The sequence below is a fragment of the Cupressus sempervirens genome, chromosome 4 (genome assembly GCF_028749045.1).
Source record: "Cupressus sempervirens isolate cs-2001-9-10 chromosome 4, ASM2874904v1, whole genome shotgun sequence".
Lineage (NCBI taxonomy): Eukaryota > Viridiplantae > Streptophyta > Pinopsida > Cupressales > Cupressaceae > Cupressus > Cupressus sempervirens.
Window position 1 is genome coordinate 607,650,094 of NC_143121.1, and position 72,089 is coordinate 607,722,182.

Consider the following 72,089-nt stretch of genomic DNA (forward strand, 5'->3'; position numbering starts at 1 on the left):
CTACTTTTAATGACAATGGTATTTTTTCTTTAGAAGCTAAGATGCTGCTAAATCTATTTATAAAATTGAAAATTTGTTAAGAAGATTGAAAAATCTATTTGTTTGATGCAAGGGAAAATTAAAGATGCCATTTTCAGATCAATTGGTCCTTCAATAACACTCTATTTTGGTAGCGTTAGGAGAAATATGGTAGTTGGGTTTTGTTTATGTAGGAAGAATAATGTTATGAGATCCACCATTGAAATAGCTTTGTTGGATGGGTGTCTCACTAAATTGGGTCTCTTGATTCTATTCCTCACTGTAAAATGGAAGTTTCTACTCTAATATGTGTTGGAAATTTATTATGAAATGTCTAGATTAATGGAGTATTCTAAATGAGAAGGATGTTAAATTTGGGAACTTGTTATATAGATTGTATTGTTTATTTGATTTCACCAGTCAAGATCACTTTTTTCCTCCATGAGAAATTAGAATGTGGAAATATGTAACCTTTTGCCTCTAAAATTTAGATTTCTAGAGCTTCTCAACACTGTAAATAGTTTATCAATTCAATATCCATAACAAGAGACATTTTATGTAGGTATTTAATTATGTATAGTGTTGTTTAAGGGAGAAAAAATATACTTTTGCACAAGTTATTGAGAAGCATTGGCAAAAGAGGTATAATATTGTAGATTGTAGTAAATGCACGTGGACTTGTAATAGGTATTATATGCATCAATTTATACTATCTTAGCACAAGTAGAAATGGGGGACAATATCCAATCTATTCTAGATTTCTTTGGCCACTTATTCAATATGCTATAAGGAGGTAGTAAATTGGTAATGAAACTATAGTAGTCCTGGCACTTGACTTGGTACAATAGCACTTTTTAATTCTCTAATTTATTCTTAAGCTAAGTACACAATCTAATACCCCCTGCTCACTACTTAAGCAAGTAAAATATTCTTAATCTCTTTTTTAGGTCAAATGTTCCAAGGAAGTGGGACAAAGGCTAACATGACAAGTATATGCAAGATGGTTTTATGAAATTCCTATTTCTATGAGTTGTGCCTATATCTCCATTTGTTGTTTTGGTACATTTGTGAAATTAAAATTTGTTAGGTTTTATAGGGTTTAATGAGGAGTTGAATATAACTTGCAGCCTTCTTCTATTAGGCCTCATCTACAAACTTTAGACTCTACAATTTGTCCTATTTTTTACCATTCATTTTCAAGGTTGAAGCTTTCTAATGCCAATGTAAGGGAGGAGACAAATAAACTATTTTTTTCTTCTCTATATTTATTGAAAAATTTGATTCTTAGTATAGGATTAAACTACGATTAAGCTATGAAGATGTTATCAATGTTTGGCTAAATAGAAGCTCGCTCTTCATAGATATTCTAATGCAATGGTATGTACTCTATATAATCAACATTTTTTAATTCATTCCCTCTATGACCATTTATTGGCCATACCTAGATATTTAAATTGTTTTGTTTTCTATATAGAAACTTTTCATTATGAATTGAAGATTAGTTATTCATGATATCATATATTATCAACATGTCATAATACACTAAAATGCAACAATGAGGGCTGATATTTTTCTAGGTCATGCCTTATGTTTCTAGGTATGCAATAATAGTGTATTAAGCATGTGTGCTTGCGTTGGCCTTAAATCACCTAACAAATTTTGTGTTTATTTTAATGTCACTAATAGATATCGATTAGAATTAGTTAGCATCATATATATTGAGCATCTTATGTTTTAATGTCAAACTTATGGAGTTAATTGAATAAGACTACGTGTGCTTAATCATTTACCCAAACTCTCAAATAATGTAAATGTTACAGGTGTAATTCACACACTACTTATAAATCCACCCTAGTTGAATCTTAACTCAAGATGAAACCTCATAAGATAGAGACTGTATTGTACATTCCCTAATGAATGAATAATTAAAGAAATATTTTTTCTTTGATTGACTCTTCAAATTCAAATTGGTTGTAGAATTGATGGATGTAAGAATATTGTCAAAGGTTTCACAAATATACTATTAACAAAATGTTGACATGATAATTTTTAGGCGAGCAGCATTATAGTCCATGAAACCTTCTACCACTATTTTTTTTCCAAATAAGATGATGCATTCATAACAAAGTGAAATCTTAACTAGAATCATTATCAGTATGCAACATGGGCAAAATATAGAAGGATAACTATAGCAAAGAAATCTATGAATTTAGATATGACAAAGCTCACTGTTATGACTTTTTAATGACACTAACAAGGTGGGAAAATCTTGTAGCTTTTGGTAGGGAAGAGAGAAATCTACCATTTACATTTAAGAGCAGTGAAACTTAGTACTTCTGCAAGATGCTTCCTAAATGATTATCTTCTTTTGTAACTACACAGAAGAGTTTATTAATCAATAAATGATATTCAATATATCTTACAAATTATATTTATATTTAATTAAAATATTGATAAAGTATATATGCTCTATCTTATATAAGATAAATAAATAAAAACTTAATAGTATTATTTCTATGTTGATAAGACATTTCTACTTTAAAAATAGAATGTAAATATATTGCACCATTATCTTTACAAAATAAGTGACAAATGATAATACATTTATTTCTATTATAAAACATGATTTTAATTTTTTTATAAAAGAACACCATCCATTTTAATTTATCTTATAAAATAATTAGAAAGTTATTATAAAATCATTTTGTATTCTAAAGAGATCTTGTTTTATTTTATTTACTTTTCGAATTCTTTTTTTGTTTTACTATAGCATATCTCATAAAATAGGAAGTAAATAAATCAATGTATTTTATGGAGATATTTTATTTTAGTTTCTTATTCTTCTTGACTTTAATAAATAGAAGAAAATTGTATATTCATAATCTTCTAGTCTAATTTTAAAAATTAATTCTTCTAATATCAATAATTTGATAGATAATATTATGAAATGTAATATAGAAATTCAAAATGTTATTTTCATAGGAATTAGGTAATTGCATTACTACTTCATTTACTTATAAGGAATTTTAAATATAACAATGACCTTATTTTATCAAGGAAAATGATAATATATTTTGTTATTATTTCTATGATATACTATTATTAATAAGTAAAATGGCATAAAAATTTAGTGACACAAATCTACATCTGTAACTCAAATCAGTATTAGTATGCATACATTTTAATAGGTTAACAATGTTATAGTTATTCTACTAAATTAATAAAGATATAATGCAACACCCCCATTAAGTATAAAATTAATAAATTAGTGTTATAATATAAGATGTGATGTTTGACATCTAATAATGTGGATATGAGTAGGTTTGAGATTAAATAAACAAGATATTTTAGAACTCTTTTTATAATGGAAACACATTGTAAACCCTAGAACTAGTGCTCGTAAGGTTAATTGGATAATAAATCACTGTTATCCTAAGTATATTTATTTTTTTAAAAATATAAAAAAATTGTGTCCTAGGTTTTTATTGTATAAACAAATGTGTTAATTTGCTAGTTAATAATTTTTTATAATATAGTTGAACTATTCCATTTGAAATGGCCATTGACATACTTTTTTCTACCGTTATTATTGGTAATTTGGCTCGATCAATTTTATTGCCTACGCTAATAAATTTGAACTCGGTCCATTTCCACTATGTACAACTATGCATTCTCCTGTAAAATGTTTAGGTATCCAAGATAAGAGAAAATGCTTATTTTCTTGAAAAAAGTGGCTAAATACCTCATAAAGTTGATTTGAAATTGATGAATTCTATCTTAGTTTTATATGTTGTAGACTTGTTAGCTTGGATGTACTTGCACACAACCACAATTCTCTCAAAATCATGTGATCCTAAATCATGCAATATGTGTATAGTTTTTAGAATGACAATAAAATAAACCCTAACCACCACAACTAAGAGTGTAATTGAGAAATTCATGTGAGGAATACGGAATGAAATTATCAAAATTCATAGAGGATAGAAAAGAAAGCTCAATTTGAGGTCTAATTTACATATTTAGGACATAGAATGTTATGTTTAGTTTATAAATCATAGAACATGTAGTTATTTTTAAGGAGAACTATTTTTTAAACAATTCAGTTAATGCAAGCCCAAAGAAACTACAAAAAGGCCATACCTATATAGATCCATGTCTTCGAAGAAAAGTCTATGCATTCCTCTTTAAAGCTCCTTTATATAACCTTTAAAATCTATAGGAAACTCTTACTTTCATAGAAAACCTAGTCTTCAAAATTGATAGGTAGATAACTGCAAAAATGTAAGAAATATTTGATCTATTTGGAGGGTTTCACCGCAGGATAGGACTCATTTGAATTTTATTAAAATAAAAAACTTGCAAAGTATGTTTCGCTAGTTTTATAGGAATGGATTTTATGTTTAATGATATTACAAATATTGTGATTTAATTAATATTTATTCAAATTAAAAAAATTTATAGTTAAATAAATATTATTTATCTAATAAGAAGTTGTGGCTATTTAATTAATATTAGGTGAAGAAAGATAATATTATTTCTTCTTTTTTCATTAATATTATTTTAATTAATGTTTATTAAGATGTAAAGTTATAATCATCTAATAAATATTAAATATTAAATGTAATAAAATAAAAGAAAAAAAGTAAAAATGGGTAAACATGTACTATAACACAATAATAGAATCATATAAACTACAATACAATAACATGTGGAATGGTGACCTTGATGCTAATATCTATCCATGCAAATGTTTCCAATTAAGTTAAGGAAGATAGCACTAGTAGAATTTTGGGTGATCTGAAGATGATTGTTATAGCCCACTATGTGACAATCCTATGAGTCTATAATATTATCAAATATTAGTGTAAATGAGTAATAATTGTTCATTTAGTTATGTTTATTAGGGTGACCAAATATCTAGTCATTTTAATTTATTTTCCTAATTATTTAGTTGTGATTTTATCGAATGAACAAATTAGTCATTTATTTAGTCATGTATACTTGTGAATTAGAAAAAAAATATAGAATTTGATCACTTTTTAGTCACATGACTAAATGTTTTAGTCATGACTAAATTTTTTTGTTTTGTAGTCATTTATTTGCCATATTTCTACTAGTGACATAGACTTAGACTCTCTTGAATCAATCCCTTCTACAACAACTCATGCACTTGTCTGTTCAACTCTTCGCTTTCTATTGATATCATTTTGTGTGTTGTCTTGTTTGGAAAACTGGCTCTTGGAATCAAGTCCATTTGTTGATTGATCTTCCTTACTAGGGGTAATCCATTAGGTACATTATCTGACACAATATCTACAAACTCTCCCAATGAATTTATAACTTCTGCAGGTACCTCCTCTACTTCTTCTTTCCCATCTTTTGGGATTATAAAAAAATACATATGCTCATGATTCATCCCTTTGAGAAACTCCTTTCCATCAACAAAACATATTCTAGCAACACTAAATACCCTTTCTTCCTTCTCCTTCAAAGACTTCAACTTATGTTTCACTCAATCCTTTGTTAGAGTGTAGGTATTTGCTCACCCATCATATACAACATGCATGTAAAACTGTCACAACCTACCCAACAACATATGACATATTTACATAGTATGATATCACATAACACCTCATCATAGTAGCTTCCAATCTTGAAATTCACTAGGAACTGCTCATTGACCATGACCTTGTGATCATCTTGCACCCAAGCAATATGGTACAGACACGTGTGCTTCTACCTCTTGAGATTCAACTTGGTGACCAACTTTTCTAGAACTAGATTATTAGTACTTCCACCATCAATGATCACATCACAATACCTATCTTCACATTTACACCTTGTGTGAAATAAACTCCTCCTTTGATTAGGTTCATTCTTGCCACTCAACAAGACTCTTCTTAACTAGGACTTCTCCTCTTTTAGTATCTTTGAAATGGAATGATTTGACATCTTTATCAACATGTGCTACTCTATCCTAGCCTTCAGTTCTCTTATCACTCCTTCATTGGCACTGGGAATACTAAAATGATCTATGCCCTACTTCTTCATAGTAAAAACATTTTACCTAGAAGCCTCCTCTTTCAAATCCTTGTCCTCATCCTCTTCCTCTTCCTCTCTAATCTCTATTATTGAGATCATAGAAATAATTAAAATCATTTCCTCTCTACTTCTAACTACTACTACTGGCCTCATCCTTGTTCTTCTACTCATTATTTCAACCTCCATAAAATTGTCCACTAGATCTTCCACCATGACCTCTTCCACTATTTTTATTATCAAACTTCTCATTCAACTTTTCCTCAACTCTTAGGGTAAATTGGTATGCATCTTCAATATTTTTCATTCATACTAGACTCAATTCCTCTTCAATACCTGGCCTTAACCCATTAAGATAACAAGAAACTTTCTCCTTGCCATCTTTTACATTGTCTTTTTTTATGAGAACTCGATAGAAATCCTTGGTATACTATTGAACTATCTTCTTACTTGTTTCAACCCTTGCATTTTCTTCAATAGATAAAGATAATAATCCATAGGAAAAAAATGTGCTTTAATTTAGCTATCATTCAGTCCCATCTCGTGATTTTGTCCTTCTTCTATTTCATTCCAACTGAATCTCCTACCACCAGAGATCTTCTCATGATCCTTCAGTTTGGCCTTTGCAAATGTGGCCCTATCTGGATCTTCAATATCTTCATACTCAAATTATTCCTCCAATTAATTAATCCAATCGATTAATTCCTCTGAGTTAAGATTTCCCCAAAATTGTGGGAACCTCAAACTTAGGTATTTTTCCAATCTTATAAATGGCCCTAAAAAGCATCTTTTCTTTTGGGTTCAAAATGGCCTCTTCTTCAACATTTACTTCTTCTTCTTCATCATCCTCACTTTCATCCCTTACAACAAGATTTATTCCTCTACGCATTTGTTCTTCCAATTCTTGTATTTGTCTCTATAGGTCTCTAAAATCCTCATGCATAACACCTATGGCTCTTCCACCACACTCTCTTTGTGAAGGCATTTTTGTGCTTCCGTTGAAACTCTAGTGCAAGCTGCCTCACAATCAACAATCTATCTACACACTTAGCCCAAATTACGCTCTAGGTGCAAACTGCCTCCCAATCAAAAATTTGTTTACACATTTAGGAACTCCCACTCTGATACCACTTGATGATGGGCACTCCCCTTAATACCATGACAAGCAACAAAAATAGAGAACTACACAAAATGAGATAAAAAAAAAATGGGCTTCTTATTATCATCGCAAATGCAAAATTACAATATAAAAATCCACATGGGTACCTTCCTTACAACAACTTGCAAGATGGATTTGTGACTATCACCTAGAACTCCCTAGATAACCTAAGGGCCTTCCTTATATAGGAACTTTTAATCGCTCTAGAATGTTCTAAACACTAAGCCCTAACCCTTGAGGCCAACCAACCTCATATTATATTATTCCATTGCACTTTATTACATATGATCAACTCAAGACAATTTACAAATTATATTTTGGGTTACATCCACTTCTAGAGACCATAACTAGCAAATTGTTGACCTGATGGGCTATTATAACCCCATTTTGGAATCCTTGACTTGTGATCTATAGTGCCTTATCACACAAACATGATTTAGTTGAGGTTTCACCTAGTTTTAGAGCCATTTAGGCCTTCATTGATGGACCTAAAGTTTGGATAGCCAAAATCCATACAAAATTTGCAATAACTGCACCAATACATACGATATGTCAATAAGACTCATCCAACAAGATGATATATCAAAGTTTAAACTCTATATATGAGATTAGAACAATATGAGCACATAATACCAACATACTAAATCTAGCAATCTCCCTCAAATAGCAACTTTGTATAGAAATAACCCCTATTAAAAACAAAAAAACTAGAAATAGAAATATTTTTGGGTGATGCAAGATTGCCCTTACACCCAAGATGCTCTTGTATCACTTAAACTCCACTATTGGCTTTGATACAAATATGGCATAGAGGGTTATGCAATGCAAGGTAGTATCCTTATCTTTCTCCTATATTTCATCTTGGAACCAACTCTAAGTCACCCAACTCCTGAGTCATTCTTAAGAGGCCCTAACACACCAGGAAACACCTTGGACTACACTCTTATATCCTGTCAACATAAGATAATCCTATCACCTTTGTTACATACAACTTCTCACATCACATCCCTTCTTTCCCTTGAGGAATCCCTTGCACCTAACCTAAGCATCTCAAGATATTATCACCAGACTTTGGAAAGATGGGTTTGGTATGGGTTTCACTCTCTTCAACCCTTGGATATCAACTTGAGAAACCCAATCCACTATTTGGGTCATAAGGCCTTGTAGGAAGCCTAGTATAAATTAACCTTCCTATTTGACCATTTTGGCTACAAATTACAAAATTTCTTAAAAAGGTTTTAAAAATGCCACTTTTGGATACCCTTTTAATTGCTATGAGAAATATTGGAAATGTGGATTTGGGTTTTTCTTTTGAACAAGTTAACCCCATAGTGCCTAAATTAGGCCTAATTAGCACTCAAGCTTGGTTTCCAAAGGAACCCTTCACTAGTTGACTCCCCTTATCAAATGGATTATTGAATCACCTTTATACATCCACACATACACTATATCCACCATTGACTCACACCGACACCCTTGTTTAGTCCCTCAATAATATCTATCTATGCTCTTCCTGGCTTATTACATAGTCATGCAAATCCTAGGGCATCATCTTAAAAATCAAGGCTTGGTGAGACTATATTGTTTCTTTTCAATCTTATTATACACATGGTATCTTAATAATCCCCAAGTTTTATGCCACTCTGCATAGTGGAGTGTTAGGTTTCAATGAATTTATTTCAAAACCTTGAGGGCCAAGGGTTTCAAAATTATTTTTTACCAAAACTTCTATAACTCATTTCAAACTCCACCAAATAGATTCAAATCAATTGTAATGGAAAGAGGGTTCAGGACTCTACCAAATTATGTTCATCATTTTATTCTTCCAATTGATAAATATTTGTATAAATGTAAGGAAATCAAGAGAAAGACTGCAAATACAATATAGTCCAATCAATTATCATTCAAATTTCATCAAATCTTCAAGTTAAATCATCATTCAACCCAATTGATCTTATACTTCAACATTTTAGACCTCTTCCAATTGACCCCAATTGATTTCCAAATCAATTAGCCTTTGGATTCAAAATTGCATAAATATTGTCAAAGTTGCAAAGCAACTTTTTGACAACATTGACAACTTTTGTATATTTTTCTAATAACCCATCGAAGTACCCTATCAACCCTACAATGAAGGAAAATACTACCAAAGATATTATAGAAACATGATTGACACCCATCTACACAACTTAGGTGACCATTGACCAAAGTTGGCCAAGTAGGTCCTCATACATTGTAAATATTAAATTGACACTATGGCCTTATTACAATGCATATATCAAGTGAGGGGTCTTCACAAGGCCTTAGTACATCCTATTATATCCTATTATATCAAAATCCCATATGAGAATATCAATCACCTAGGTGCTTATGAACCATTAAGTTAATTACCCTTCTTAATCACTCACTTATTCAAGGAGAACTCCCCTTCTCAAAGATGCCTCTATTGCAATCATTCTTACTAGTATCTCCTTCATTTCTTGAATTGAATTTATAAATTTTTATGCTTAAAATCCCTCATGTTACATCTATTAACACCCCACTTAATTTTTTTTTTAAATGTCTTTCTCAACGTTAATTTACCTCTTTTCATAAACTCAACCCAAGAATGGACTTTGCTTTAATACTAATGATGTAGTCAAGGAGAGGGGACACAACTAATGGTAGCCTTATTCTTGCAACCATTCACATATCACCAATCCATGTTATATTTTTGGAAATAATCTCCATTCAAAAACGCATTCACCTTACCTTGATGAGCTTAAGGGGCTCTCTAATGAATGATCGATAAGGCACAACACTTGCTAAAGGTTTCACAAATGAGATTGCAAATAGAGTGGGTTTAACCATGGAAGAAACTTCATAGTTAAGCATGCTCAAGCTAGAGTAAGACTAGGATGTGTGACCGCCTGGGAAGTCCCAATGCTTCACCTCTATAAGCATCACCTAAATCCAATGAGTGTTAAGCATTTCGTTCATTCTCATGAGGGATTGGTTCATGTAAACTACTACTCATGAAACAGGGTCAACGAGTTTAACTCAAAAAACTAAATAGTTGAATCCTGATATCAATATCACATTCATTATTAATCAAACTTGATTAAATACTTGACATAAACCCAATAATTAAACTTAAGAATATACAGCTATCACCAATAGGCACATAATAATTTTAGAATGATAATAAGTTCTCAAAAAATACAAATGATTAAATATGAAATAGAAAATTTATTTCAATGTTTATGCTTAGCCCTAAAGAAACTTTTCATTGTAAAATTTATTTTGGTTCATCTACACATCACCTCTCTCCATACAAACATGGTCAATAATTAAAAATGAATTTTGTCAATTATGTCAACTCATTCACAAACTCATAAAAGAAAAAAGGTTAAAAATATCCTTCAAAGTTGCTAATAATTATTGCCAACAATAATCACTCCATTTTGCCATTTCAAATTACACTGAATAAATTTTAAGAAATTATCGATATTAATAAAAAATTGATTGTAACCACCAACTCTAAAACATGGGGCTACCTTGAAAGGTTCAAGATGCACCTACATTAGATCATTTAGCTTTGATGTCGTTGAATATGAAAATATCACTAAATGATCTAAAATGATGTTAAAATATTATACTTGTGTAGTGCCTACCCTCGTTCACATCTTTTCTAGACTTATTATCAGACTTTGATGGACTAGTATTATGTTGATGGATTAGTGGTATTGTTTTGAGACTATCAGACATTATGTTATGGATTCAGTGGTTATATGATGTGATCATTTAGACTTTACATTTCATGCATACATGATGATCATTATATTGTTTTTAGTTATTAATGATGATTAGTTAGATGGTTTATTATCTCATGTGTTTTATTATGGATACTTACCCCATACTTGCATGTGTATGGTGTGTGTGTTTTCTTATTGTATGGCGTTTCTGATGTGGTTAAGGAAGGGAGTCATAGTCACCTGCTTAGTCGGGATCTACATGATGCACCACTTTTTGCCATTGCCTGTTTAGCTTAGCACTATATATATATTGGATGTACATGCATGGTTTTTCTGCAGGTTGTAGGTGTCGGGTATCGACTTCCCTGAATTGCCAGGATGAGCGTACCCTATTATACTATCTCAATGATAAGAGAAGGGAGATAAATTCTCAAGTCCAAATCCCAAACCCTAAAACCATTTGTCCTAGTGAGTTAGGACAAGTATCAGAGTTGAGTACCCACCGAATGTGTCAGATGACATAATTCATGATTTTTAACCCTTTAGACCGATTTTGTATGACTTGTTCTATGATGGGTTTTCATATTTTATCTTGGAGGTCTATGGTGAATTTTCTATTAATTAAGTCTTAATAAATAGATTTAATTAATAAATTAATTATTTGAGAAAATTAATAAAATATCATGATTTTTGATATTGTGATTATAAGTAATTAAATGAGAATTAATTGAGGAAAAAGAATAAAATAAAATAAAATTAATAAATTAAAATTAATAATAATTATAAAATAATAATAAAGTAATAAATAAAATAATAATAATAAAAGTTATAAAAATTAAAATGAAAGTTATAAAATTTAAATAGAAATTATTTAAAAAGTGAATTGGAGTTATAAGCTTGCATGGGAATTAACGCATTTTCTATTTCTCTTGTGTCAACAACATGGGGGTTAGTGCATCAATTAAGCACATGGTGTCTACAACTCTACGACTCATCAAAAAAGGTTGGAAAAGACCCATGCTTAGTTGGTGACATCTTCCAGCTGTTTCTAGAAGCATTCTAGAGGTTTCCTGAGAGCTCTTTATATTCAGGCATCCCTAGAAGCTTAGACATAGCGTTTGGAGTGCAATTGGAGCATTGGAGGATTCGAGAGATTCTGAAGAAGGGAGCTTGCTCTGCGGGTTTTCTGAGGAAGAGCAATTTAGCATCAAAATTCGGGTAGATTCTTGTGATTTTACTTATGCTATTTTCGCATCTTGCTTTCCTTGTCTTCTTCGTGTCTTCCATATGTCTTCTGAGGAATTTCATATTTTTATTGTATGCATTTTCAATTTGGGCATATAAATTTATTTGAGAATTTTATATGCATAGATCAAAAAGGAAAACGGGGCTAGGGTTGAAATTCATAGTCAAACCTATTAGAATTAATTATTGGAAATTTTGGAGATCAAAGGTCTATGGGGGAATTCTGAAAATTAGAGGGTTTTAATAAACTGTGTATATACATGTTTATATTGGTCAAATCTGCACACAGAAAAAAAAAAAAAAAAAAAAAAAAAAAAAAAAAAAAAAAAAAAATATATATATATATATATATATATATATATATATATATATATATATATATATACTGAACAAGGGCATTTTATTATTCGCAGCGATGAAATTTTATTTCAATTTCGAACCGCATCAATGGGGAAACATTTTATTAAAAATGTTATAAAAATATATATATATATATATAATATTGTGTTTCGAGCCACGCGGGCCGGTAGAGTACCTGCCGTCATAGGTACTGCGACGACAGGGGTACTTTGTACCCACTGTCGCCACAGTACTCTGTGACAGTAGAGTACCAAACACTTGGTACCACGTCATATCAAGTGGACGACTTCATTTTTTTTTTTTTAAACTGCCGAATGTTATATGTTTAATGTTATACGATTTCGGCCAGCGTTTGTATATTATAATTCGGCTTTGTTTTGTTAAAAGGAAAGAATGTTATGGAATTCAACTTTTATTGTATTAGATTTTCATATGTTATATGATATAAATCGAAATTAATTTTAATCGATTTTATAAAATGCGATAATAATTATTTATATATTATACATGTATGTATATATATATATATATATATATATATATATATATATATATATATATATATATATATATATATATATATATATATATATATATATATATATATATATATATATATATATATATATATATATATATGTGTGTATATATGTAATATGTAAATATGTAATTAATAAATTTGAATTATTATTGTTTGATAGAAGATTCAAGGGTTCATCTTTTATAATAAAGAATCATTTTATAATTTTATAATTTAAGATTTAATTAATAGTTTTAAATTATAAAATATATAAAGTATATGAAATTTAATTAAAAGGTTGGTGGGGAACGATTTCAATAAAATATTATAATTGGAAATCGGATTTTAGTTTTATAAAGGAAAACTTTTATCCATCCAAAAACAATACATGGAAAAACGTACAAGATGTTCCTCTAATTCTTTCTCTAAACTTGGAAAGTAAACTGAGACTTTTGCATTTGAATTCAAAATTGAAAACTTAGCAAAACCAAAACATGTGTTTACATTGTGCATTCTTTATGCCATTGTTTTGGGTTTTGGGTTGACTAGTGTTGACCAATATAGGACGTCTACCAGAGGCTTGGGGGTTTTGTGATTGTGATGTCATGATGATGTTTTAATCTCGATCTTTATAAACCCAACCATGGTTTGTGATGGAATGCTCTATGTATTGGATGTGATTACTGATTGTTATAGTTGAGATTCTTGTGTATGAGACACTTGACCTAACCATTATTTTGGTCATCGATTAGTTATCCTTGATTATTTTCTAGTCACCGTGATGGGACTGAGATGTGGATTTATTCTTGATGATGTCATGTTGTGACATGTTTGACTCAACCATTTTCGGAGCCTTCGATCAGTATGATTGAGATATATTTTGGTTATTGAGAACCATTGGATACTTTTGATTATCAGTGATACTTCAGTTGCCAATAGAGAGCTGTTGTGTTCATGATTTTCTATGGATGTTTACTCATGGAGATTTGATGCTTTTATGCATATTTGATGATTTTAATTATGGATTATCTTTTGTAATTTTGAGATTTATGAGTTCATGAGCATTAGGGTGGATATCTACATGTAGTGACAGGAAGTGGCTTGCAATGGGGGCTGGGGCCCTAAGAGGCTGCCAGGGTAACTCATTGTAAGTTGGATTAATAAGTGATAACATTCACACCTAATACTAACTGAATGAACCTAAAAAGATAAGTGTTTTGTTCTCGCCCATGCCTTGAGCGCTTGTACAGGCTAGGATGGGAGTAGTGAGATGCATGGTTGCGACCTTGCATTCCATAGTATGCCTTGTCAGTATGAGAGGATACTAGTGGCCGCATGAGATCAGTATGGACCTGTGGAGTTTAGCTAACTGCCAGGATAACTTGTACGTGATAAATGCGATGACACTTTCCTGCTTGCATAGTAGCTTCCTACATGTCATTGTGTGCCTCTGGGAAGTAGATGTCAGTTTTGTGATTGGAACCTTTGAGTTAGTATACTTTTAGGATTCTTGGACTTATAGAGATTTATGCTATGTGATTTTGATAGCCTATTTGGGACTTGAGATTATCTCCGTAGCACGGTGGGAGTGGACCACTTTGGTACCACGCGGTCGGGTGGTAGTGTATTTTCCACTCTTATCATTTTGAGATTCATTGAGACATCATGGCTGATGCATCCTTCATGATGATGGATATGTATCCTTTTTTATTGATGATTAGCATATGTTAGATGATGTTATCTTATGCTTATATTTGCATGTTAGATTACTTTCTACATATGATGTTGTATATGTTAGAAGTGACATTCCTACTATGTTAATACCAATGATCTCTTTGGTGATTTGGAATGTTACACACGGAGGGATGGCTAGGGCCCACGATGGTCTAATGATGCTATTAACGGTTGGGAGGAACCATGCACTTAGTTTATTTTGTTTGATCTTTATGATGGATGTATATGTCTTCTATGATGATGTATCATGTGATTATCTCTACTTTGATGTATCATGGATTGGAATAGGATGATGTATCTTATTTCACATATGTATATTCTTTGAGCTTGTCATACCCTGTGACATGTACAGAGGATGATTGAGCATTTGGAAATGTAATGTTTAAACATTGGACTTATCATTATTATTTCATGTGGATGTTGTACTAGATGGATTCTTGTATGTAATTCAACATTAGGGGATCTTTAAAGAATGTAATCTGTTATGTATGTTATGTTTACTTTCAGATGGACATTACTATTGCTTCCGTTATTGTGAATAAGTTATGTATGGTATTTACTTTCATGTAAAAAAAAAAAATGTTACCAAACTTAGTGAAACTCTAGGTTAATTCTTTGGATCCCTTGGCGAGGCGTTACAACTTGTTTACACGATGCTAGTACTCCATTTGAAGTTTTGGGGGAAATCACAATTGTTATTGATCTAGGTCAATTAGGCATGCAAAATAGTATTTTATGCGTGAAATCAATTTGTCCTAGATGGAATTGACCTAACAAGTTATATAATTTACAAATCTTGTTCAACTTACCTTTTAAATGTCTTATTTTTCAAATAATAATCAACAATACTTATAGCACTTTCATACGAAATATTTAAATGCTTGGTATGCTCAAATGTACTTATTAAAATAATAATCAACAATACTTATAGCACCTTCATACTAATTTTTTTTTTTTATATTAGAAATAAGAGTTTCAGAACCAAAAAAAATACCAGAGTATCAATATGAATATACACAAGGAGGCCAAGCCTCACCCAGAAGAGAAAGTATCAGTTGAACATACAAAGCAACAAAAGGAGGAAAAACAAAACTATCTAGCTGAGAAGATCATAGTGATTGTCAACCCAAGCAGTCCAGCCTAAGGGACCTTCCATCCAAACTATACTTTTATGCCCTTGAATCCGCACCATCATAAATAACTCTTCTTTTCTGGCATTCCCTTTTTCTCTAATATCTTTATTCAATCTATTGCAAGCTTGCTCAAAAACATGCAGATCATCCAAAGTACTACACCACTTGTACCCACGCTTAAGCTCAAGGTAGTAAAGAGCAGCATGCCCATCACGAAGGAACCTCCTCATATTATCTCGTTCAATCATCATAGTAGTCTGCACCTGCAAGAAGATTTTAAAGTAAGTGAGTTTTCAAAAAAACTCAATAAGATCCCTATGCTTACCTTGATACCTTTCCTCGTTCCTGCACTTCCAAATCTGCCAGAGAATGTTAGACGACAATATATTCCAAAATAAATTGGTATCTTTAGGAAGACCATTAATATGACCAGAAATAATATCAAAAATATTAACATTAATAGGATAAACAATGCCAAACATTTTCCATATTTCTTTAGCAAAAATACAATCAAGAAGGATATGTCTACCAGTTTCAGGAACTCTACACAAGTTACAAATATCAGAATTAACAAAATCTCTCTTTATAGGTAGCTTGTCCAACAAAACTAACCATTTGAAACATCTAATCTTGGGTTCCACAGGATTCTTCCACAAGATATCAAAATACTTTTTCAAAGCATCAGCATCATAAGAAGAGTACCAAACAACATTAATATGCTTGATAATATCAATATTACAATCAATGATTTTATAAATATTCTTAGCTTTGAGCAGAGTAGTAATGATACCACCAAGCCATTTGCACTTCAGGAACCTAAGAGAATCAGTGTGGCAAACCATGGGAAGACCAACAGAAGCTTGCACAATCATGTTATAAGTTCTTCTATGGGAATCCGGGATAGCATATTTATCCTTAAGAACATCCCAAGGCATAATTTGATCATACTCAAAGAGATTCATAAATTGTTTAATACCTTTATTAGCCCACTGCCTAGCAGAACACCCTTGGGTAAGGGCCAAAGGTTTACCATTTAGGTGGAGATTCCACCAAATGGATCTTTCACCATGGAGTTGAATATTGGAATGAAACTCCTTGTTAGTGATGAATTTCCTAACATGATCCCAAGCCTTCCAAATAGACCTGAAAACCACAGAGCCTTGAACCATGATAGTAAAATTACCAAGAATGAGGTCACAAAAGGGGAGGCTAGTCCAAGACTTAGCTTTTCTAGGAACACCCCTCTCAATATTGCTCCTAACTAGCACTTTCCAAGGATAATCACCCTCCATGGACTGAAAAATCCATTTGGTAGACAAGGCTATACCTTGAGTTCTTAAATCCTTCAGCCCAAGTCCCCCAAGGGTCTTGTCAGTGTGGCACCAAGCCCACTTAACAGAGTGGATCTTTCTATTCCCTTTGCCATCAGACCAAAGGAATTGTTTGATGGACTTCTGGATTTTAGAAATCTGATAGTTATTAAAACACCAAGCAGAAGAATAATATATGGTGTATGAGGACAATATCTTCTGGCAAACCTGAATTCTGCCTGCCAAAGATAACGCCCTGTTATGCCATTTGTTCAGCTTTTTATCAATCTTCTCTTTCACCCAAGACCACATGTCTTTGAGGTCAGGCTCCACCAAGAAAGGGATGCCAAGATATCTAATGATCCTATTAGGACCACCCCATTTAAAATTGTATTGGAGAAACCAGTCCGGGGGCCGCTCATCCCAACCTAAACAAATTGATTTAGCTTGAGATATCTTAGCCCCAGAAATAGAACAAAAAAGATTGAGTTTAACTTGCATGTTCCTGAAATTATTTTCTGAAAGTTCAAGGAATAAAGCAGTATCATCCGCAAATTGACAATTGATGAGCTCTTCATTATTAGGCAGATAAATACCTCTGACCTCCGGAGATAAGGAATTATCTCTGAGGATATAATAAAGAGCTTCCGAAGCTATGACAAAGAGAGCGGGTGCCAAAGGGCACCCTTGCCTAATGGATCTCCTAAGAGAAAAAGGAGCAAAAAGAATACCATTGACCTCAACCTAAGCAGAAGCATCATTAAGAAGCATAGCCACAGTGTTACAAAAGAAAGGAGGAAAACCAAAAGCATCCAACATCATAAGGATAAATCTCCATTCAATCCTATCATAAGCCTTCTCAAAATCCAAAAGGAGCATGGCAGAGTTTTGATGAGAGTATCTAGACCAATCCATGGCTTCCCAGCTAGTTATGAGATTCTCAAGAATATATCTACCCTTGATAAAACCAGTTTGGGTAGAATTAACAAATTTAGGAAGAATATTAACTAGCCTAAGAGCCATAATTTTAGCCAAAATCTTGTAGGAAACATTAAGAAGGGTAATAGGCCTCCAATTCTTAATAAAGGTTTTATCCCCTTCTTTTGGGAGAAGTTTAATAATCCCTCTATTGATATCCTGACCCAGGGTACCTTTATTCAAGGCTTCAGAATAAAGATCAAAGAGATCCTTACATATCCATCCGATGTTGGACTTATAGAATTCAACTGGGAGACCATCAGGGCCCGGCGCTCTATCATTATTAAGGGCCTTAATAGCACCTTCAATCTCCTCAACAAAAATATTATTAGCAAGAATAGCAATATCATCAGGATCAAGCTTTTTAGGAATAAGCTTCCTACAATGAACTCTAATTGACTCAGCCTCAGGAGAGTCTTCTGAAGCAAAAAGAGTCTCATAATAATTAGCAAAGGCCTGAATAATAGACTCAAGGTTAGAGATGTCTTGGTTATCAATCGAAAGTCTATCTATAGACTCTTTAATACGTTTATGCTTAAGAAGGTTGAAAAAGAATTTCGATCCCCTATCCCCAAATTGGAGCCAGTGGGATCTAGACCTGATCCTGGCTCCCCAAATTCTAACATGCTGATGCTTCCTAAGAGCATCTTTGGTAGCCATAACCTTGGAAAAAAGATTCATATTGGAAGAGTCATTTTGAATGTTCTCCTCGACAACTTGCAGATCAAAAGATAATTGTTTTTCAATGAACCTACAGTCCTTAGCTTTTTTCTGCCCAATGGTTTGCAAAAAGATCCTCGAGGAGGAGAGGTTAGTATTCCATCTATCAATATGGGATAGGTACTGAAGATTAATTTTATTTAATCCTCTAATAATCTGCACAGCATCAAGGACATCCTCATCCATGAGGAGGCTAGTGTTTAAGATGAATTTACTGCTTCTAGACATGTGTTGAAGGGGACTATTGTTAAAATTAACCTTAGTCAAAATAGGGTGATGGTCAGACAGAGTGGTGGCAATAACTCGAACAATAAATCCAGAGATGTCAGGAGGAAAAGAGAAAAAAATACTTATTGGCATAAAATCTGTCAAGCCTGGAATAAATCCTAGCATTGCCCTGCTGAAAGTTGCACCAGGTGTGCCATAGTCCAGGGTTGGTTTCCTTGTTACCAGCAATAGGATCAAAGAGATAGTTGGAGTTTAAAAATCTATTCCAATAAATTTTTTCATTATCCTTCCAATGAAAGGGAATGCCCCTCGACTTATCATCCTGGGATTCAATCATGTTGAAATCTCCACCGAAGAGCCAAGGCAAATATGGGAGATCTATAAGCCATTTCCATAGCTCAATTCTTTCCTTAAGGTCATTTGAAGCATAAATAGCACAGACCCCGAAGGTCTTGTCATCAAATTGTAAAGTAACCCATACTGCTCTCTGACAGGGAGAAAACCCATTATTAGTAATATGCTTTTCCCATTTATTACTAATAAGAAGGGCGATTCCTCCTTTACCTCTTTCATGGTTAGTGCAAAACTTAATAGCATCTTTCCAAATAAAATTGAGATTGGAGTCCAAAGTGAATCCCAATATTTAAATGCTTGGTATGCTCAAATGTACTTATTAAACAAGTACCAAGTAGTGGCAAGTACTTGCCCTTGTAGTTTTGAAGTTCAAAAATTTAATAGTAACTAGCACTGCTATAATAAACTGTGAAAGAAATAAAAAATACACAAATACTTTGTAAGAAATTAAAAATAGTGAAATGATTGGAGAAATGAAAAATATGTTTGCATGTTAATTATTTAAGGAAACATTTAAAGATTATTTTAAAGTTGATTATTTTGTCAAATAAATCATTGAATCTCATTATGTATCATAACGAAGATTGATTGATTGATTGATTGTTTATTTTAATTTTAAAATCTAATTTTTATTTAAAGGGTGATATTTTTTTTCAAATTGTAGAACAAACTCATGGAAAATAGTGTTGTAAACTTTAATAATTATAAGATTAGAATTATTTTGTTTGCTTATAGCGAAAATTTGACAAGAAAAATGGAGTATGGAGAACCCTCCTAAAAAAAGGCTTAACATTAGACATATTTCTATTATCTAAAAAATTGTTATTTGTGAACGGTGAAAACTAATTCACCAATGACACAAAGTAAATGCAATAGTACATTACCTACAAATACAATAACAATTTTATACATGTTAATGTTAAAGTAAATAATACTTTTCTTTAAATAAAAGGCTTATAATATAATTTGAAAAATTCCACACTATAAATTGACACATAATTAAAAAGACATTAATTACATAAATGATCATCTACCCTCTTACAGAAATTAAGTAGGATAGAAAGTCTTTGAATAATCTTTAGGCTCCAAAAATTTGGATGGTCTTTATTTCAATCCCTTTACAAATGGTCAAGATGCGATCCAGAGCGTCCATTTCAAATTTGAAATTTAAAGAAATGCAACGGTATATACTCCCGCCCCGCGACACTATTTTTTGATTTCAGCGCAGAGGAGGGAGAGAGAGAGAGCAGAGAGCAGAGGAGAAGATAATGGAGAAAGAAAATAAGGCGAAGCAGAGACGCCCATTGCAGCCCTCCAACATCAACAATGATAATATCGGTAAGCCATTGGTTTTAAGGTCTCTCCATTTTTTACTTTATTCCCAGAATTTTGAAGGTTTCTTCAGGATTTGATCATTCCCAGGAATTTGATGATTTTCAATTTTCTGTGAATTTTTGCAGGTAATGGCAAGGGCAAGAGTATCGAAGAAACATACCAGAAAAAGAGTCAGCTGGAGCACATCTTGCTCCGACCCGACACTTATGTGGGCTCAATCGAGAAGCACAGACAAACAATGTGGGTGTATGAGAATGGAGGCATGGTGCGCAAAGAGATTGAGTACGTGCCTGGGCTGTACAAGATCTTCGATGAAATTCTGGTAAACGCGGCCGACAACAAGGAGAGGGACCTCAAAATGAATTCCGTTAAGGTGGATATCAGCGAGGAGGACAGAAGGATCAGCATCTACAATAATGGCGACGGCATTCCTGTGGAGATTCATCAGCAAGAGGGCGTCTATGTACCCGAGCTTATCTTTGGTCATCTGCTTACCTCAAGCAATTATGATGACAATGTCAAGAAGACGACTGGTGGAAGGAATGGGTATGGTGCCAAGCTAACTAATATTTTCTCTACCGAATTCATCATCGAGACTGCTGATGGAAGGAGGCAGAAGAAGTATAAGCAGGTACTTGAATTGTACTCCAGGTTCTACTTGTTTTTCTTCACAATCCCTCTTTTTTATTTCCAAATTATTACCCGCTGAGTTTCCATCTTCAATTTAAGTACCAGTCCCTTGGGATATCTCCCAATTTGGCCTTTCACTTGGTCGTGTATTGTGCTCCATCCTAGGGTTTCCTTTGTTTTCGTCCTTAAATCATCATTTTGTTTTCTCCCCCCTTTTTCCACTCCTAGTGTTGTGCTTCACTAGAAAGATGGAACATGTCTCCTCTGCAACCAATTACTTTGTTCAATACAACAGTGTTCAATGAGACTTTATCAAACTAGTAGTTGAAGTCAAATAATGACCTTGTCTAAAAATTGTTGAGGGTATTTTTTGACAATTTAACTTAACGTGATAGGCGGCTTGGCAGGAACCCTTAGTTGTAATTCAAATTTGACATTTGGTAGAATAAAGACAACAAGCTGGGATGTGTTTTAAAATATGTATGATTTTTCGTTGTAATTGTTGATGCATCGTGCCATCCCCTGGTCTGATGAAATTTGTGGCTTTTTGAATGCCTGTTTGGCTGGATTGCATGTCGCAGAGTCAAGTCTGGTCAAGTCTGGTCAAGTCTGGTCTCCTTGGTGGATGGTGCTTGGGAATATGCCTTGCAGAATTCTACTAATTTTTGAAACCCTGATTTGTATTAAACCCAATATGGCTTTAAGCAACAAAATCTTACAGTAAAAAACTTATAACTACTAAATAGTCTCTGTGCCATTACAACCGCTCACTCTAACCGAAGATTGACAATAATCGTTAATTGGAGCTAGAGTGCCCAACTTTGGTAACCTTCAGATCTGAATGATTGAGAGCTCGTGGTGATAAGGTTGTGAGATTGTTCATACATGGTAAAAAACTGCTAATAAGACTTTGGTTGTTTTGGCTACTTTTACTGGAAATGTGTTAAACCATGCAGCTTTCTAATGAACATTGTTGTAACTTCTATGTGATTTTTATTATTATACATTTCTATGTAGATCATTATGTATACTGTATAATGTCATTTATGAATGCTTGAACTCACAGCAACACCACATTTGTGAGTTGAAAGGTAGAATTAATTTAATTAATTCCATGAAGTAGAACTTCGGATAGCGTGAGTAAGTTAGATTTTGGGATAGTTATTGGGGAGAATGTTGAGATGTCATTTGTCTCAAGTTCAGCTAATATCTACATATATGCAAGATCAATATTACCCACTGCACGGGAAATTGTATTATTACAATTTAATGAAGAATCTTTTCAAGAGAAAGGAGACTGAAATGATGCTGGATGCTGTAGTCGACTGATAATTTTTTTTGGAATCTTGGTGTGTGCAGTATTAAGTTGAAAAAACAACACCTTGCAGAATTCTAATGATTCTTGAAATCCATATTTACATTAAACCCATGATCATTGTAGGCTACTAAACCTTATAGAGTCACAAGTTGATCAACAGTCTCATTGCCATTGCAACATAACACTCTAATTGAAGATTGCCAACTTTCCTGCAAAACGGAGCTAGAGTGCCAAACTTTGTTAACCTTCAGATATGATTAACTGAGAGCTTGTGGTGAGCTGGTTGTGAGATTGTTATCAAAGAACTCATGTATGATTCAAAGCTCCTAACAAGACTTTGGTTCAGAGTAGCCAGAAATTCTTCTGCCCATTTGGGCATGTGTATCCCCATATGTATCGATACAGATGTGATATGGCATGGATGCACATTGGACTCCTACTCACATGTGCCCAGAAATTCTTAATGTTTGGGCTTTTACAAGAAATGTTTTGAATATGCTGCTCTCTAATGAACCTGGTTGTATATAATTATTTTATTATAAAATAATTCATCATAAGAATTCTGTTTACTGGACTATGTCATTTATGAATGCTTAAACTCCCGGCAATATTACATTTTTGAGTTGTAAGGTATAATTAATATAGTTAATTCCACCAAGCAAGATTTCAGATAGTGACAGTAAGTTGGATTTGAGGCATTTATTTGAAGGATGCTAAGATATTATCCGTCTCAAATTCAGCTAATACTTACATGTCTGCTAAACCAATTTTACTTAATAATGGGGAATATAACTTTGCAACTTGAGGAATAATCTTTTCAATAGAAAGGAGACTGAAATCATGCTGGTTGCAATCAATTCATGAAGGAATCTTGGATTGTGTAGTATTAGTTGATATAACAACTCATTTATGTATCTTTTTCCCATGAAAGCATCTTAACAAAGGACATACTATTAAGATACTTAAAATTGAGACATTAAAATTGTTTAGAACTATATAGTTTGAACCTTTAATTAGTCAAATTTAATGCTTGAAGTTCAAAAGTCAGCAAACTTAATAAAAACCTTTAGAAATGATTGCAAATTTTGGTACAATTTATATACTAAATAGTACAATGGTTTTTTTATCAAAATATATTTGAAAAGATGGTTAGTCTTGCATGCCTTTTGTGGGCGTTGACAATGCTTGTATTGAATTTGTTGGTAGTGTGGCCACTTGTTGTTGCAAAGTTAAGATATAGATTATCTTATTTAGTGATGAGCAATTGTGTGCAATATTGTGGGATTTTTTGAATGAGTTTGACACTACTAAGAATGATTCATGTTAGCTTAGCAATTTGTGCTGAGGTGGTGATTGTAGTATGAAGTTGAGCCTAGCTCAAATGAGTTTGCATTATAGTGGGTTGACAACTAAAATTGATGGTTGTGGGAGTCATAGGAAACAGAGGTCAAATTTTAGGTTTTATTTAATTTGTGTATGGGTCTTGATAGCTTTACTTTGCTACACTTCTATAGGATGTAATGAGGTCAAGGTTTGCATTATAGTGGGTTGACAACTTAATTAGATGGGTGTGGGAGGCATGAGAGCTAAAGATCAAATTTTAGGTTTTTATTTCATCTCTCTCTCTATGGTTCTTAGATAGCTTTACCTTGTTACCTACCTATCTATAAGATGCAAGGAGGTCAACCCCTTTTGGGTTTCTAGGAATGAAACCCCTAACAAGGTTTTGTGGCGAGATTCCCTAGAAAGGTTAAGGCTTAATTCCCTTTGGAACATCCCTTTTTGCAATCCATGGGGGTTGAGGGGTAGAGTTCATAGTCATTTTGTTTTTTTCACCACCAAGCCCTTACTGTTATTAAAACTTGGGGGTGATATGGAATGAGATTATATGCTTATTAATAATTTTTTTCTTCATGCTTAAGGTTTGGGTGTGGTTTGTAGACCACTAGTGTTAGGATTTGGGGCACATAATTTTCTAAATATAGTCCTTTTCATTTTATTGCCATTGCGGACAATCGAAAGCCTCATTGACGGTCAAAAGAATTTTTGTGCCCGCATGGATATCTTGGGGGATTTCTCAAATTCTCCAATAATTCTCAAACTAGTGAGTGTCTTGGAAATATCCTTGTGGTAGTGACAAAGGTGGTGTTTCCCCCAAGTCCTTATGTTCCAAAAAAATATTCATTCCAAAAAGGATAGGGTTTATTGAGTGAGGATAAGTATATTCCTCGGAACATTGTGTATCAATATTAGTATAATATAATCTTTCATTCTTTCAACTTGACATTCACTATAACATCAATTGCACTGTATCATTCACATAAGAGCTTATAATTATTCAACACAAGTGGAAAACACAATTGACATGGAAAACTTACAGGTAAAAACCACAAATAATATTTCTTATATAATTTATTTTTCAAGATTTGCAGGCATCGACCAACAAGAGACACTAATGCCTCAATTTGTAGGCAACAACATATAGGAGGCACCAATCCCCAGTGTTGAACAACAACTGAGTGAGAGGCACCAATTGCTCCTTGAGGAAGCACCCACTTCCAAAACAAGGTTCCAATTGCTTGAATTTTGTTTCATGTGTGATGAACTCCTCCACAACTTGATTCCAATTTCTTTCATATATTTTCTCTAAATCCCTTAACAATCTACTCCAAATTTCATCGTAAATATTAATAATTTTCCTTACAATTTTGCATATATTCCCTTTAGAAAATCAGCTATGAATGATTTATTGTCTAATCCTCGCAAGTCTTTTGTGTGTTCAAATGGTATACTCTATTATATCATATACATTTCTTTCCACTTCTCACTTGATCTTCACATCTCTCATTGTTCTCCTTGCAAAATCTGCTTAAATGATATTGCATTTATTTCACTTGCTTAAATGATATTGCATTTATTCCACTCAATTTATATTTTCCATTCCACTATGTAATTACCTTTAATGAAAAGAGTCATCTCTTTGATAAGAGATGACTTTTTGAATGGACACGAGTTTTTGTTGCCATTTCTAAATTCTTATTGCTTTCTTTAAACACTTGTACTTTCTGCCTTTTAATTAGATTTTTTTTTTTTTGACTTTTGCCAACTTTTATGAATCATTTCCCTTTGTAATCTAGATCACTGCATTAATTGCTGCTCATTTAATAGATATAGTGATTTTTCTCTAATAAATAAGTTACCGATTTGGATACAAAATTAGAAGAGGATATAGGATGCAGGATTCTTTTTTGGGTACGGATGCGTTTGGAAACGTCTATATATATTTTAAATATATACATATACGTATACATATGGATATACATATACATATACATGTACGTATACATATGGATATACATATACATATACATATACATATACATATACGTATACATATGGATATACATATACATATACGTGTATATATATAATATTAATATATATACAAAGAATTTAAGAAACTTATAAATACAAGAACTTAGAGTTAGAAACTTAGAAATATACAAACATGCATCATTTGATACTATCATTATTAATTTATTCATATGATACTTCACCATTGATCAAGATTCAAGATATTTTATATGTTAATTAAATAGCTCAAGCTTTAAATTATAACTTCATAGTCACAAATATTCATGTTGTAGACTCCATGTCCAAACTACAAAATCAAAAACATAGTTCATGATTCAATGTTCACTAATCAGAATTATAAGGATTCTCAAAACAATCTACATTCTCCTCATCTCCAACCCTTGCAAGGTCCATATCATTTGAACAAAAAATGGTTCCACTTGTACTAGATGCACCATGTGTCAGGAACCTATCATCACCATCATCCATCATCATAGTAAGATCATTAAGTGTTGCATCCAAATTTGCACACTCAAAGAGTACATCCCAAAGTTTGGCTGTCCCATACATGTATTCATCATCCTTACGGGACAAAAGATGCAAGTTGGTATGAATGTAGACCAAGTCCTCAGCTTTCTTTGACCCCAACTAGTTGCACTTCATTGAATGGATATAGGATTTTAATTGCAAGAGGTTCTAGATGCTTGTATGATTGACCATACATGTACCACCATGTGATTGCTTCTGTTTTATTTTGGTCCTTAATTGCAAATGGAGTACGCTTTGCTCCGGAAGCAAATAACCCAAACTCTAGCCTCACCTTTTCATGCATCTTATTATCTTGGAGGATTCTTGCAAAACCTTTTGAGCACCCATTAACAAACTCTTCATTAGCATATGGTGCAATTATATTTGGCATAGATAGTATCGCCTCATTATAATACCTTGGAGATAAAGCATATGCAAGGAGGTGGAACGTGGTAGTCATCTTCTCCCAATAGTGCATAATTATTGCTTTCACTTTATTGCATAAGGCTTGACATTTTGTAGGGTCACTCTCATGTGCTTGTATAGAATGTTTTACCTTCTCAACCATTGTGTCCATGCCATCATACACATCTCCCAAGCAAGGTGTATCTGTATTGGCAAAGCAAAGCATAGTCATGATGGGCTCGGTGATATCCAAAACATATTGCACATGAATCCACCAACGTTCATCCAAGATCATATCCCTAATCTTTAGGGCTCTTTTTGTATTTGAAACCTTCCACACGCTCCATTGAGGACAAATGACCATTTGGCTCAAAGCATCTTTCACCTTGAGAAGTTGTTTCATAACAATAGTATCAGATTCAAAACGAGTCTTAGCAACCTAAACAAGTTAACAACATGTCAATTGACAATAAAATTATAAATATTAGCTAAATTACAAGTTCTTGAAATTTATTAATTGCAAAAAATTAATTTACCTTTTAGCAACTCCAATTGTTAGTATGTTTTAAAATGGATTGTGACATGTTGTGGTTAGTCAAACATTTGGATGTTGTCTCCCTCTTTGTATATTTGCTTCACCCAATCTATTTGAGTTCCAATTTGTTGCATAAACAAGTTGAGGGAGTGTACAAAGCATAGTGTCCAAAAAGTATGGTCATAGTGACCCTCAACAAAAGCACCAACTCTTTGCAATTTTTGGCATTGTCTATAAAAACCTTGACCGCATTCTCATTGCCACCATATCTATGGCCTCAATGAGAATATTAGAGATGAATTGTGAATCCTTCACCTCCCTTTGACAATCAGTTGCCTTTAGAAACATTGCCCCTTTGGTGGACATTGCAATCACATTAATTAATGGCTTGTATCTTGTATATTTTCAACCATCAAACACAATTGTAACACTCCAAGTTTTCCAATAATTTCTAATGGGTTGAACTGCTTTCTCTATAGAAACTCTCTCCTTTTGCAAGAGTGTGGTATGCACCTTTTCATACCTAGGACCTATGTAATCATTTGGTGCTTCTTTGATGGCTCTTACCATTTCCTTCCAATATGGTGATCTTACTAGGTTGAAAGGAAGGCCATTACCATCGAGGCAATGTGCAATGGCTCCATCAACATGATCTCTTGCCTCCATTTTAAATGCAAAGTGCAATGGGCCTCTTTTTTGGGCTGCTGCAAAATTATCTACTTCATCCCCATCTCCTTGTACAGGTACTTGCATGAATGGATGTTTGGAAGATACAACTAGTTCCATTTCAACATGTAGTTGCATTTTGTTCTTTTTTGAGGAAAGAGGTTGATCATAACTCTTTTTCAATCTTTTAACCAAATGATCAACAACCTCTTGTTCTTTTACAAATGAAGCTATTTGTGCATTAGACAACCCCTTCTCATTTGCACATTTGCACATTCCAAAACCTTTACTAGTAGGGTCCATGAAATGAAGCTTTACACTTTGTTACATTGACAATAATTACAACTCCAAATATAGAAGCCACCACATGCAGCTTGCCATATTCTTGTTGTATGTCTCCATAGTTGAGACCCTAAATCAAATTTGAAATTGTCCCCTCCTTGCCCTGCCACTGAACCTTGTCCTCCCACCGAACTCTGACTACTAGTGGCAGTCATTCTTACACAATCCAATGTGGTTTCTTTCTATACTAAGAAATTAAATAAATTTAAATCAGTAAAAAAACTATTAAATGTCAAGCATACAAGTAAAAATAATGGTACAAAACCATTCAAATAAATACCTAAATTTGTTTCTCAATTTCTTTAAATTGTTTTTTGAAAAAATGTGAAAAATTTCATCAAAATCTCAAAAAAAAAATTGAAACACTCAAGAATGGGATAAAATGCTTACCTCTTAGTGTTTTATTGAACTTGTGGAAGCCAACTCTTGCCCTACGATCGTTCCTCTTCAAAAATTATCATGTTGCTTTCAAAATGCCAAAATGGAAGCCAAATGAGAGGAGCAAACTTAGCTGCAAACAAAGTGATTGTTCAATGTGTTCAAGGCCTCTATTAGGGTCGCTTTAGGGTTTGGCAAAAAAAATGATATTATAACCTAAAATGGCACATGTTTTAAATCAAAGTTAAGTTTTTTTATTTATTTTAAATTTCTTTTTCTTCTTTATTTTGTTTCTCATGGTTTTCCTGTGGAGGTGTCTGAATGCCATCCGGATGCCATAGGGTAACAGGCCTCCGTCCGCATTAAGATGCTTGCAAATGGCATCCAGACGGCATCCACAGGGCTTCCTCACGCCTTGGCATACCTGTCCGCCTCCCTATCTCCAACAATGCATCGATATCTTAGATAAATAATAATGTCCTTGGAAAGCATTATTTGTGCTCCTTAACGATAATTAATTTCTCTCCTTATCATCAACTATTGACTTCTTAACCATAATCTCTTCACTATGGAAGACAATCACTACCATTCCTTAACCTTTTTCTTTTGTGCTCACACGTGAATAATGATCGCTTTTGTCATTCACAACACATCACTGCAGTTTCTTAAACTCTTTTATAGAATATGTATATGAACTCTTCTAGCACCAAATATGAATTATGGATAAGTAATTAATTCAAACTTTTGTTCTTATCAGATCAGTCCCCTTTCAAGAATATGACTGTTTACATGTTGATCAAGTAATTCCATAACTTGGTCCCATATTTTGAAGTGCTTAAAACATAAGTTTGAATTCACAGTCAGTCAAGTAAATGAATCGTATACTTGATTTTCAAAGTCACTGCTAAATCTGATTAGGGGTCTTTGGCCTTTATATGGTTTTGTTCAAACAACATCAACGACTGCTCTCCATAGTGGACAAATGTTCCAAATGCCTTTGACATCAATGACAATTCAATTATTGTAACTTTCTTTGTTGAACAATGAATTCCTTCTGGACATCAATGACAATATCATTTCCAATAGATAAATCATTTTAATAACCTAGAGTGTTTATCATATTCATTTTGTAATTGCTGCCTTAGCTCACCAAACTGTTTATAGTCTTTTGATCAAGGACAAAATTACCAGTACACTCGTGAAGATTTCTTGGTTGACATATTGTATTAAGGACACACATTATGAGAGTTTTGAAGGAGAGGTCTAGTGGTTTGTTGTTGTGGAATGAGATTTTAATCTTAATTAAATTTTTTACCGTGCATTGTTTTTTCATTTTTGCATAAGATCTATTTGTTCCACATTTTTACAGAATTGCAATGGTTGCGATTTTAAATTTTGTTGAATAAGATCAATTGGACATTATTACTTTGACACGGAGTTGTAGGAGTCAAATGCAATGTCCTTCCTCTCTAAATCTTCACGCTGATTTATGGTAGTGAGTAATTTCTTTAACCCAATATGTGCGATAGTGAAAGTGAATGCTATTTGTTATTGTTGCTGGTGGTGGTGTTTCTATTTGTTATAGTTTAAGGGTGCTGTCCAAGTGCTTTTCTATTGCCACTGAAATCCAGCAAGCCAAAAATTCATTGTATTCATGATGCTCTGCTGTATAGAATTACATAATTAAATGATTCGAATAAAAACACCTGTAAATTTATTTGACTTCGATATGTTTTTTTCCCAACTAACCAAACATAATTTTTAACTGCATGGAACCTGACATGTTTGTGCTCAATTCTGTTGCTGAACACTACATGTTGTATTGCCATTTGCTATTTGCTTTTGATGCTAATTCTTTTGGGAGCATCGTCTTTGTTTTGAGTATTTTACAGATTTGAAGTGACTCCCTTCTTGTTGACTTGCACGGTATTGATGATATTGGTGAAGTTTGATTATTGATAGCTTTACTGATTTTAAGATTTGAAGTCAGCTGCTGCTCTTGTCTAAGTTTACAGTTTGGATTTGAATTTTAAATTTGATTAGTTTTCTAGAGCCATCCTACAATGGCAGCAAGCGGTTAACTATAACGGTGATAAGATGTCAAAATATTAATATTTAATTATATCCACAATACTTCTAAACTAAGTTGCATTGAAAATTTATACAAGAAAAGAAAAATAATATTTAAAAGACTGTAAAAAAAAGGGTCCACATGTATAGTAATAAGTGTTCTAACATAAAATTAAATGACTTTTAAATAAATAGAGAGCTTCAAATTGATATGACTTAACATATTTTTAGATAGAAGTATTTAAGATATTTATGCTCATTTTATTAGTGCTTACTAGTATTGATTTATTGCAAAATGTCCAAGAAGATTACATTTTCTATTTTCAAATTCATACTTAATTTATTCTTATTTTATATTTTTTGTTTCTATCATGAAGGTTTTCACTAACAACATGAGCAGCAAGTCAGAACCAACCATTACCAAGTGCAAAGAGGGAGAAAATTGGACAAAGGTTACTTTCAAACCTGATTTGGCCAAGTTCGGCATGACGGATCTAGAACCTGATGTGGTTGCGTTGATGAAGAAGAGAGTGGTTGATCTTGCTGGGTGTCTTGGGAAGGGAGTTAAAGTTGAACTCAATGGAAAATGTTTGCCAGTTAAGAGCTTTGACAATTATGTGGACCTCTACCTCTCTCGAGCAGAAGATTCTGACTCAAAGCGAGAAAGGTTTTGAACTGCCAACACCCACAAACTTTGTAAAATGTGTTCCACAACTGCTTTCTCCTGTCTGTGTAGTGGATCTAATACTTTTATTTTTCTTTCAGACATTTTATAGAAGTGAATGATAGATGGAAGGTTTGTGTAACTGCAAGCGATGGGCAGTTTCAACAGGCAAGATTAATCTTCACATGTGCATGTTCTACTTTATGTGACCTCTATATTGATTCCCTCTAAATTCATGAATTGTGCACTTCAGGAGCCTCACTAGGTTATTGATGCTTATTGGGTTTAAGCCAGTACACTTTTAGTTTGTGGCATTGGTTCATATTTTTGGTTAATCCCTTTGTTCAGGTCAGCTTTGTCAATGGGATTTCCACAATAAAGGGTGGATCACATGTAGACTACATAGCAAATCAAATAGCTACTTATCTGATAAATGTTGCAAAGAAGAAGAATAAGAATGCTGCTGCTACCTTGAAACCACATGCTGTCAAGAATCATTTATGGGTCTTTGTCAATGCTAAAATTGACAATCCTGCTTTTGATTCCCAAACAAAGGATACCCTGACAACTCGTCAGAACAGTTTTGGTTCTACGTGTGAGCTGACTGATAAGTACTTAAAATCAGGTGTGCTTAGTTTCTTTCATACATTAAATATCCTTGGGAATGTGACTTTTACGTAGGATCTGAGGCAAGATTTATTTTACCTGATGACTGCAGTGGCAAATTGTGTACTTGAAAGTATATTGGCATGGGTGGACTTCAAACAAAGAAAAGAGCTCAAGAAAACTGATGGAACTAAGAGAAAAGATAGACATGACATCCCAAAACTTGAAGATGCAAATAAAGCGGGTGGAAAGGAATCTGAAAAATGCACTTTGATTTTAACAGAGGGTGACTCAGCTAAGGCTCTTGCTGTAAGTGTTTATCCTTTGTTCCAAGAATGTATAGTAAATTTTTTTGACCTATCAAAGAATGTATTTCATTGTGACACACTCCCAGATCAATTTGGAAATTGGGATTGTTTTTTAAGTATTTTTTGCTGTCAGTTGGCAGGAATAACTGTTGTTGGTCGAGATCACTATGGTGTATTCCCTCTCAGAGGTAAGCTGCTCAATGTCAGGGAAGCAACACATAAACAGATCGCAGAAAATCAAGAGACTGAAAATATTAAAAAAATCCTTGGTCTGCAGCATGATAAAGTATATGACAACATTAAATCGTTAAGATATGGTCATCTGATGATAATGACAGATCAGGTACCTTTCACATGTCCAGGACTGTTTTGTTTGTGCAAACTATGATAGATCCTATTGAGTGAGGTTTCTTTAACTTGTTTTTTTTCTGCCAGATCCTATTGAGTGAGGTCTCATTAACTTGTTCTTTGTCTGTTCTAGGATCATGATGGCTCCCACATTAAAGGGTTGTTGATCAATTTCATACACCATAACTGGCCATCTTTGCTTAAAGTTCCTTCATTTCTTGTGGAATTTATCACTCCTATTGTCAGGGTAAACTTTCTGCCCTATTTTTTCTAATAAAGATGCTTTATATTTGAATTCAAACCTCGAAAGGTAAGATTTTCTTTCTCAAATTTTTATCGTGTTGGTGCAGGCAACCCATAAGAATGGGAAGGTGTTATCCTTTTACACCCTTCCTGAGTATGAATCTTGGAGAGAGTCAGTAAGTCAATCAATTAAAGGTTGGAGCATAAAGTACTACAAGGTAATTCTAAATTGAACCGGTGTTTTTTGATGTTCGGGCTCTTTATTTTCTGATTAGACATCTTTCTCATTTGTCACCTTTTCCTTGGACTACATAGGGTTTGGGTACAAGTACTTCCAAAGAGGGCAAGGAGTATTTCAGCAATTTGGAAAAGCATAAAAAAGATTTTGTGTGGGTTGATGAGCAAGATGGGGATGCAATTGAGCTGGCCTTCAGCAAGAAGAAGATAGAGGCAAGAAAAAACTGGTTGAGACAATTTGAGGTAATTAAGCCAGTGGAGTATTTGGAAATAAAATGATATTATGTTGCTTTATCAGGATTCAACTGCATAAGTTTTATGTCAAATTCATTGACACACATGTCATGAGTAGTCTTTCACATGTATTCATTTGTCATGTCAATGGATGATCCATTTAGCCCATATTGCATCTAGGTGATGCTCGGGGAACCATTGGGTGCTTGTGGAGGAGGTCATCCATCTCAATGTTACTCATTTCAAGCACGTTTAATTTCATACACAAAAAATGACCTCCTAGTTGTCATTAACACTGAATTGATCACATTGACAGCCAGGGACATATTTGGACCAGACTGAAAAGCTCATCTCGTATAAGGATTTTGTGAACAAGGAGCTCATCCTATTTTCCAGGGCTGATCTGCAAAGATCTATTCCATCAGTGGTTGATGGCTTGAAGCCAGGGCAAAGGAAGATCCTCTTCTGTTGTTTCAAACGAAATTTTGTCAAACAAGCAAAGGTTGCTCTAAAACCATGAGTTTTGTTTACTTGTCTTCTATGTTCCATTTCACAATTCATGTTTCTAATGAAAATGCTGCCTTTTGTATAGGTTGCCCAGTTTTCCGGATATGTCTCAGAGCATTCTGCATACCATCATGGCGAGCAGAGTCTTGCGAGCACAATTATTGGAATGGCACATGACTTTGTTGGAAGTAACAACATCAACCTTTTGCTTCCAGTTGGACAATTTGGGACTAGAAACTCGGTAAAATTTTTGAGCAGACTAAATAAACATCTTTTAATTTTTTATGAAGCATGTTTTCTTATGATACAATATTTTTATTTATTATAGGGTGGCAAAGATGCTGCAAGTGCTCGATATATATATACATGCCTGTCACCTATAACACGCTTCTTGTTCCCAAAAGAAGATGATGTTCTAATGGACTACTTGGAAGAAGATGGCCAATCTATTGAGCCTGCATGGTAAGCACTTCATTGTTTTCATCTTTATGTCTTTAGTTTGATGCAGGTTTGTAATTAACAATATTGTTAATGTTACAAGACACCATAAACTACAACTGGAGGATGGGAAATAGCTCTATGAAGGGTGTATGTATAAGCATGAAAAGTCTCTGGTTGTTTTGCCATTTTTCTATTTGACCTTTCTTTGCTATTTTCTTTGTTCAGGTATGTGCCAATCATCCCAATGGTGCTTGTAAATGGAAGTGAAGGAATTGGAACTGGCTGGAGCACCTTTGTGCCAAATTATAATCCACGGGATGTTGTTGCAAATATAGAACGCTTGCTTGATGATGAGCCAATGCAGCCAATGGACCCTTGGTACAAGAGTTTTAAGGTAGTGCATATTCCTTTATGCTAGTTTATTTATGCTTACATTTAATAGAAGAGTTGCATCCTTACTGCCTTTGAGGCTGCTTTTAGGGTACACTTGAACGGACAGCTACAAAGGAGAATGGTGTGAGCTATACAATCAGTGGCATTATAGAGCAGATTGATAATACAACATTGAGGATTACTGAGTTACCTGTTCGCAAGTGGACAGATGATTATAAGAGTTTTTTGACAAGTTTGATGGACAGTAAAGATAAAGATCCAATCATAATGGTACGTCAATTATAAAGACATATTAGTACACTACGCTTGCGCATAATATTTTTGCCAAGGTTTTAATATGAGAATATGTCTTTCAGGAACTTGATAATCACAGTACAGATACCAGAGTTCGTTTTGAGGTAGCACTGTCAGAAGAGAAGATGACAAATGCTCTACAAGAGGGCTTATCAAAAAAATTTAAGCTAACTACTACTATCAGTACCAGCAACATGCATCTCTTTGATGCAAATGGAGCCATTCAAAAATATGAGACTCCAGAGCAAAGTACCTACTGGAGCTAGTTTCTATTTAATTTTCCTGCAAATTTTTATTTTCATGTTTATGGATGAAACTTCTTGGATGAAATTTCAACATTATTTTCTTGATCTTGCAGTATTGGAGTATTTCTATCATATCCGATTGGAATTCTACGTAAAGAGAAAGGTAGGTTTGGTCTGATCTCAAGTGTACTTAAGATAAAAAGATAAAAAATTTGTGGTAATATACTAATATGATTAAGTTTGTCCATATTCTGTGTGGACAATGAACAGCCAGCTTATTGTTTTCTCTATGGAAAGAAATGATGGACTTCACTGGCAATTGTATGAATGGATTTTTGTCAAATCTCCATAATTAATTTTGTGAATAACCCAAATGGTTGTCTTAGTTCCCACCTCATTTTAGCCGGAAAGCTGCAAGTTATATCTGTGATTATTTTCCACCGAAGAAGGCTTTTAATTTGAATTCTAAAGAATTATATCATATTATAAAACAAAGAGAATGACAGCATTAAATTCCTAATAAATAATATCATTCCTCTAATATAAGGAAGTTTCTGATTTATCATTTGATACTGACAAGAATTTACAGGATAGCACTGTCCATACATAGTTTGCTCTGGCAGCAGGAGCAACTCATGTTGTGACCGTGAGAGAAACAATTTAGAGCTCTTTTTTTCTCTCCATCAGATATAAATAAATTCAAATTTAAAAATATTTATTAATGTCTACAAATGGAACTATTAAAAGGCAATCTATAAGAACATAATATTTATAAAAAAAATTTAAACAATGAATGATGGGATTTCCAAATTTAAATTGATTGTTAAAAATAAAATAACACGAACAAATATCTTCAAATAAAAGTAAAGCAGATAATGTAATTAAAATAAGTTAACTGTAAAAGGAAATAAAATAGTTGACGACTGAGTTTGTATAGATGGTTGTGTTTTAGATATTTATACCTGTTATACCGATACAACGTTATCTTTTAAACGAATTGTTATTTTTTTAACCATATCCCTGTTTCTTCAGAATGTTTATTTGGCGTTGAATAGACTGTAATGCTTGTCAAACATGTTCTTAAATCTAACAGCACTACAGATAGCGTTTTCAGTTAGGATATTTCATCAAAGTGATTTGTCATTTCAGTGCATGCCTTTGATATTATATTCGGGTTTACTGCAGAAAGTTCTACTGGATAACCTGCAGCTTGAGCTACTGAAGTTGGATAATAAGGTTAGGTTCATTCTAGGAGTTGTAAATGAAGAAATCATAGTGAACAAAAGGAAACGTGCAGAACTGCTGCTTGAGTTAAAGAACAAGGGATTTACACCGTTTCCCAAAAAGACAAAAGCTATCGAGGCAGCAATTGCTGGAGCATTGCCAGATGGAGAGGAACCTATTGAAGACGACAACACTGAGACTCTGGAGGGTGTTCGTAGTGGTGATTATGAGTATCTTCTTTCCATGCCGATTGGAACTTTGACACTGGAAAAGGTTCAGCAATTGTGTTCCGAGAAGGACAAGCTTAATGAGGATGTCGAAGAGCTGAAAGGGAAATCGCCTAAATCGTTATGGTTGAATGACCTTGATGCTTTCATCAGGGAGTTGGATGTGAGTTGTAGTTTTACAAATATATGGACTCAAAAAATTACTTGTTTTGACTTGCTTATGTGATAGTAAAATGTATTGGCACATCTAGCAACTTATTTGCTTTTAACCCTTGTAGGCGCTAGAATTGGAAGAGGCCAAGGAAGATGAGCATGAACTGAGAAATATGGGCGAGAAGGCCGCTAATATTTTCAGAAAAGTAGGCAAAAACCCCAAAAAACCCACAAAAAAGACTTCTGCTTCTGAAAAAGCTGATTCTCATAAGAGCGATTCTCAATCAGCCGCTATTTCTGTTACGACAGTTTCTACAGAGAATGGTAATAATAGGTTTTCATCCCCACCGTAGAATTTATTTGACGGCTATGTGTTGGGAAAAATCTTCTGATTTATTTTGAACATTTTTCAGCTAAGAAGTCGGAAACAGAAAAACCCAAGAGGGGAGGTGGGAAGAAGGGGGCCGCTAAAAAACAAATGGTTTGTTTCAATTTCTATTCCACTTCACGTTTCCGTATAATTTGTTGTCAAAGCATAAATGAAGTTATTTTAATATTTGTCTCCTTCCAGGAAGTGGAGGATGAGGACGAGGATGATGATGGTCTAGATGTCAGCCTGCGAGAGAGATTGGCAGCATACAATGGAGGGTTATCTTCTGAACTTTCAGGTTTGTCTTTAGTACTTGGAGGTGTTATTCAAATTTTCCTGAGAAAGTTCATTGTTATCTGATTGTGAAAGCTGTTTGCCATTTGTAGCTGTTGAGGATCATGGTAGCAGACAGAGTTCACCAACTGAAGACTCAAGCCCCCAGCAGAAAAAGCCTGATCGACAAGTAAAAAAGATTGCTCTTTACGTTGATCAGTCAGAGGACGATGGTGATAAAATGGAAACCATTCCAGAAGCAGCAGATGAAGAGAAAGAACAAAAAGAGCAAAATGGTGCAAATGGGAAGAAGGCTACTAATCGGAGAGGAAGGAAGAAGGCAATGGTTCTTAGTGAGAGTGACTCTGAGTTTGCAATTGACGAGGACTCTGAATCTGATTACGAGGAAAATGTGCCTAAGAAGGGCGGGAGGAAACCCGCTCAAGAGAAAGCAGCAATACGGTCAAAAACAATTGCTACAAAAGCAAATTCTACAACAGCCCCTACCGGAAGGGGACCAAAAAATGCAACGGAAGGACAAAAGAAAATCAATGAAATACTGAAACCTACTGCACATGATATTGCTGATGTCGAGGCGTCCCCTTACAAAAGCTCCCCGAAGAAAAAAGTTAGGAAAATGAGACCGTCACCCTTCAACAAGAAAAGTGAATCGGTTATGTCAAAACCGAGTGAGGAGACTAAGAAAAGTCCTCCAAGTGGAGACGGTTCTGCAGGATCATCCTTTAGTCCTGAAGAGGTCGGCGAGGTTTCAAAGCCAATTGCACAAAGCAGACCCCAAAGATCTGCTCGAGCTACTGTGCAATATGTCCTGAGTGACAGTGATGAAAATGATAACGAGGATTCTGATTTTGAAGAAGATGAATGAATTTGGAAAGGACACTACGGTCTTAAATTATGTACAGTTTGAAATACTCGATGGCTTGTAATTGATTTTCTGATCTTCAGAAAATGTGGACTTTGTGTTGTTTTCTTTTTCACTATAGGGTATAATATTCTTATTATCTATTGTGGTTCCTGTGTAGGCTTATGCTTTACTATCAGAATGAATCATGGCACCATGGATGGTACTAATGTTTTGTTTGATATAGGCAAGGCGTGGTTTTTACAGTCAAACAGACTTGCCATAGTGATAATAAGCCCTTGTATAATATAGGCATGCTGAAAAGACTTTCACACGCCATAGTTTAGCGGGCGATTGTTGAGATGGTATCGATGTTGCACATGTAATATTTAGACCATGTTCCAATATGATCAATTATACATGTTTTTCCTTAGTGTCTCTTATGTTACTAAATGTCGAATGATTTCTTCAGTGGATTCTAAAAGTGATCGACTTTTTAAGGCTTCTTTTTTGGTTATCTGTTCGCTTGGCAAACTTGCATTTGTTTTTACGGAAGGATTTCTGTAAAAATCTACGTGAGAACTTTTATCACAACCCACTCCCTCTCATTCCGAATAACTCGGTATTAAACTGCCACCTAGACTAAAACAACTAAATCATTGTTAAATTAGATTCCATTACAACCGATGAACGGATAATGGAAGTTTTAAAAAGAAACAGTTACAAATGTTGTTAAAAAAAAAAATTAAAAAAAAAAGGATGCCCGGGAACAAAGGCTACGCAGTAAGAAGAATGGTTTGGAATCCTGATAATAGGAGGTATTCTCATCTCAAAGTGTGGAAAGGCGGGGGCGAGGGGGGGGGGGGGTTCTCAACTATGACAGTTTGATAACAGCCATCAGCGATTGCGAAGGGGTCTTTCACACGGCCTGCCCTATTATTGAAGATCCGCTCATGGTGGGAAACACGGGAGAGATTTGGGGACGGAAGGGAGCAATTGGAAGGCAAGGAAACTAAGCAAGCATCAATTCACAGGTTCCCATTTTCGTTACATATTTAAATCATTGAATACTTGTTTGATCTCTGAATTCGAAAGTGTGAATATGTAATTTGCATGGTTTTCTTGTATATTGATATTTGTTCCAGTAGGTTGAATGATACCATAGCCGTTGTATGTGAAACGATACCATAGGTTTCTTACCGAATGCTAGAGGGGATTGGGTTGTAATTTTTGACAAGAATCCATTTGTTACATACGATAGTCCTTTAGAAGTTGTGTTGTAACCTTCTACGTCTCATTAGACTGGTTTGAAAGCCACACCTTGTCTCTTTAGGGGTCTTGACACCCTGTTTGTATCTGGTTCCTTTTAATTTCTTACATTGACTGTATGTGCTGGGTCTTAACACCATCCAAGACCAGTCTGGGAGTGGTGTGTCAATCTGTCTTGAAGCCGATTGAAATATGAGATGCCATGTTGGACATTTTGGGCCCAAGACCCAGTAAAATATCCTCTCTGTTCAGAACTTAGTCGCAAATTAAGGAATGGGTTTGTTTTTATGCGTAGTTATATGGTATTGTATAAACATGGATTAAGTTTGAGCCATTTTAACAGTTTTCATAGTGAAATAGTCATGAATTAGATAGTGATTTTATCCAATATATATTGACTTAGGAGCCATCCCAAATCAAAGGAGAAAGAGAAATTGTGTACTTAGATCACCATGATGGATATGACCACCATTGATTCTTCTTCAAGTGTTTATGTTCTGGTTAAACTTTACTCCAACATTTTGAACATAATATCAAAATCTTTTGTATAGGTTCTTTAAAAAAAGAGAGGAAAAACTATATGTATTTACATTAGTCACACAATGTTAAATCAACATTTAAGTGTTGGGCTAAACCATAGAAAAAGAATGGACATATGTGTTTTTCATACACAAAAGTAATAATTTATTTTACCACGACTTTATTAGTTATGTTTAGGGACTAGTAACTCATAGAAAGATGTTGACTTATAAATTATCATGTTACATAGATGTGGTCATTTCATGATGCATACGTGACATTTTTAGAAAAGATATTATTGTATTCTCATTGCCTCCTACATTATATATAGATTATGATCTCATGATGAATGGAAAGTAATGGTCTCATTCTTGTTACTTACTATACATCTTGTGTATTTATGATCTATGAGAGCAATTCAAGATAGGATAACATGCTAGGACTATAGTTTTCTTGTTAGCTATGTGAATGGTTTAATATATGCGTATTTATAGAATGTGCTAATTATTGAATTGATGGTAGTACTTGTTGCACTTTTGAAAGTTGGACTAAATTTCTTGCTAGAGATGAGCTAAGATGTTGTAATAAAATGATCTATGATAAATGGACTTTATGGTTTTATCTTTGTAAGTAGATGGGTATATGGAAGTCAATGATGGATATACCTTGTTATGTTTTTAATTACTATAAATGATGGAGAAGGGATTGTGAAATTGAAGTGATAACTATCAAAATGTTGTTTTGATTATTTGGTTGACCAGTTAATGTTTTTGACATTATTTGTGTAGCACGATTCCATTACTCCTCTAAGTTTTACTTGTTTAGACTATCTCGATGCCGGGCTGGGTATCTTTCATGTCAAGAAAGATTTCGGGGAAGCTTAACAGCTTCGTGGTAGGGTGGAAAAGCACTCTTATAATATTCTCGCCTTGTGTTCTTAGACAGGTTTCGGAGCTCTTTTCAACTTGGTCGCCATGGTTATACCCCTTGGTATTTGGTATTTGGTATTAGTAATCTGGTAACGAATTTACAGTTTCTTTTAAATTTAAGCATATATGTAAAGTTAATGATAGTTAATCGACTAATCTTGACTAGTCAATATTCAAAAGACTTTGACTCTCGTTGATTTTTTCGCATATTACGGAGATTGCTGATGTAGCATTTGTTTTGTAGGGACAGTTATTACAACTTTTAAATAGGTACCAAAAGCTGTTTGCAAGCAAACATGAAAGACAAAGTTCTGTTGGATTATTAGGACGCTAATTTCCAAGAGTTGATTTATCCCTTCTGTTTTATGCTTGGAAGAGTTTTACTTCTGTCATTTTTCAAAAAATGGAGCCTATGGATTAACTTGTGTGTGCAGGGGAAGACTGGAGCGATGTATTATATGAAGAGCAAAAATTGCAACGTGGGTCAATTTGAAGAATTCTTGGGAAAATTTGAGCGATGTATTATCTAAGGGTAAAAATTTGTAATTCTTAGGCCAATTTGAAGAATCTCATGATCGCAATTGTTTGGCTTGGTCCAAAGACGACATAGTGTGAGCTGTAAGATTAATTCTCTTCATTAAATTGGCAACGTCAATTGTTTCTTAAGGGAAAGGGAGTCATAATCTGAGATAATTTTTTTAAGAGGGAGCACACTGCAGAAGAATAATGTTACCATTGTTATTGGTAGGATTGATGATATCCTTAATCATTTTGTTTTCATAGATGATGATTAAAGCTAATGCTCTCTTCCTAAATTTCTTTTCGCCTCTCCAATGCTTTCCATGCCCGTGAGATTATTGTTTACTTTGTATAATATTGCTATTTATGTTTATATGTCAATATATCAATGAGCCATAGCTTCAAATGCAATGTTCATCTTTTTGATTGGTATTTACGTTTATTGTTTTTATTGCTACGTCTTGTGTTGTATGATGGAACTACTAACCTAAGGAATGCATTGATCAATGTGTTGAAATCTAAGGAGAAGAGAGAATTTGATGAAACTTTATGCACACAATAATTTAATTAGACATTGCTATTGATTATCTAAACATGCTATATGAAAGGCTTTGAAAAAATAGTTAAAATGATGTGTTTATTGCTACGTCTTGGGTAGGTAGCAGGTCTTAAATTTCTCGAGTTTGAGAGTGTTTGAGATGTAGGGTTGTTAAACATGAGATGGATATCACACTCTATATTTAGGTTGGACGATTAAGAATACATTATTTGGATGGGTAGGATCACTTTCGTTTTTTTTAAAGACTAAAATTAAAATAATAAGACTGTCTTTAAAGTGAGTATTGTATAGAGGAGCAATTTAGCTAATATTGTCAAGGTAAATCATTTTTTTAAGAATGCAAAGTACATATTCTTTTGTAATGAAAATAAACATGGTAAATAGATGCTTGTTATGATATCTAGGTATATTTATCAATTGAGGTTGCACTCTTGATATTTTGTTTGGAGCTTTGAATTGTTGTTGTGACTTTCTTTTAAGGCTTAACAAGAGTTGTTTATTACAAAATAATATTAAAGAATAAATCATGCATAATAAATTAAGTTAGAAGAAAAATACTAGAAAATAGTCAGAATATGAGTTAGATTGCTTTCCAAATTTGTTGAATATGACTTAGATTGCTTTCCAAATTTGTTGAATATGACTGCAAGCCCAAGAAGTATGTTTAATAATTTATAGCTTGCAATCAAAGAGACACTTGGTGGAGGGATTGTAAAGCAAGGTGATATGTCTCCCACAACAATTTTATAATGAATAATCTTTTCAAAATTAAGGTTTGGTCTTCACTTTCGACTAATATACATAGTGCTCAAGATGAACAATCTGGGTTTAGGTCAGCCTAGATTCCATTTCAAGTTTAGTCTTGACTTAAATATTGTACTTTGCACAATAATGATGTTGTGCAAGGATGTGGCATACAAATCCTCTTAAGTTATATAGGTTTTAATTCAAGTGTCTTCTGTAAACGACATCATGGTCTCATTCTTGATAAGAAGTCATGTTTGGACAAATTGGTGTTACTTGTGCAAGTTTGTAACACTTGCAAAGATTAGTACATTTGGAGAGAAAATATAAAAATCGAAAGAAACTAGTCACCATGGAAAATACAAATTAGTAACATATGATGTTAAAAATGACAGAGAATTGAAGATATGAGTAAAATGTACATATATATGTACTTGAAATGTTGAGGATATTTTAGGAGAAAATTGTTATTGAGTATCAATGCATATACAAAGTGGTTCAACTTATGTAAGGACAGATTTCCTCTCGATACATTGGGTATTGTACAGTTTGTTGAGAATTATACACTAAACCACAAATTAAAGTTCAATCTTAATATTACCTCTCTACTCAACTTATTATTTTCTACACAATATTCTTACACGCACATGATAACACATAGGATGATATAAAATTATTTAGAGAGTATCACTTCTACATCAACAATGATTGTACTCATTCCATAGAGTTTGTGCAAGGATGCTTTCAAGATTACTACAACAATTTTAGGGAAAATAGCATTAGATAAAATCTATACATCATATGGTTGGTAATTGCACCTTACAATCAGACTTGTTTAGGGGGAAGTGGAAGCACTCAATAAGATATGTAAATGTAGGTCTCCCACTTTTCGTTAACATTCAATACAAGAGAAAGAGGGTCTTGCAAACACATCTCTCAATATAACACAAATTAGATTAACAAAACTCAAGTAGGATGAAGGGACACCAATAATAAACCCAAACTATATCAAGGAAGTACACAAGCAACTCCTTTTTCTTGCAATGCAAATTGATTTAAGATGCACAATGTAAACATAAATTGAACTAACTGATTTAGTGACAAGTGTAAAATTGATCTAGGTGCTAAATATATGCAATCAACCCAACAATATAATTGATTATCCTGTCATTAATCATGTACTTGTCTATTCAATATCATCAACAACATCATGTTAAAAATACACTTCATGAAATAACCATTCCAATTAACATCATTAATTAGTTATGCCAACAATCTCCGCCTTTGACATCGATGACAACACTATTTTAGGGGGAAGTGGAAGCACTCAATATGTAAATGTAGGTCTCCCACTTTTCATTAACATTCAATACAAGAGAAAGAGGGTCTTCCAAACACAACTCTCAATATAACCCAAGTTAGATTAACAAAACTCAAGTAGGATAGAGGGACGCCAATACTAAACCCAAACTATATCAAGGAAGTACACAAGCAAATGCTTTTTCTTGCAATGTAAATTGATTTAAGATGCACAATGTAAATATAAATTGAACTAACTAATTCAGTGACAAGTGTAAAATTTATCTAGGTGCTAAATATATGCAATCAACCCAACAATATAATTGATTATACTATTATTAATCATGTACTTGTCTATTCAATATCATCAACAACGTTATGTCAAAAATATGCTTCATCAAATAACCATTCCAATCAACATCATTAATTAGTTATGCCAACAATCTCCCCCTTTGACATTGATGACAATGCTATTTGATAATATATACATAAGTGGAAATATTTTCCTCTACATTCCTTCTAAGAATCGTCTGCACACTTTACTCCTATGCTTCGATTAATCACATTATTCCTGTGCCAATACTCCCCCCTATGAGTATTCTTCCTGTTTGACTCTGCATCATCTTTGTTTTGCTTACTTCCTCTTAGTTGCACCCCCTCCTTTATTATAACTTCAAGTTTTTCCTAAAGAATACCATGTCCTTAACCAATGTTACTTCTATGTCACAACTTTCCATTTCTATCTATAGGAAATTCTCCTCCTAATGTATCTCTCTCCCTTTGACAACAATGCCAAACACGATCAACCATTTTATATTTACTTTTGATATTTTACTTGTTTTACCTGACCTCCTACTTGAACTATCTTAGACTTCTCCCTTTGTGGAGTAGTCCACTTGTAAATCAATTCATGATTATGATCTTTTCTTTTATGCATATGAACAGATGTTATTTGCATCTCTCTTAGTTACTTATAGATAGGGGTAGGACCCCTAACTTGCCTCTAAGATATTCAACACTCTCCTTAGGTAGTGGTATAGAAAATATGTCTACAAATTATTCCTTAGTAGGAATGTATTCCAATCTCACCTCTTTCTCTAGTAGAAAATGATCCTTTTATAGCTATATGCTTTATTTTTTAATGCATCACTAGATTCTTTAAAATGTTTATAGCACTAGTATTATCAAATATATTATAATAGGTTCAGTTAGCTTCTCATGTATTCCTTCTTGTATTTTCTTTATCTAAATTACTAACTAACAATTAATTGCAACAACATATTTTGCCTTAGTTATAGATTGTGAAATTCAATTCCTTTTTTGCTTGTCCATGAAACTAATTTGATTCCAAGATAGAAAGATTGTCCACTTGTACTTTTTCTATCATCAAAACTTTCCACCCAATCAACATCTATATATATCTTTAGATCAAAATCTCCTTGTTTTTCATACCATAAACCCAAATATTTAGTTCCTTTTAGATATCTGAATATTCTATCCATAGTTCTCATGTGTGACTCCTTTGGATATGATGAAAATCTTGTAACTATACCAACTGTATGAGCTATATCCAATCTGCAATGAACAACATACTATAACTTACCTATCATTGATTTGTACAATGTTTCATTCATATATTTAGACTCATCTTAGATAATTTACAACCAATGATCATAGGTGTACCTACATGTGTTGAATCTTCCATGCCAAATATTTTCAAAATCTCTTTGATATATTTTAATTGCGTTATGTAAATACATGTCTTCATTTGTTGTTCTTGAAGTCCAATAAAGAATTTGATCTATCCTATCATAGACATCTCAATTTACTTTCTCACTTCATCAGTAAATGATCTACTCATTAACTTATTTCCTCCAAATATAATATCATCAATAAATATTTCAGCAATTAATATCCTATCCTCATTTTTAGCTTTCAAACATACATTTCTATTATCACTTATTCTTGCAAAACCAATCTTAATTAAATATGGATGTAGTCTTTCAGACCATGCTCATGGTGATTTCTTTATACCATATAATGCTTTATGTAATTTACAAACCAAATTATTACCTTTTTTCAATACCAAATCTTTCAAGCCGTTCTATGTGTACTTCTTCTATTATTTCATTCAGAAAGGAAAATTTCACATCCATTTGATAGACCTTAAATCCTCTATAAGATGCATACGCTACTAGTATTTTGACTCCTTTCAATCTTGCAATAGGTGGAAAAGTCTCACCACAATCTAGTCCTTCCTCCTGAAAATATCCATTACAAACTAATCTTGCCTTATCACCTTTCCATTCTCATTCAACTTATTTTGAAAATCCACTTGGTACTTATGACATTTTTATTGCTAGGCATGGGTACCAATGACCATGTCTTATTTTTTTCAATTTGATCAATCTCTTTTCTCATTGTTTTCATCCAATCATCATCCCTTAAAGCATCTTTTCCTATCTCAAGTTTAATTTTTGATAGCAAACATGTAGTATCTCTAGCACATATTTGACTTCTAGTTAATACTCCTTCATTAGGATATCACCAATTATATCAGCTAAACTATGATTTATCCTTATATGCCTTGGGGTTACTAGTTCTACATTGTGACTTAGTTCATTTTCATCATCTTCTCCAGTCTAATTTTTATTTACCAATTGAGAGCACTATTTGCTCCTACATTTACATGTGGTCTTTTGTATAACTCCATCAGTTCATAATATAGAAGTTTGCTATAACCTTTTGGTTTCCTCATGTTGTCTTCTTTATTCTTTTCTAAAAATTCATATATTTTCACACTTGCATTTTTTATTATCTTATTAGTCCTCTTATTTAAGCACTTATTAGCTTTTCTTTTTATGGAGCAACCAACAAAAATTCCTTCATCTCTTTTACTATCAAACTTTCCATTCATTTCATCTTTCTTGATATAACATTTAATACCATATGCTTTGAAATAACTAACATTAGGTGTATGTCCAAATCGAAGTTCATATGGTGTCTTGTTTGTGCCTTTCTTGAGTTGTACCTAGTTCAATTTGTAAACAACAATAGTGACTGCCTCTCTCCAAAATTTGTGCCACTCCCTTTTTTCAACAATGTTCTTGCACATTCCACAATGGAACTGTTTCTTATTTCAACAATTTCATTTTGTTGTGGCATCCTTGGTGCTGCCAACTATCTATTAGTTATATATTCATCAAAGTATTCATTAAACTCATGCGAAGAAAATTCACCTCCCTAGTCAGATCGAAGACATTTCAAAGCTTTTCCAGTTTCTTTCTCAATTCTTGCCTTATACATCTTGAACATATGAAAAGCATCCAATTTAAATTTTAGAAACATCATAAACATCATCCTTGAATAATCATCAACAAATAGTATAAAGTAGTTATCACCATGATAACTTTCAAGACCAATTAGACCACATAAATTTGTGTGTACCAAATCTAGAATGTTTTTATAAGAGTAGACCTTTTTGGTAAAGCTTGAGCTAGTCATTTTTTCTGACTGACATTCCTTGCACATTGCATTCTCTAGTTTGACCTAAAAAGGATACCTCTAACACTTTCCTTCTTACTAACTGTAACAAGATTGTTTACGTTTATATGACATATTATTTTATGCCACAACTAGCATTATTCTGCTTTTTTAATCAAACAATGTCTAAGAGAGGTATTCAACTTGAAAAGATCACCTCTTGTTTGTTCACTGGTAGTAATAAATTAATCAGATCTTCTTGATATCTTACATTTTATATTACTAAACTCAAATCTAAATTCTTTATAATTTAACTAAGATATACGTAACATGTCATATTTTAAGCCATTTTTCCAATAAACATCATCACATGTAATATTATCAGTAAGAGCAATAAAACCTTTACCTCTAATTACAAAGGGAGAACCATTTCCAAATCAATGAGCCTCCATCACAATATTCTATTGTAATAGACTTATTCTTATCATCATTACCATTCATTTTTGAAAATAATCTTCTACTCAAATCATGTGTGCATCTACTGTCAATAATCCAATCGTCATTACTATTCATGCTCGACATTAATGCATTTTCTTCACTGTCCTCAACATTATTGGTAGAGAGATCTTTTACAAGAAAAAAAAACACTATTTCCTCATCATTATAATTTCCATTAGAATTGCATTCATCATCTTCACCATCCTCAACTATGTAGCACATTGTCTTGCTTTTCTCCTCAAATTTATTGAATGTCCTTTTCTTCTTCACTGTACTTCTTGGTTTTGTTAGGGCACCTGTAAGAAAAGTGACCTATCTATCTGCGATTATGACACGGATTTGGACTCTTTCCTTTGTATCTTCCTCTTTCTTTAGGAAACCTCTTGGCTATTAAAGCTTTAAGTTGTTCTAATTATTTTTTGTTAGTGATTAAACAGTGATAATCACGTGAACTATAAGCATCAAAATTTCCTTCATCTAATATTAAGAGTAGCTTGAAAATAGCTTCAATTGGAGGTAGACTATTTCCATAATACTTGATTCAAATTCAATCAACTTTCCAATTAATGAATCCAATGTAACCTTATCAGGATCAATTGACCTTTTTTCTTCACTAGAAAAACTCTAATTACATACATGTGTAAGGTTTCTGAGAACTTTACCTACAACTTCTTCATCTTCAAGTTTTCCTCCAGCTCCTCTAATAGAAAAAATGATTGCTTTTATCTTTGTACTATACTGACCAATTTTTTCATCATCCTGCGTCTTCATTTCATCATAATTTCCTTTAAGATTGTCAACCTTTGTCTTCAATACATGTTCATCACCTCCATGCACTTTCAACAATTTGTCCCACATGTCCTTAGCATTGGTCATCCTGTTGATATCAACATACTCTATGTCATTCAAAGAACTTGAAATCTCTATCATCACTTAGATGTGAGCCAGTTATTCTTTATTATCATATGTAGTAAGGGTTCTTGTTGGTGGTACATATCTTGTTGTATATCCAACAACAATGTCTAAAAGTCCTAACAAGTGCAACTTCATCTTGCTCACCCATGTGTCAAAGTCACCTTTAGCTTTTATCAACTTGGGTGCATCTTTCCTATACATCTTGAGATTTTTCCCCTCATATGTTTAAGATTCTCAAATTAGGGAACCAATGCTCTGATACCAATGGTAAGTATAGGATTGATTACTAGGGGGGGGGGGGGGTGGTTGGGGGGGTTGTAAATTAGTAATCACTAACCCAATAAACCTTCAAGCTAAATAAAAATTATTAATCTATTTAACCTTTAACCTCTTAAACTTCCTATCGACACAATAGGTAAAATAAACTTTAAAGTAGTATGCAACACATGAAAAAATCCACACAAGTATAATACTATTAAGGTTTCATATGATTGCAAATGTATTTGCATTCCCTCTTCGGTATGTGCTTTCCAAGTACAGATCTTAATGTTTATATCTAGTGCAGTAGAAGAGACATGTCTCTATGTAAATCAATATTGGTTATTGTAAATTAATTTTCATTAGACAATATAAACACACACACACACACACATACATATACATATATACATATATACATGTACATACATACATACATACATACATACATATACACACACATACAATTATTTTAAACGTAAAGAGTAACTAAAAGAGGAGGGGTGAATCAATTACAACAAAAAATCCCCTATCCCTACATGTCAATTCAAATTTTCCACTGATCATGCAATATTCTCCAACTCAGTTAACACAACAATCTTATGATTATTAAACAATTTTTATCTTTAGTAACTTAGTTGCAAAAATATAAAACATAAGCAAATAACATGAACATAGATGACACCAAGATTTAACATGGAAACCCAAATTGGGAAAACCATCATGCAACTAGTTACAATATTTTTTACTCTTATGAAGTGAGCCCTATTAGGATCCAACCTTGTTAAAGGTTACAATACACACTGTTAAGTATGAACTTGTTAGAGGATTTAGATAACCCTGTAGGTGTGGCTTGTTTAGAGGTCTTCAAACACTTCAATCTTGAAATGTTTCCTTGTTAGAGGATTTGCAATATGATTGTTAAGTCAACTTTGTTAAGAGATTTCTTTATTGCTACAATGGTTAGAAAGTAACATGAATTTGACCTAACTTATGAAACAAGTTCTATCTTTGTAGATTCAGATCTCTATTTTGGCTTGACTTCTGGATCCTTATTGATCAAATGTTCTTTGCAACTTATCTTCCACATTTTCCTACTCTGCTTAGCCTTTTCTCACATAGCTATCTTATTCCATATTCCACACTTTCCTTTTTTTGTTATCCTCACAACTTGACCTTTCTTATATGTCATAAGCTAGGACAAGTCGACTTGAATACCCTTCTAGGTAATCAATAAACATCCAAATAGTCAACCTCAATCAATTAATTATTGGACAATTTTATTTTGTTGTCACTCAATCAACATTGAGATTGAACACTCAATTAATACTGCAAGTCCTTTGATGTCCAACCACTCGGTCAATGCTCCAAGTAGGATACTCTTCATTAACCAATTGCTTGGTTAATATTAGAAGTTCTTCTTTTCCCGATTGCTCGATCAATATTGAGATATACAAGGTTAATATTGAAAACTTTTCATTTCTTGGTTAAGAATGGCATTTGTGTAATATCAATGACAACATATAATTGAAGAATTGTTTCCAAAAAACTCCCTTTTTGACATTGATGGAAACATATGTCAACATAGACTTGATAAAAGTATAAGCAATTGAATAATATCCTTAGTTTCATTCTGATTCTCATCCATACCAACTCCCTCTGAGATTATGCTTGGATTTGTCTCTACTGCATCCCTATCAACACTCTGTTGTGAACTACTATAATTTTCTCCCTCTTTGCTATACATTCCATCATCTGAATATCTTCCTTCTGCTAGGATCTCCCTCTTTCTCCTTGACATTGAACTCTCTCTCAATCTTCCTTGTTGACACTAAACTCTCTTTCTTTGAAATCAAATGCTAAAGGATAAAAACTTTGAGGTTACTATGTACCTTTGTACTGATTCATATACAATATGCTCTGCATTTTACACCTGAAGTATGACAATTTACATCAACTTGATAAATCTTCAATGGAACTTGGTTGATGCCTCACTATCTTTTGCTTTACTAAGCATTAGACTGGGGAATAACCCCTAGTTTACCTCTTAGATACATAAATTCATCCTTAGGTAAAGCCTTAGAAAATATATCTTCTGTCTACTCCTTGGTGTTCACATATTCCAATCTCAACTCTTTGTCTTGAACTAGTTTCCTTAGGAAAAAAACTATTATTGCAATGTGTTTTGTCTTTGTGTGTATCACAAGATTTTTGGATATATTGATTACACTTGTGTTATCGTAATAGATAACCACTCGTTCCTTGATTTCCTCCTTCATTCCTAAAAATAACTGCTTGATCCATATTATGTTAGAACAATTGATTACTGTAGAAACATACTCTGCCTTTGCCATTGATTGAGAAATACAATTCTGATTCTTGCTTGTCCAAGATACAAACCTCTTTCCAAGAAATAATGCTCCTCCACTAGTACTTTTTCCATCATCAATGCTTCCTACCCAATTCACATCAGTAAAGGCTCTCAATTCAAGATTTCCTCCTTTCTTATACCATAAACCATATTCTTCAGTTCCTTTTAGATATCTCAAAATTCATTTTAGTGCCATCATGTAATTTTATTTATGATTAGCAAAAAACCTTGCAACTATGCCAACTTCCAATGAAATCTTAGGTCTAGTGTGTACCAAGTATTAAAGTTCCCCAATCATTGATCCATAAGTCATCTAATTTACCTCCTTTGAATCATCATTCTTTGAAAGTTTATGTCCAGTAGACATAGGTGTTCCAACTAGTTTAGAAACTTCCATTCCACATAAATTCAATGTTTCCCTAATGTACTTTGATTGAGTGCTAAATATACCATCCTTCATCTGATGAACTTGAATACCCACAAAGAATTTAATCTCTCAAAACATAGACATTTCAAACACTTTCTCGTTTCTTTCTAGACTCCAGCCAAATACCATTTTAACTTTTGAAAAGCATCATCTTTATCTTTTAAAAACATTACAGTCATCATCTTAGAATAATCATCAATGAATAATTTGAAGTATGTGTCTCCATAGTAGCTTTCTATACCTATTGGCCCACAAATATCTATATGAACTAGTTCTAAAACTTCTTCAAAATTGTAGGACTTACTTTTGAAACTTATTTTACTCATCTTTCCAATTTGACATTTTTTGCACATGCCCATCTCAGGTTTCTTCAAATAAGGTATGCCTTTTACTCATTTGTTCTTACTCATGGTAAATAGGTTATCAAAGTTAACATGACACATTCTTTTATGCCATAGCCAAAATTTCTCTATCTAAGCTAACAAACATGTACTTTAAGTGAGATCTAGGTAAGACAAGTTACCTTTTGTCTGATTGCTAGTCCTAACCAAGTTTCCTTTTCCATCTAATAGTTTCTCTTTTCCATTCATGAATTCTACCTTGTATGCTATATTGTTTAGTTGAGCTACATTGAGTAGATTATATCTTAATCCTTCAACCCGATAGGCATTTTCAAATTTGATTCTTTTAGTTAATGCTACGATTCCTTTTCCTTTAACATAACATGGTTCATTGTTTCCAAATCTAACACTTCCACTATCATAGTGTTCTTAATGTTCATACTTAGTTTCGTCACCAATCATGTGATGAGAACAACCACTATCTATGATCCATGTATCATTTTTTCTAACATGAGAAATAAGTGCTATCTTTTCATTTTCCTCATTATCATATTCATCCTTAACAACAACATAAACTACTTCTTCTTTATTATCATCACAATTAGAATCTTGAGTGCAATTTAACAAGATTTTTTACCTTTGTATTTGTAGTACTTGTAGCTTTTGAAGTCTTTCTTGCATTTGAACCTATTATTTCTTTTCTCATCTTTATCTTCTTTATTTGGACATCTTGCATCAATAGGACCAACCTCTTCACATAGAAAAAAATTAATGGAATTTTGCTTCTAAAATTCTCTTTCCCTTTTGATACTCTTTTTGTAAGTAGGGCTTCAATGACTTCAAGGTCTTCATCTGAATCATCTCCTTCATCACTGTCAACCTATTTTTCTTTTGATTTTCCTCCTTTTCTACCAAGGGTTAGTTTGGCTTTGAATGAAAATTCAATATTTCTATAAGTAGGAGCATAGTTATCAAAGTTATCCAACTCAAAAGTAGTTTATCTATTGACATATCAATCAAGTTTGTTACTAGTGACACATACTTATTCAGATTGTATATAGCTATTGATCTTGAGGTGATAGAGTTTACTGAGTCTTGCCATGGTAAACAAGTGATTCAATTTATATGATGAGTTTCACAGTATCTATCGAGTCACCAGTGTAGACCAAGTTCAAGACTACTTGGAAGTGATTAGTATGGACCAAACTTCTACATCTATCGAGTGCATGATGATGCTAAGCATTGACAATGGATTTCGAGTATCAAAACTTCACTGAGTCAATCTTCAGAACTTGAGTGTCTTCATTTGGGCCAACTTTGTAATATTTGTGTGAACTTGCATTGTGGCCGACTTTGTAATTTGTATAATTTGATTGATATATATGTAATGCATTGTATCATATCCAATTGTATGTATATGTGTGGAATTAATGTAATCATCAGAGAAGAGAAAAAAAGAGCGAATTGCAAAGGCTACAACAGCATAAGGAGCAACAAAGACATCTATCACAACAAGGTGATTAGTACATAAAGGAATCTCATTTAGCAAACCAAGTTGTAGATGTGAGATCATCTACTGTTTCATCCTTAATAGGTGGATCAGTCAAATCCTTTAACAAGGTATACCTAACAATCTTTTGTAAATCTCTTTACTGAGTGCATACTTAATTGTATGTTTGTAAATCCTTTCACAAGGTGGACCTAGCAATCCTTATTGCTCCTAACAGGGCAGATCATTAGAAGTGATCAATGTAAGCCTTAATAGGCCAACTTTATGCTGTAGTACTAAAGCTTGTGGGTATCATCTCCACCCCAGTTTTACTTTCTATTTGGAAGGTTTTTAGGTCACCAAATCTTTATGTCATAATGTTATGAATGCTTTCATATTTTCAATTTCTTATGGATGTAATCAGACTATATATGATGGATTAAAGTACTAATTGGATTGTTGGATTAAGAGTTGAAATTGTAGAAGTTACTGATTCACTCCTCCCCTCTAAGTAACTTAGCATGGACTACAATATTTCTAACAATTGGTATCAGAGCATCGTGGTTCTCAAGAAAAAATTTAATAGCTTGAGCAAAGATCAAGGCCATGGAGATATTTAGACTTGACAAAGCTATTGACAATTAGAAGTTAGATTTGGAAATGGCCATTGCCCAACTCAAGAAAGCAAAGGAGCGATTCTCTCAATCCTTGAAAAGAAGAAAAAAACTTGCAATTCAAATGAATGATCATCTCTACATTGAAGAAATAATTGAAGACCTTCATTCAAGAAATTTAGATGAAGCCAATGAAGTAATCAAAGAACTCCTAGAAAAGAATGGTTCCATGCAAGAAGATGTAAGAAAGCTAAGAAGTGAACACGAAATTCAGTCAGTAAGGCTATGTGAAGTCATGGAGCATAAGAACAAGATAAAAGAAGAGATAGATGGAAAGAACAATGAAATCTAGGATCAATCCCTTCAGCAAGTAGACCTTATTGACCAGCTCTCCAATGAAAATGAGGAAATCATGAGTCTAATATTTGAAAATGAAAGAATAAGAAATGATCTAAATTCGGAAAGACAAATCAATGAAAGATTGCAAAATGATCTGAACTCTGAAAGGCAAATAAATGAAAGAATGATGAAACCCCAAGTAGACATGAATAAATTAAATGAGCAAAATCTCTATAGAAAAAAAGGAAAAGCAAGAAATGGATATATAGAAGAAGGAGAATCATCCAAGCAAGGAGCTCAAAAGAATCAAAGACCTACTTGCAATCATTGTGGTAACATAGGTCATGCATCAAACAAATGTTGGAGCAATGGAAAAGCAAAATTCAATGAAAAGTGCTACAATTGCAATCAAAATGGTCATAAGGCTAATGAATGCAAAGATAAATCAAGGAAATAAAGGAAAAATTGTCCTAAATAGATGAAGATCTTAAGTCAAGCACTCAACAACTGCAACTTGACCCTAGTTCAAGCTTTGCACACTTCCAAAAGATAAGATTTTTGACATATATGTAAGCAGAATTGCTTAGAGAAGAAGCAAGGATCAGATCTACATTGATAGATATACAAAATATGATTCTTCCCATCATGGATGCACTACAGAAACCTCCTGGGAAGTCTCGGTACTTCACCCCTGTAAGCATCACCTAGATCCAATGAGTACTAAGTGTTCCATTTATTCTCATGAGAGATGGATTCATGTTGAATCACTACTCATGAAACATGGGTCAATGAGTTTGAATCAAATTCATACAGTTAAATCCTAATAGCAGTATCACATATTATACATTCAAAAACTCTTATCCATGACAATAACTTCTCCATAGCAAACCATATGATAGAATTGTCAATAGAAGTACAAATTGCATTTCACACATTTAAGGTCTTGCAAGACAATTGGGATAAAACTTTGGCTATCATTCTCAAGGTACATTCAATTTTTTAATCTCATTTTGGTGTTACTATGTAAATAGAATAAATCTTTGGCATTAATGTCAAAAAGGGGGAGAAAGACATATGTTATGGGGGAGAAAATGTAATAATTTGTAAAAACAATGGGGGACAAATGTATACAAAGATATGTTGTATATAGCAGGAAGTTTTTATGGTATATTGTATAAAAGAACCTTACCATGTACAGATATATACCTTACAAAATAAATTTTGAAAAATCTCAAAAACAATATACTCTACCGAGCTAGTATCACATGGTAATGGGTAAAAGGTATTTAGGAAACTTCTTGAACTTAGTTTTGGATGATAAATTTTTTTTTCACTAATGCCAAAGGGGGAGATTGTTAACATATCAATAAAGTTTATTATTAGTGACACACACTTATTTAGATTGTATATAGCTACCGAGCTCGAGGTGATAGTGTTTACTGAGTTTTGCCATGGTAAACAAGTGATTCAGTTTATATGATGAGGTTCACAGTATCTAACGAGTCACCAGTGTAGACCAAGTTCAAGACTACTTGGAAGTGATCAGTATGGATCAAGCTTCTATTTCTACTAAGTGCATGACGATGTCGAGCATTGACAGTAGATGCCAAGTATCATAATTTCACTGAGTCAATCTTTAGAACTCGAGTGTCTTCATTTGGGCCAACTTTGTAATATTTGTGTAAACTTGCATTGTGGCTGACTTTGTAATTTGTATAATTGGATTGATATATTTGTAATGCATTGTATCATATCCAAGTGTATGTATATTTGTGGAATTAATATAATCATCAGAGAAGAGAAAAAATATCAAATTGCAAAGGCTACAATAGTATAAGGAGCAACACAGACATATCTATCACAACAACGTGATTAGTACATAAAGAAATCTCATTCAACAAACCAAGTTGCAGATCTGAGATCATCTACTATTTCATCCAAACAGGTGGATCAGTCAAATCCTTTAACAAGGTAGACCTAATAGTATTTTTTAAATCTCTTTTTCGAGTGCATACTTAATTGTATGTTTGTAAATCCTTTCCCAACGTGGACCTAGTAGTCCTTATTGCTTCTAACAAGGTAGATCATAAGAAGTGATCAATATAAGCCTTAATAGGCCAACTTTATGCTAGATTACTAACGCTTGTGGGTATCATCCCCACCCTAGTTTTACATTCTATTTGGAAGGTTTCTAGGTCACCAAATCTTTGTGTCACAATGTTATGAATGCTTTCATATTTTTAGTTTCTTATGCATGCAATTAGACTATATATGATGGATTAAAGTACTAATTGGATTGTTGGATTAAGAGTTGAAATTGTAGAAGTTACTGATTCACTCCTCCCCTCTAAGTAACTTAGCATAGTCTAGAATATTTCCAACATTATCTTCCCACAAGTGCATCCAAGGTTATATCATTTTTAGGATTGCACCTCATCTCGTAAATTGCTGAAACTCTAATTGCATAAATGGAAAGAAGAGCTTTTAGTTTCTTGTTGACCACTATCTCATTAGTTATATATCCTCCTGCAACTTTGATTGCACTCACACTTTCTTTGATTCTTTCACTATAGTGGACAATGTTCTCACCTTCTTTCATTTTTATTTGATCAAACTTGCCTCTCAAGATTTTTGCCTTGGCTCTTTGTACATTTTTATCACCTCCATAGACTCTGTTCAACTTTTCCCACATATCAAATGTAGTATGACAATCTTTTACCTCATCAAATTTAGAATAGTTCAAAGAGGAAGATATATCAATCATCATTATATTTTAATCCTTAGCTTCTTTCATTCATTCCACAGTCATAGGTTTAGGTGGTGGAACATATTAGTTTTCCAAGTAGAACAAACCATTATTACTGATGCTTGATATATGCAACCTCATCAATTCTTGCTATGCTAAAAAGTTGTCTCTATTAAGCTTAGGAATCTCCCTTCTATAAGATATCTTGATCTTTAGCTTAGGTCCTTGAAAACTTTCTTGCAAATACCAAGAGCTCTAATACCAATTGTTGGAATGTAAAGAGTAACTAAGAGGGGAGGGGTGAATCAGTTACAATAAAAATATTCCCTATCCCTAGATGTCAATTCAAACTTTCCACTAATCATGCAATACTATCCAACTCGATTAACACAACAATCTTATGATTATTAAACTATTTTAATCTTTAGTAACTTAGTTATAGAAACATAAAGCATAAGAAAATAACATGACCACAGATGACACCAATATTTAAAGTGGAAACCCAATTTGGGAAAACCACCATGTAACTAGTTACAATATTTTTCACTCTTCTAAAGTGAGCTCTATTAGGAGCCAACCTTGTTTAAGTTTACAATACATACTATTAAGTATGACCTCATTAGAGGATTTAGATCACCCTATTAGGAGTGGCTTGATTAGAGGTCTTCAAACACTTCAATCCTGAAATGTTACCCTTTTAGAGGATTTGCAATATGACTGTTAAGTCAACTTTGTTAAGAGATTTCTTTATTGCTACAATTGTTAGAAGGTAATGAAAATTTGACCTAATTTATGAAGCAACTATCTTTTCAGATTTAGATCTCTATTTTGGCTTGACTTTTGAATCCTTATTGATCAAATGTTCTTTGTAGCTTATCTTCCACACTTTTTTGCTCTTCTTAGCCTTTTCTCACATGGCCATCTTATTCCATATTCCACACTTTCCTTTTTTTATCCCCACAACTCTACCTTTCTTATATATCATAAGCTAGGGAAATTTGTCCCTTCCAAATAATTAATAAACATCCAAATAATCAGTCTCAATCAATTAATTATTAGACAATTTCACTCTATTGTCACTTGGTCACTATTGAGATTGAAGGCTCAGTTAATACTATGAGTTCTTTAATGCCTGACCACTCGGTCAATACTGCAAGCATGCTATTCTTCATTAACCAACTTCTCAATTGTTACTGGAAGTTCTTCTTTACTTGACTGCTTTGTCAATACCAAGATATACAAGGTTAATATTGCAAACTCTTCCTTTCTTGATCAATACTAATATTTGTGTAACATCAATCACAATGTAATTGTTTCCAACAATGATTATCTCTAATTTATGATTAATCAAATACAATAATGTTTAACTAATAACCACAGAGAGATTGTCTCTAGAAAAATTCAATTTAATGAAAGCTACAACACGAACACTCCCTCCTAGCTAGGGAGGATAAACACATGACTAAATATTACCTCAATGTAATATAAGAACATTTTTTTTCATAAGATATTTAATATTTTAACCATTTATGATATCTAGAGTAATTACCTCCTAAATGTCAAGTCACATGAAATTCACCAAGTAATCCCAAAAAAGTAAAGTTTATAAGGTATGTGTACATGTATCCTTAATGATCCTTTACCATAGGAACAACCATGGTCTATTTAAGGAGTTTAACTCACCATACAATATATAATTTATCATGATTTATTTCATCCATTATAATATGTCTATCACAATAGAATTCCATAGTCTATTTAAGGACCTTAATCCACCATGCAAGTAATCATCTATCATGATTTGTCTCAGAGATCATAAGATGTCCATCAAAATAAAAGACCATGATCTATTTAAGGAACTCAATCCACCATGCAAGTTATCATCTATCATGATATTCTTAGACAACATAAGATGTCCATCACAATAGAAGATTAGTTATTGGAAGACCATCACATTTCAATGACTTCTACATATATAAGTGATAATCATTTGGAAGTGGTCACCTCCTCATGATGTACATAGGGGGTAGGCCCATTAAATCGTACAATCACACATATGACACCAAACATTAACATGGAGTCAAAAATCCCTTTGATTGTTATATGATCAACATTTTCAAAAATAAACTCAAACATGTCCTCTATTTGCTCCTTCTGATGGATGTGTTGGACTCCCTTTGAACATCAATCTTATGAGCTCCTTTACCTTAGAAGAAGTGTTGGACTTCCTCTAAATTTGATATCAATCTCCCCTTTTCTTGTTATATCTCCATGTAATCCCATAAGTTTATGGTATTAATTATTCTTCATTTAATATCTTATTGGAAGTTGGTCCCTCTATACCCACATGGCATGTGAAATTGACTCTTTTCTTACATCCAATATGCTGTCCATTTTATATCTTCATATAATTGGGCATTCCTCCCCTTTTAAATTATTATTTGTTACATTAATACAAATTTACCTCTACTTAGTCTTAGATAAAATACTCCTATAATGAATGCTAATATGAAACTCATATGTTCCTATGCATGTCTTAATTAGGGCTTGCAATAATTAGTGTGAGCCATTCATTTATGATGTCAAATCGGTAATTCAATAGATATATTAGACTGAAAGTAGCAATCAAGTTCTTCTCATTCATGCACTTTGGCTTCATCTTGCAAATTTGTAAAAGGATTTCAAGTGCAAAAATTTAACAACATATCTTGGAAGGTGTCACATACAAAGTTACAAAATGAACATGCAACATATCTTGATTCATACAAAAAACTCTATAACATCTCTACAACATCTTCCATTTATACAAACATTAGAAGAAGACATTCATTACCTTTATATCGTATAAAATGTCAAGTACCATTATCAATGAGTTCCATGTATCCTTTTCTTCTGTTAAAAGTTTAATCAGGCCAACTGGCACTTGCTTGATTGAATATTTTTCATCATACTTTCTCTCTCCTACCTTCTCAAGCACAACATTTCCCTCTTTCCCAAGTTTTCTAGCTACCCTACTCAATGCTTGATTTATATTTTTAAATTTTGAAGTGTTTTTGGGTGACATTAGATGTCTTGCATTCATAAATGCCATCTTTGCTGGGTATGCAAATGTTGTCTTCCTACCAACTGTACTCCTTCATTGGTTTCTTATGGAAAACTTGTGAGTTAACTATTTTAATCCCTCTTAGTTCATTAAGGAATGATGTTCTCTTCTATCCTATTCATTGGTAGAGGGATTCATCCTAATCATTTCTGCAATGCATTCAATATTGCATGCCTGATGATTATTATTTTATTTTACCACAAAATCATGAACAATGATCTATTGATAAAATAATAGAGGACACCACAGATGTATTATTTATATTTTTAGTTTGGCTTTGACACCATGTTAAGGTTTTAGATTACTACAAATGTATTTGAACTGCCTCTTTGATATGTGCTTTCCTAGTGTAGATATGTATGTGTATATATAGTCCAGTAGAAGAGACTGTTGTTATGTGGAGCCTAATTATACATAGAGGTAAATTTCCCCCCACTTTATTTGGAATTTTTCCTCCATAAATTTTACTATAGGGGTTTGGGGTAGAGCCCCAAGTGTGCTCCCTGTCATAATATACATGGTGGGGTCAAGGGAAAAAAGGTTTGTATAAAATGGCTTAGGGTTATGGATTTCATAATGTATTATGAGATTGTAGATTTTTGTGGTGGTATTGAGTTGTAAGGGTTTACAAATTATAATCAAGTTGTAATCATTGGATAGTAAGAATATTGGACTTGCTATTGGTGGACGTAGCCCAAGGTTTGGGTGAACCATGCTAAATCTTTATGTCTTGTGTTCTCTTCTGTGTGGTTTATTATTTTCTAATATTGGTTACATTTGCATGTAATTTTTATTTCTATCTTTTTAATCCTAACAAGTGGTATCAAATCCTATTTGTTTTAGTTATCTTGTGTAGGAAGGTCTCACAGTTAAGTGGGAGTCTCACAGTTGAGTGAGAGTCTCACGATTGAGTGGGAGTGATGGAAGATGAGGGTAAGATGAAGGTTGAGAAGTTTAATGGGTAGAAATTCTAGTTATGGAAAATGAAAATGGATGAATATCTTTATCAGAAGGATTTATGATGTCATTGCAAGGAAAATCCAAGAAAATGATAGCTATGAAAGATGAAGACTGAGATATTTTGTATAGAAAAGCACTTGGAAGTATTCATTTGTGCCTAGCATAATAGGTAAAATTTAATATTAAGAATGCTAAGGCAATGAAATTGTTTATGCAAACCCTAGAAAAGTTGTATGAAAAGCCCTCTACTTCAACCAAGGTATTTCTCATAAAGCGTTTATTTAATATGAAGATGGTAGAAAGTGGATCAATTGCTGATAATCTAAATGAGTTTAATATGGTTACTAGTTAATTGTCTTCTATAAATTTTAATTTTAATGAATAAATTAGGGCTCTCTTGATTTTGTTTTCTTTGCCTAAAAGTTGGAACAATTGTGAGTAATTCTTTTTCTGGATCTAGTACCCTAAAATTTGATGATGTGATTGGTGTTATTTTGACTGAGGAAACTCATAGGAAAAGCTCAAGTGGATCTACATTAGGAAGTGTTTTGAACAAACAAAATAGAGACATAATGAATAAAAGAGGATTTTTTTTTGGAAATCATGGGAAATCAAGAGGAAAATAAAAAGGAAAGAGGTCTCAATCAAGAGGACAAAGAGATCATTGGTACCATGGGAAACTAGAGTATAAGAAGAAATGTTTCTGGACATGAAAGAATAATGAAGATGATAAGAAAATGGATTAAGGAGAAAAATATGGTAAATAATAAATCCAAATAGGAATCTTTACTTCTTTCTTTAGAAAATGTTGACGATTCATGGGTTTTGGACTCAGGGGCTTCATTTCATTCTACTCCCCACAAAGGTTATTTTCTTAGTTATGTCCAAGGGGGGTTTTGAGATAGTTTATTTGGGACATAATAAACCTTGAAAAATTGTTAGAAAGGGGAAAATTGAGATTAATTTACAAAATAAGAATCATTGGCTACTACAAGAGGTAAGACATGTTTCAAGATTAAGTAGGAATTTAATTTTCAACAGGGTGATTGGGTTACAAGGGTTGTAAGTTACTACTAATAATAAAAATTGGAAGGTTTCAAAAATTTCCTTAGTAGTATAAAAAGGTGTCAAAGTAGGCACCTTATATCTTTATATATTTGTACAAGTCATACTATTCCTTCTACTTTAATCATTTTAAAGAAAAATGAATGTTTAGGAACAATTGTTGCAGTTGAGCAGGGAAAAAAATAGTTGTTGTAGATTTTGAAAAAATAGTATAACAAAACATACTTGAACACATGATTGAGAAAGGTATGAAATTACTCTATTCAAATAAAATTTTATCAAGTCTCAAATGTGTCATTATAGATTTCTGTGAAAGTTGTATGTATGGAAAACAAAAGAGAGTTAGTTTTACAAAGAGTGGGAAAGAAAATAAAAAAGAGAAATTAGAGCTTGTGCATATAGATGTATGGGGACCAACTCAGGTATCTTCCCTTGGTGGTTCTCTTTATTATGTTACATTTATTGATGATGCAACTAGAAAAGTATGGGTTTATTTCCTTAGAAATAAATCTGATGTATTTGTAACCTTTAAGAAATAGAAAAGCTTGGTTGAAAATGAGGCTAATAAAAAGATAAAATGTCTCAAATCTGATAACATGGTGGTGAGTATTGCAAAAATGAATTTGAATTTTATTGTTCCACTAATGATATTCATAGGAAAAACATTGTTCCAAGGACTCCATAAGAAAATAGAGTGGGTAAACGCACGGACAGGACAATAATGGAGCATGCAAGGAGCGTGAGGTTACATACTGGGCTACCCTTAAACATGTGGATGAAGGCTATTAATACTGTTGTATATTCAATAAATAGAGGTTCCTCTACTCCTTTGGGTTGTGGTATTTTAGAGGAAGCATGGACTAGTAAGAAGGTGAGTTATTATTTTCTTAGAACCTTTGGTTGTGAAGCATTTGCATATATAGATTCTAAAAGTAGAACCAAGATGGAAGCTAAGTAAAATAAATTTTTATTTATTGGATATGGTATTGATAAATTTGGTTACAAGATTTGGAATTCTTAAAATCATAAAATTATAAGAAGCAATGATGTCATATTCAATGAGAAAGTTTTGTACAAAGATCTATTGCAATAACATGAGAAGAAATAAAATAATTATGTAGTATTAGATGATACTCCAAAAGTTGATGTTCTAGTAGTTCCTTATGATCTGCAATAACAACAAAAAATAACACAAACCCAGTTAATGTTTGACAACCAACAAGGCTAAGTAGACCTCCAAAAATATCTTCTTCCTCTTTGTATTTTATTTTATCAAAAGATGTTGGTGAACCTGAATATTATGATGAAGCTGTGCAGGTGGATGCAAAGATTCAACAAGAGTATGCAATGATAGATGAAATAGACTCCTTGCTAAAATATAAAACTTGAGTTTTATGTAAGTTTCCTACAAGTAAAAGAGTTTTATAAAATAAATAGGTTTATAGGTTGAAAGAAGAGGATGGAGGTAAGAAAATATTTAAAGCCAGGTTATTTGTTAAAGGATTTGCAAACAAAAAAGGAATTGATTTTGATGAGATATTTTCTCATGTTGCTAAAATGACTTTTATTTACACTATTTTAAGTATTGTGGCTACTAAAGAATTGTATTTGGAGCAACTTGATGTTAAATTTTTTTTCTTGATGGTGATTTGGATGAAGAAATATATATGGAACAACCACATGGATTTAAGGTTAAACGTGAGGAGAACTTAGTGTGTAGATTTAAGCAAATTTTTTATGGATTAAAGCAAGCACCTTGACAATGGTATCTTAAATTCGATATTTTTTGTTCGATACAATTATTCAATTGTGTGTTGTCTTTGATGTTACGAAAATGTCATATCAATTATCAAACAGAGTCTACCAAGCTCAGTTGGTCAGCAAAGCAAATTACAGAGTCTACCGAGCATTCTTGAAAGTTATTATGTGGAAATAGTTTTTACCGAGCTCACTCGGGCATTGAAGGTTTCTGTGACAATTAGTTTCTACCGAGCTCACAAGGTTAGAAAAGGAAATTTAGTGTTTACCAAGTTCACTCAGTCTCCAAAGGATTTTGTAGAGTTTGCAGTGTTTACCGAGCAGGGTCAGCCAATGAAGGATTTCATTGTTTTGAGAAATAAAGTTTAATTTTTTCATATAATTTTTGTAGCCAACTGATGTAATAATTATTGGTAATTAGAACTTGTAAATGAGTTGACTAGATAATTTGTAAGGTATAAATAAAAGGTCAAGTTGTGAATTCAAAAGTATGGATGAATGAATGAGCGAGCATGCAAGTGAGTTGATTGTGTGAAGAGGAAAGTGTGAGAGAATTTTGAAGAAGGATCGGATATCCTTGAGGAGTAGCAAAGTTGCATTTGATCATAGAGGATCTAGTGAAGTAGAACAGAGATATATATCAGCAAAGTTTGGTTGCATCTCATTCAGGTTACTTCATTGTTACTTTCTCACAATTGTAGCAGTGATTTCCTAAATCTCTTAACAGAGTTGGTTTAATAGCCATTTTGTAAATCCTCTATCAAGGTGAAAAATTCTATTGGATTGTTCTAAAGTCCTCTAGCAAGGCCACTACTAGTAAGGTGATTAAATCCTCTAACAAGGTCACACCTAACAATGTGTTTTGTAACCTTTAACAAGGTTAGCTCCTAATAGGGCTCACTTCAGAAGAGTGAAAATTGGTAGCTAGTTACTTGGTGGTTTTTTCCATATTGGGTTTCAATGTTAAATCTAGTGTCTCTTGTGTTCATGTTATTTGTTTTTATGCATGCATATTAAATCTTTGTGAATTCTTAAAGATCAGTAATATCTTATAGTACATCTACCGAGTTACAACATTTTTCTGTGTGGCTATCGAGTGATAGTAGTAACTAGTTTTTAAGACATCTAAGGGATCTGTGGATTTATTTTTGTGGTAACTGATTCACTCCCCCTCTTAGTTACTCCATCTATATTTACAAAAATCGCTATCAAAGCTTTTGGTGCTTGCAGGAAAGATTTCAAGGATCTAAGCTAAAGATCAAGATGTCTTACAAGAGAGAAATTCTAAGGCTTAACAGGGATAAATTTTCAGCATGAAAAGGTCTCATAAGACTCCATCTAGCTTCCATTAGAGATACAAGATTGAAATATCTTGATGAAGAATATGTGACTCCTTCTGGTACACTATCTGTTAATGACATTGCTGAGAAGAAGAATCATAACACCATGATGATAGATATTGCATCTGCCCTAAGCTATGAAGAATTTGATGATATCAAGGACTACAAAACTACCTTTGCTATGTGGAACAAGCTGAAAGATATCTATGGTGGTGATGATAATGTGAGAAGAGCCAAAGTAGAAAGTCTAAGAGGACAATTTGATCAAGTGAGGATTAGAGAGGATGAGAACATTGCCAAGTATGTTGAAAGAGTCAAAGCAAGCGTCAGTGCAATCAAAACTTTTGGAGGAGATATCAAAGAGGAAACAGTTGTAAGTAAAGTCCTTAGAACATTGTTTCCCATTTATGCAATTAGAGTTTCTGCAATTCAGGAAAGGAGATGTGAAGCAAATCATAAGACAAATTTAGAGGCCATAGTAGGAAGATTGATTGCATTTGAGCTAGATAACTATAACAACTATGTTCCAGCTTCTAAGAACATTGAATCAACATTTGAAGCCAAGATTTCACTCAAAGAAAAGGGAAAGAAGATAAAGGAATCTCAAGTAGAAAGTGAGGAAGAATCAGAATAGAGTTCTAACAGTGATCTTGAGGTGGTTGAAGCTCTACTAGTAAGGAAATATTCTAGAGGCAAAGAAAAATACAAAGGTAAGGTTCCTTTGATCTATTTTTCATGTGAGGAAAGTGGTCATATTGCTACTAGGTGCCCAAACAAGAAAAAAAAGGATGAGAAGAAAGGTCACAAGTGCAATGGCAAGAAATACTTCAAATCATTCAAGGACAAAGGTAAGAAAACATGTTTCATGGCTAAAGATTCTAAGGATTCTGACAATAGTGAAGATGAGATTGTTTACATTGTTGTGAAGGATGAATCTGATAATGACGAGGAAGATAAAATAGAACTTATCCCTTATGTGAGAAAAAATGATACATGGATCATAGACAGTGGTTGCTCTCATTATATGACTGGTGACAAAACTAAGTTTGAACAATTTGAAGATTATGATGGTGGTAGTGTGAGATTTGGTAATAATAAACTTTGTTGCATAAAAGGAAGAGGAAGAATCTCACTAACCAAAGAGCTTGTATGTGATAGTGCCTATTGGATTGAAGGTCTAAAACACAATCTGTTGAGTGTGGATCAACTACTCAATATTGAATTTAAAGTGGAATTCATGCATGGAAAAGCAAGATTACTAGATGACAAAGGAAGGCTGATTAGATCAGGCATACAGACAAAAGGTAACTTGTTCTATCTTGAACTTGGTGAATGTTCATGTTTTATTGCTCAAGTTGAATAAAGTTGTTATGACACAAAAGATCATGTCATGTGAATTTTGATAATGTGGTGAAAATAAGCAAATTCAGAAAAGTAAGCAGCATTCCTAGTATAAAGAAACCTGAGGTTGGTCTATGCAAGAATTGTCAATTGGTAAGATGGGAAAGACTAGCTTTAAAAGTAAAAATTATTAGTCTGAAGAAATTTTGGAAATTGTGCATACTGATTTATGTGGACCTATTAGAATTGAGACCTATACTGGAGAAAAGTTCTTCATTCTTTTTGTTGGTGATTACTCTAGAATGATGACTGTCATGTATCTAAGAGAGAAATTAAAAGCATTTGAGAAGTTCAAATGGTATTTGGCCAGAGTAGAGAAGGAAATAGGGAAAAGACTGAAATGCTTGAGGTTAGATAGAGATGGTGAATTCATCTCCCATGAGTTCAATAACTTTTACATTGAAAGGGGAATCAAAAGATAGGTATCAACTCCTAGTACTCTCGAGCATAATGGAATAGTTAAAAGGAGAAACAAATCTATCATGGACTGTGCAATAACTATAATGATTGAAAAGAATTTTGCTATCAAATATTGGAAGGAAGCTATCATCACTGTAGTTCATACCTTGAACAGAGTACAATTGAAGAAGGACTCATTCAAAACTCCCTATGAGTTATGGTATGGCTATAAAATCAATGTAAGTTACCTAAAAGTATTTGGAAGTAAATGTTACATTTTGAAATAATCTAGAAAAGACAAATTTGATGTGAAGGGTGATGAAGGCATATTTTTAGGATATTCTTGCAAGAGTAAGGCATATAGATGTTTGAATTTTTCTACTCATAAAGTCATAGGAAGTGCACATGTGAAAGTTGATGAATTTGTAAAAAGGACTAAAGAAGAAAGCAAAAAGGAATCAGAAGATTACAGGAGATTTGTTTTCATTAAACTTGATACAGTGCCAGATACATTTGTCAATCAAGAAAATTCTACTCCTGAGTCACATTTAGATGCTATTGAGCTAATGCCTACCGAGTCTGAAGGACCCAAGCAATAGTCAGAACAACCAAAACCTAAAATTGAAATTCAAAATGAAGATAGTGGAACTCAATCAAAAGGTAAGGAACTTGTATTAGCAAAGTATGTAAGGAGACATCATGCTCTAGATTAGATTATTGGAGACAAATCTAAAGGTACTATGACAAGAAGTAAGTTAAAAGGTACTTGTTTACTTGCTGATTTTGAACCTAAAAATGTCAAAGATGCATTATAAAATGAAAGTTGGATTGAGACTATGAATGAAGAGATAGAGAAAATAGAGAAGAACAAAACTTGGAGTCTTGTACCTAGGTCTAAAGATAAAAATGTGATTGGAACTAAGTGGATATTCAGAAATAAGTTGAATGAAGATGGTAAGGTATCAAGAAACAAGGCTAGATTGGTATGTAAAGGCTACTCTCAAGAAAAAGGAATAGACTATGGAGAGACTTTTGCTCCTGTTGCAAGATTGGAAGGTGTCAGGATCTTACTTGCGTATGCTACATACAAAGGATTTAAGGTATATCAAATATATGTCAAATTTGCACTTCTCAATGGTATTTTGGATGAATAAATCTACATTGAGTAACTTGAAGGTTTTGTTGATCTAAACAAGAAGGACATGGTCTAAAAATTACACAAAACATTGTATGGTCTAAAACAAGCCCATAGAGCATGGTATGAAAGATTGCATAACTATCTTATTCAAATTGGTTTTCAGAGAACTAATGATAATAGTAGCTTGTATATCAAGGAAGGACCAAATAACAAGATTATTTTGGTAGAAATATTTTTGGATGATACTTTGTTTACAAGGAATCATGATTTATGCAAAGAATTTTCAGAGAAAATGAACAAGGAATTTGAGATGTCAATGTTTGGTGAGATCAAATTCTTTGTTGGTCTTCAAATTTAGCAGAGCAAGAATGACATCTACATCACTTAGTCTAAATACATCAAGGAGATACTCAAAAATTTTGGTATGGAAGATTGTAAACTAGTTGGGAATCCCTTGTGTATTGGATGAAAGCTAACCAAGGATGATGAATCAAAAGAGTTAGATCAAACCTTATATAGATCAATGATTGGAAAGTTGTAGTATGTAGTTCATACAAGGCCAGATATTTCTCTTGTAGTAGGTACTGTAGAAATATTTTTAGCAAAGCCAAGAGAAAATCTCATGATGGAAATCAAGAGAATCTTGAGATACTTGAAAGGCATTGAAGATTATGGATTGTGATATAAATTTGGAGGTAATATGGAATTGAAAGTGTTTACTGATGTAGATTTGGTAGGAAACATTGATAACAGAAAAAGAACAAGTGGAGGAGCATTTTTTCTTGGAAAGAGTTTGGTTTCTTGGACAAGTAAAAAGAAAAACTGTACATCCCAATCTACAGCAGAAGCGGAGTATGTTGCAGCAACAGTGAACTATTCTAATATTGTTTGGTTCAAATAATTATTGGAAGGTATTAAGGTGGAGATCAAAGAACCTCCTGTTATGTTTTGTGACAATACAAGTGCAATCAACATATCTAAAAATCTAATGATGCATTCAAAAACCAAGCACATTGCAATAAAGTATCACTTTGTCAGAGAATTGGTGCAAGATAAGGAGATCAGATTGGAATACGTCCATACAAAAGAACAAATTGCTGACATATTCACCAAGCCATTACCTAAGGATGCATTCTTGTATCTAAGAGGTAAGCTAGGGGTCATTCCCCTATCTGAAGTTCACTAGAATAAAGTTTTAGTGATGCATCAATAGGAACCAAGTTGAAGATCTTTCAGTTGATGGAACATAGTCATGGAAACATTGCATATGAATTAGTACTCAAGGTATATTGTTACTCATTTGGTTTGTGTTGTGTTGTCAATTAGGGAGAGTGTATTGTCATATATTTCTAAAATTCAAATTTTTTTGTGAAGAGTTTGTTGTTTGAAAAGAAGCTATGTAATGCCTTTACAGAGGGAGATTACTATATTTGAGAAGTTTGTGGCATATAATCTAAGAGGGAGAAATGTTCTGTTAGAAAAGACTTGTTTTCAAATTTTATCTGCTATGACATGTTGTGTTCCCATCAATGCCAAAGAGGGAGATTGTTGGATACAATTGTTTAATTGTGTGTTGTCTTTGATGTTACACAAATATCATATTATTTATAGGATAGAGTTTATTGAGCTCAGTTGGTTAGCAAAGCAAATTACAGAGTTCCTGAAAGTTACTCTATGGAAATAGTTTTTACTGAGCTCACTCAGGCGTCAAAGGTTTCTGTGGCAGAAGTCAATTTCTACCAAGCTCACAAGGTTAGCAAAGAAAATTCAATGTTTATCGAGGTCACTCAGTCTCCAAAGGATTTTGCAGAGTTCACAGTGTTTACTAAGTAGGGTTGGCCAATGAAGGATTTCATTATTTTGGGAAATAAAGTTTAATTGTTTCATATAATGGTTGTAGCTGACTGATGTAATGATTATTGGTAATTGTAACTCGTAAATGAGCTGATTGGATAATTTGTAAGGTATAAATAAAAGTTCAATTTGTGAATTCAAAAGTATGGATGAATGAATGAGTGACCATGCAAGTGATTTTATTGTGTGAAGAGGAAAGTGTGAACAAATTTTGAAGAAGGATCAGATATCCTTAAGGAGCAGCAAAGTTGTATTCGATCAGAGAGGATCTAGTGAAGCAGAACAAAGATTTGTATCAGAAAAGTTTAGTTGCATCTCATTCAGGTCACTTCATTGTTACTTTCTCACAATTGTAGCAGTGATTTCCTAAATCTCTTAACAGAGTTGGTTTAACAACCATTTTGTAAATCCTCTAACAAGGTGAACAGTTTTATTGGATTGTTCTAAAGTCCTCTAGCAAGGCCACTCCTAGCAGGGTGATTAAATCCTCTAACATGGTCACACCTAACAGTGTGTTTTGTAACCTTTAATAGGGTTGGCTCCTAACAGGGCTCACTTCATAAGAGTGAAAATTGGTAGCTAGTTACTTGGTAGTTTTTCCCATATTGGGTTTCCATGTCAAATTTGGTGTCTCTTATGTTCATGTTATTTTTTTTTATGCATGCATGTTAAATCTTTGTGAATGCTTAAAGATTAGTAATAAATTACAATACATCTACCCAGTTACAACATTTTTCTGTGTGGCTACTAAGTGACAACAGTAACTAGTTTTTAAGACATCTAAGCAATTTGTGGATTTTTTTTTGTGGTAACTGATTCACCCCCCCTCTTAGTTGCTCCATCTATATTTTCAAAATTTTTTATGCATGAGCATGGATATACTAGCTATCATGAAGACCATTATGATTATTTTAAGAGGTTGGGTGATGAAAACTACATTATTTTATATTTATATGTTGATGATATGCTTGTAGTTGAGTCTAACATGGATCACATTAAGGGCCTAAAACAATAATTTGATGCAGGAGCA

At 33.2% G+C, this 72,089-nt stretch overlaps 1 protein-coding gene and 1 long non-coding RNA gene across 2 annotated transcripts; both read left to right on the plus strand.

The window, feature by feature from the left end:
* The first annotated feature begins 20,715 nt into the window (after positions 1 to 20,715).
* LOC149562699 (DNA topoisomerase 2-like) lies at positions 20,716 to 39,155 on the plus strand. Its single transcript, XM_089826138.1, has 22 exons — positions 20,716 to 20,870; positions 20,993 to 21,498; positions 31,471 to 31,760; positions 31,859 to 31,925; positions 32,106 to 32,382; positions 32,476 to 32,672; positions 32,805 to 33,014; positions 33,153 to 33,266; positions 33,370 to 33,480; positions 33,578 to 33,742; positions 34,050 to 34,235; positions 34,326 to 34,481; positions 34,569 to 34,702; positions 34,907 to 35,075; positions 35,162 to 35,344; positions 35,431 to 35,617; positions 35,727 to 35,776; positions 36,799 to 37,227; positions 37,343 to 37,541; positions 37,631 to 37,698; positions 37,789 to 37,885; positions 37,974 to 39,155. The coding sequence occupies exons 1-22, from the start codon at positions 20,801 to 20,803 to the stop codon at positions 38,744 to 38,746; spliced, it is 4,638 nt and encodes a 1,545-aa protein (XP_089682264.1). The 5' UTR covers positions 20,716 to 20,800; the 3' UTR covers positions 38,747 to 39,155.
* A 555-nt stretch (positions 39,156 to 39,710) lies between these two features.
* On the plus strand, positions 39,711 to 42,221 carry LOC149562700 (uncharacterized). Its single transcript, XR_016363517.1, has 2 exons — positions 39,711 to 39,756; positions 41,456 to 42,221. It is a non-coding gene; the product is annotated as an uncharacterized LOC149562700 (long non-coding RNA).
* Positions 42,222 to 72,089: the final 29,868 nt, after the last annotated feature.

Excerpts from the sequence above, each read along its gene's own strand:
- LOC149562699 (XM_089826138.1), top strand. The coding sequence starts at position 20,801 with ATGGAGAAAGAAAATAAGGCGAAGCAGAGACGCCCATTGCAGCCCTCC. Across the intron at positions 20,871-20,992 it reads CATCAACAATGATAATATCG|GTAATGGCAAGGGCAAGAGT; the intron begins GTAAGCCATTGG and ends GAATTTTTGCAG. Across the intron at positions 37,542-37,630 it reads GACAGTTTCTACAGAGAATG|CTAAGAAGTCGGAAACAGAA; the intron begins GTAATAATAGGT and ends AACATTTTTCAG.